This window comes from Accipiter gentilis, chromosome 10, assembly GCF_929443795.1.
Source record: "Accipiter gentilis chromosome 10, bAccGen1.1, whole genome shotgun sequence".
In the NCBI taxonomy this organism is placed as follows: Eukaryota; Metazoa; Chordata; class Aves; order Accipitriformes; family Accipitridae; genus Astur; species Astur gentilis.
The window spans coordinates 17560600-17629129 of NC_064889.1; the positions used below are offsets into that span (position 1 = coordinate 17560600).

Below are 68530 nucleotides of genomic sequence, written 5' to 3' on the forward strand. Positions count from 1 at the left end.
CATCTGCAGATGCAGACTGGCTTGCTGGGAGGGCCCTTTGCCGGGAATCCCTTCCTGGATGGCGGGCAGCCCCTGGGCATCACCACCGGGCACTGCCTGGGCTCCTGGCACAGCTGGCTCGGAGGAACAGCCTGTGTCCAGGGAGGAGCAAGCCAAGGTCTCCAGGCTTCCCACTGGACAGAGGGGCTGGAGCCCCCTCGAAATGCAAGTATGAGCTGCTGCAGGCTGCAGGGATGAGGCCTGGATCTAGCAGGGCTCAGTGTGACCGTACGTTGCTGTCAAGGGCGCTCTTGTATTTCACATCCCCAGCACGCTTGGAGCACCAGCATTGAGTGGGACATTGGCCTGCTTGCTGCTTCTTACAAACCCCACGGCAGCATGGCCCCAGCCCACTTGGCTTTGATGGACCCTGGGGGTGGATCATCTTCCTTCTCGATTCCCTTCTTGGCAAACCTCACCTCACCAGGCGACTGGGAGTCTTCTGGGACCTGGTTAAAAGCTTTTCCCTCCAGGGTATGAGTGTCTGCATCTCTTGTAGTGGTCGTGGTGGGACCACGGTGCTTTGGTGTGAGATGAAGGATGTGCTGAGGCTCAGAACCACCCTTCTGTGGCACTGGAGGCTCCAGAGCGCCTCTGGGCAGCACCGCGGGGGAGCTATTGGGTGGTCCAGGATCTTGGGGGGAAGGTTAATCTGGGAAGAGATGCTAACACATGACATCCATCCCTTTTCCTGTGCTTCTCCCCAAACCGACGCAAAGAGCTCAGCCACCATCAGCCCTGCTGATTCCTGCTGTTCAAAAAATGGTATAATGGACAACTGGGCTTCAGGAGCCAGTTTGTGAATTGGTTTAAATAACAGGCCTGGCTCTCTCCTGGGAAGCTGCATGGCGGTCAGCCTTGAAGAAAAGATCAGTACAGCGGCTCCAAGCATTAGCAAGAAGAAATAACTGAAGCAAAGAGCTTTGAACATAATTACAGCCTAAGAGCTGCGGTGGGAACTTGGTGACCTGAAGCCATCTCCTGGACTTTAGTGCAATCAACAGATTGACATTGCTGGGTCCTGAAGGCTGGTTTTTGGAGGCTGTGCACCAGGGTTGAATGCCAGAGCAGGCGGAGGAGCAGCACAGGTGCCTGTTCCAAAGGTTGGAGCTAGAAAAGCGTCTCAAATGCCATGGAAAAAACAGATGGAGGCAACCACTGGAACGCTCTGTATGTAATTGAGGGCACCTTCAAGGGTGAGCACGAGGTGGCTGCCCACCTCCAGGATGCTCTCCGCTGCTGCCATGAAAGTCACTGTCATTAGAGCTGGGGATGGAGTTTATAGCTGAGTAACCACAACAACTTTGCACAAATTAAACAACATACTGCAGGTTAATTAGATTTCTTACCGCTGCCTCCATTAACTTAGCCCTGTCATCTGCTGTCAGAAGTGGATGGAACCACTTTGAAATTCACAGGCATTATCACTGGGAGATGTGGATGGCTAAACCTCTCCCTGGGCAACCATACCAGTGTGGGCATGGGTGGGAGATGCCACCTTCTCTGCTTGGAAACCCCTTGGTGCAGCAGGTGAGACTAAGTGGAGATGTAGTCATCCTCCACCAGTGCAAGGGCCACGCTGGATTTCCCCAGATGGCATTTCAAACCCACCTTCTCCTAAAATGACCTTTAAGAAAAATAGGTATTTTCGCAGCGGAGTCTCTCTCTCATTATTCCACGGGGCGCCGTGTGAATGCAAATAAACAAAAGAGCCCCCTTCGACAGCATCTGAGAATGCGGCTTCATATTTTTAAGCCAATTTGCTTCGACTGTGTCAGGGCCTGTTTTGTGTTTGCTAGACAATTATGTGGCTAATGAGGACAGCCACGGTTACATCAGGCGGGATTAGGAAGAATAAGGCTACAAATGTTGCGGTGCTTAAGACAACTGCTAACTAATGTGGGCTTGGAGGGCATGCCCCGGGGGCAGGCGGCTCCTCGAAGGCCGCCCGGTGCTATGTTGAAGGAGCTGGAGCGGGCAGAAGGCAGCAGGCAGGCTGGCCAGAAGGCAAGGGAGATTTCTGGTCCCTGCATGGTGGCCGTGCCCATGGGAAATGAGAAAGTTTTTGGTAATTCGGAATATTTAGGGAAAGCGGTGCTGAGTGCGTGCCCCTGAGGATGTCCCAAGGAGGCAGAGACAAACATGAGTCCTCTGACGGAGCAGGAGGCACCAGCCCTGACTGACCTGCGGGACTCAGCAAAATGGGTTCAAAAGCAATGGGGGAACTGAGCCTCACAACAGAGACCACCGAGAAACTGGTACTTTAGCTGAAGCCTTCCCTTCCCAACTCTCTTATGGTCAGCAGAGAGCTTTGTGCAGCATTTCTACAGGGCCATGGCTGCCTCCCACTCCTCTGAAGAGGGCAAGGAAGGAAAGCAGGGAGGATGCCTAGTGCTGCAGTGAGACCCCGCTCCCCGGATCACCTGGGGAAATGCGAGCAGCAGCCATGGCTCCCGGATGACTCCTCCCAGCCGCTTCTCCATCAGTCTCCAGCTGCCCGCTCTGCCACGTGCCGTCTCTCCCATCGATCAGCCGTCCAGACTCCCTCGTGCGCTGGACAGCTGTGCCGGTGCTCCCTGCAGGTGCCCTAAGACATGTTCAATGAATTCCTACAACCGCAGCATCCCGTGCAGGTCTGCTGGGTGAGCAGCCTGCACAGCCGTGCTGCTGCCCAGAGAGGCTTTGCTTATTCCCCTTTGGATCCTCCCCCTTCTGAACTCTTATCCTGTGTTTCAGCTACATCTTCTACAAAAAACCTCTTGCTAAAGCAAACCAGGATGGACACACAGCCGTGACCGCAGCAGAGGTGCCATCACGTGTCCATCTTAAGACCCGAGCAGGAGACTGTCTGGACCCAACAACCTCAAGACTGAGATGTCAACCACCCTTAAACCATACTTCTGTGCCAGCCCTTCGATGCACCCTCGGGTCAGGTGCTGTCACAGCAGGGGACAGAGCTGAGCATCTCATCCTCAGATCCGTCTTCCTCCCCTGCCAGTGCCATCAGGGAGCTTCTGCCTTTCCTCCTCAGCATGTGGGCTTGGGATGGCCGGGCACAACCACCCTCCAAGGCTGGAGGAAGCCCTTGTCCTCTCTCAGCCTTCCTGCCAGTGAGCAAAGGTGGGTGGTGAGGACCCTGCAGAAGAGCTTGGGGAGCAGCTGGCTTCTTGCTCTTTCTCCCACCCTTTCTGTCGCCATTTTGCTGCCATTTGCAGATTCTCCAGCATTTAGTCCCAACGCTTAGTCTCAGAGTCCAGAGGTCCACCAAGTCATGCCACGGTCCAGCAGCCAGGGAGAAGCAAGCACAGCTCATGGAGACACCCTAAACCCTCTTGCTGACTCTGCTCCATGCCCAGTCCCAGGGTCCCAGCCCAGCCCCAGGCTGTTACCGCCAGCCGCAGACCTCGGCACCCGAAGGACCATGCTTGCCCCTTCCCTGTCCCTGCCGTGGCCACCCCGCCTGCGCCTGCCACCCGCTTTCCTGGAAGAAGATGGCACGTGTGCTGAAGAGCCTCCCTTGAGCACAGCCACTGAATTACACTCCGGATGACTAATTTGTGTCCTAATTGGTGTGGAAACGAATGCCAGAAAACACTGGAATACCGAGAAGTGAAGCTCTCCATCTTGGCTTCCTTCAGGGAAATGGTCTTAATTAAGAGTCTGTCTTGCAAAGAGAGATAATTTCCAGCTACGTGTTGAAACAGGAGCCAGGGTGGAGGTTGTGGCTAAGACTGGCATCTTCTCCTTGCTGGGTCCACTTGGCCATTGCAAAGCAGATCTGGGGTGCAGACCTCTGCATCTCCAGGGCTTAGCTGGCCTGCCCAGACCTGCAGCATATTCCCATGGCTCCTGGGCCTCCCTTAGTGTTCCTCAGCCCCAAGAGCACCTTTCCATTTTTGTCCACACATTGGGCCCCACCAGCAGCATCTCCCATCAGAAGTGGTCGCATTAGTTGCAGGAGGCCATTTTACCAGCCCAGGCCGTACCGGCTCCGGTGGTGTTGACTCCATGCACGTGATCTTCACCAGTATTTGCATTACGGTTGTTCAAACTCCATGTAACTCATTGGTTAACCTTGGGCTCTCTCCTGGGGCTTTTCCCTGGTGTATTTGCTCTGGACAAGCAGTCACGTCCCCACTCCCCGTGGTGAGTGGTCCCAGCCACCCACACATCTGGCACCCCTTCCTGCTCTGGTCGAGGAAGCATGCCAGGAGGGGTTGCACATGGCAAGCAAACTGGAGTGGCCTTGCGTTGCTTTGCTGGGCATGCTGGAGCCCACGGCACTGTGCCTACACCATGGGAGACACCCTGCAAGCCCTGGCACCGGTGGGAAGGGGACTCTGGGGATACAGGCTGCCATGGAGAGCTGCGGGACCTTACGCTGCTGCCTTCAGAGCATGGCTGGCATTGAGACGCCCCAGCCCCTTCCCCTTCCCCATGGCCTCACCGTGTACAGCTGTTCCCTTAGAAATAGCTGTTGCCATGGTTTTTCCAAAGAAAACACATCTCTCCCCTCCTTCCCCACCACCACCACACCCCACCGTCTTAACCTTGTGACAGCAGTGATGACGCGGCTCCCTGAGAAAGGCCACTTCGTGTAACTATGGTAACAATTAGCTTCCTCTTGATTTTACCTCGGGGGTGATGCTAGGGAGAGGGACCCAGAGCTGCTCTCCCAGAGCGGGTGCTTCCCCCGGCCTTGCGCCCAGAGCCGCCAGCTCGCCGCTGCAGCATCCTGGGCAGATGCCTCACTTGGACACAGGGATGCTGGCAATCCCCCTTTATCTCAGGCAGCAGGGACAAGCCCCTGTGTCCTGTATAGCAAGTTGTGCCCCACGACCCTATGCAAGCCCTAAGCATCTCAGCAAGGCTCTGCTGGCCTCCTGCAGTGGCTGGTGTGGGGAGCTGGGGGAAGCATCCCCCAAGGTATGGGGAAGGGTGGGAGCATCTGCATCCCCCAAGCTCACCCCAGAAACATGGGAAAAGGAAGGGGGGAAGCAGCCAGGTGTGCCGGAGAAGGGTTGGAAGCCAGCCAGTATTTCGGTGCTGGGGCTGGGAGCGCAGCGGGGGCATCTGTAGCCTGGACGAACAGTCTGCAATGGTGCCTCTGCTCCCAGCAGCGGGTGGGTAAACACGGTGTGAAGCCACTCGTTGGGTACATCAGAGTCACAGCTGCTGACTGCAGCGACTAAAATAAGCGTTTGCCTGCTTTTTATTCCTCCAAGCCCAGCAGAGCCCACTCAGTGCCAGGAGTGGAGCTGGAGTCTATTCTTAGCCCTGCAGGGAAGGGAGCGGGAGTCCCTGTGCTGCTGCCACGCAGGGCTGGGGGCTGCTGGTTCCCATCCCCTCATGGTCCCCAGGAGCCTGGCCCAACCCCGGAGCCGTCAAGGAGGGAGGGTCTGCGACCGGATGAGGACAAAGACCTACTTTTTGGCCAAGGAGGAGTTGGGGAGGCAGTGGGAGGGAGGGATGCCCCAGCACCTCTCTCAGCATTGCTGCAGGATTCAGCATCCCTGGGGAGTGGCTGCAATGCAGGCGGCTTTGGAAGGGGTCCCCGTCTTGCAAAGCTGCTTTTCTGCCTGGCTGCGGAGGGGAGTGGAGGACCTCGAGTCACAGCTCCCTCTGCCTCTGGGGACAGGAGGTTTAAGGGGAGTTAAGGGGTCCGAGCGGAGAGTCACCCCTCACCCCATGCTGTGCCGGGATTGGACCTGCTTTGCTCGGCCCCAGCCATGAGATGCTGCTGCTGCCACCCCCAACACTTGCCAGCGGTTTCGATGCGTGCTGCAGATCATGGCGGCTGGGGAGCCACCGGCCACCAGCATCACACCATCCTCACATTGCACTGGAGGTCCTGCTCTGAAATGCGGGGAGATTTGGGATGACCTCCAAACCGGTTCGGGGGAACAGCAGGCACAGTGCCGGGAGCAAAACTCCCATGTTTGGGCACACCGTGTCCAGCCCAGTGCTTGCTCTGCTCTCCATCCTGGCCCCATGAGGACGAGGGCAGGACGGGGGGCAGGCAGGGATGCAGCCGTGCACGGGGGGCTGTGGGGAAGAAGCCCTGGCTCCATAGCAACAGGTACTTGCCACGTAATGGAGTCCTTTCCGCTCGGCCTCCGCAGCCGCCAGCCTTATTCGCATGGCCATAAATAATTCAATTTTCTCATTCACACACATGAATGCTGCGGGCCGGGGCTCCGGGTGCGCTCAGCCTCCATCTGTCCAGGGGGGAAGGGGGAGGCAGGGCCTGATAATAGGCTCCGGCGTTTGTTTAACGTGGATGAGTGTGGCCAGATGGCCTGGGGATGGGAGGTGGGGATGGGAAGGTGGGAGGTGAGGAATGGTCTGGGGTGCTCCTGGCACCCTGAGCCTCCCATGGATGAGGAGAGTAGGAGAGCAGGGGACCGATGTGGGGATGAGCTCTGGCACCTCCAAATCAGCTTTGGACATGTGGACTTTTGTGCTGGGAGTGGGTTAGGTAAGCTCAGGCAGCCCTTCCTTGCACCGTGTCTTTGGTGCCTTCCCGACAGGGAAGACGGCATGGGAGAAGCGCTGCGCTGTGCTGAGGATTGCCCTGATCCCTGGTGACACCCTGTCTCAGCGTGAGCTGGGAGCAGGGGAGTCAATCCAGAATCGAGACAATTTGGCTGGAAATGGCAGAGGGGAAGGAAAAAGGGATGCTGCCGCTCACTGCCCCATCCTGGGCTGCCAGGCAAGGGCCAGCAGCCCCCCAAATGACCCCAGAGAACAACACCCCCGGGTGATGGAGAGACACATTGCAGCTTGCTGGCACAATTAGCAGGCTCTGGGCCACCCCCTGGCAGGGGCACAGCGGGCCTGGCAGGAGAAAACAAGGGAATTAGCAGGGTTAAGAGGCTGTGCTTGAAAAGCCTGCATGTTGCTGCTGAGGAGCCAGCGCCTGCTGCACGCACACACTAAGCTGGGCTGGGAGGTGAGGGATGCTGCTGGCTACTGCCCGGTGGCATCAGTTTCTCGCTGTCGCCCCTGTGACTTGAGGACAGTCCAGCCCAAAGTGTGCCAAGGGTGGTGTGAAAGCTGGCACCTTCATTCCCTCTCGGTGCTCGACCAGGTGACAGCCTGAGCCTTGGGTGGGCTCGCACCCCAATGAGAAAACACAGACCGGGGAGGAGCCTTGAAGGTGGAGTTGGTCACTTCACCCTAACTCTGCCTTTCGCAGGCAAAGGGTTGGGCTCCTTGTCACCGGAGCAAGGTCCTGACCTCATTCACCACCCGGAGAAATCCCCATTGGAGACTCCATCCCTGCTTAAGACAGTGGCAAGCAGGTGCTTAGCCTTAAGCTCAGGCACCGTCCAAATTGAAGCCTACAAAGCTGGCAAAGGGAATTCAGATGCTGCCACAAGAAGGGTCCAGAGAGGAGCCCGCGCTCCAGTGGCATTATCCGTCACCGGCATTGGAAGAGTTTCCCGCGTGGGAATGGGGGGAGGTGGAAGTGCCTGCTGGGGGGGAGCTGGGAGCGTAACCAGCGTGCGCGCTGGCGTTCCCCAGCGCTGCGACGTATTTGGGCACGACACGTGTGTATGTATGTATATTTGGGTGCCTTCACACACAAGCATGAATTCTCTTCTGGTTACATGCTCTCGCAGGATTCTGAAGCAGTAAAACAATATCAGCTAGATAGCACATCCCTGGACCATCAAGCACGGCCAGCCACTACTCCACAAATCTTCCCGCATGTTGTACATCCCCTGCCTGCTCCATGTGTCCATCCACAGGGACCAGAGCCAGACCCCACACCCCTGGTCTGTTCAACTTGACTTGCACCTTCTAGCACCACTGGAACAACAGGCAGTCCTTGCTTGTGCTCATCTAGTATTAAATTAACTCCTGCTTTCCATGGCTGCCGCTCAAGCAGCCCCTGCCTCACACACAGTGCAGGGAGGGGACGAGCCTGACAGCACGCCTGGGAGCCGACCGCCCTGGCAGCTCTCTGCCACAGACCCCACAGCCCCCTCCAAGCATCCCCCTGGGAGCTGCCCACGGAGCAGCAGCCTTAGCCTCCCCAAAGCCCCCCAAAACAAGGGGGGTCCAGCCAGGGCTGTCCCGTGCTACACTGGGGTGCTGAGCGCATCCAGAGCTCCTCAGTTTACTGGCCGCACCCACGGGGTGCACCCGCAGCAGTGAGGGGGGAAAAGGTGGCAGAGCATCAACGGAGGGCTGCGAGCGTTCCCCCCAAATCTCCCAGGCCACGTGTGGGGGGGGGTGCATCCTGTGTCCCTGTGCTTCAACTGCTGCCAGGTGGGCAAACGCCAAGGCCACCCAGACAGAGGCTTCCACCTATCAGACAATTTGCATTTTGCCTTTTCCACCCAAAACCCAGGCCCAGCCCAAGCCCTCTCCATCTTTTGAGGGATGGGTGGCAGAAATGGGCCGCTGCTTATTCATTCAGCTCCCAGCGCTGCAGGAGCGGGACGCTGAGAGCCCGGCTCCGGCAGGCTCCTCTCTCTCAAGGTTCCAGGGGCAGCTGCATCCTTGGGTTTGCCCAAGTTCTCAAGGATGGACCACAGAGTCACTGGAGCATGGTCCCCTTACCCGTCTGCCCCATATCCCCATGTCCTCTGCCCCTAGGAAGGCTGCAGAGGCAGCCCAGGCTATTAGCCATGAGGTTTGTCCCGGTTGCCTTGCTCCCATCATGGCCATCCCTGCGGGACCAGCGACTCTGTAGCTGCTGCGAGTCCATGCAGGTGCCAGTGGATCTGGATCCGCAGGAAGCTGCAGGCTCGGGAAGACCCTCAAGGGCTGCCTGGTGGGAGCTGCCGCGGAGTTTGGTGACTTGCACGGTCACTGTTGGGGTATGTCCTGTGGGAAGGGACACAGCCTTCCTCTCACTGGGAACGCACGCGCCAATCCCTAAACACACATCTCCACACTCCTCTTCTCCAAGCCTCTCCCAGGTCCTAGACCCTTTTTCTACCCCACTCCCTGCCTGCACGTCCGAGTGACACCAAACAGAAGCACTTACCTGCCGCTTGCCCCATTGGATCTGGAAGGAGAGTGGGACAAAGCCCTGGGGACCGGGCAGAGATGGTCCCTCCCCTGCCCCAAAATGAGGAGGGCAGCTCTTCTCCCCCTGCCCCTGCCTGCTCCTACAGCATGCACCGCGGCTCCTGGCATCACCCACGGCTCCCGGCATTACCCGTGGCCCCCGTGGGGCTTGGCCATGGTGGGTTTCAGGTGCCCGGCATGGTACCAGCTCTGAGGGTTCCCTTGATGAGGACCACAGAGGGGACAAGGAGATGCCCAAGGCTCTTGCCTGGGGGGTGGCATAGAAGGAGGGCAGATGCCCAGTGGTGGGCATCTTCTGAGGCGATCTGGGAATGCCGGCTGGCAAGGGATGAAGACCCTGTAGACCCCAACACTTCCGTGCTACCCTGGGCAGGAGCATCCCAGCCCCTTTATGTGAGCAGGGACCTGCCACCTCAGGGGTTTTGTTGTCCCAGAGGTTGTCCTGTCTTCTGAAATAATTCCCGTGTCCTGTCTGGAGGTGTGGGGAAGGGTGGCAGTGTCCCAGTGGAGGGCAGAAGTGACCGGTCCCAGCTGGGGGCGCCCCATCCGAGGTTTGGATTCCCGGGGGACCCCGGCGAGCTGCAGCCCCGAACGCCGCCCGGCGGCGTTCGGGGCTGCAGCTCGCCGGGGTCCCCGGTGGGACAGGGGATCACGGAGCGCAGCCTTACCTTGGAGGAGCCTCTACGGGAAAGGGATACGGGACCCAGCTTGGGATGCCCCGGTCCCGGGAGAGCTGCAGTAGTGGAGGCAGGGGATGCGGGGATGGGGTGGGATGGGATGGATGGGATGGGGTCGGGTGGGTGGGATGGATGTGGTGGGTGGGATGGATGGGTGGGTGGGTGGTCTGGGGGCTGCAGGTCCCCCCGCTCTCAGGTGCGGAGACAATAGCCAGGGCTCCTGTTGCAGCTGCAGACTGTCTCTTTAAACCCCTCACCAGCCCACAGGTGGCCCTGTCACCACCGTGGTCATCCATGACGTCATCGGGAGGGAGGGAAGGGGAGGAGGAGGAGGAGGGGGGAGAAACGCGATCCCCCTCCACAGCAAAAGTCCCCGAGCGCCCATGGCAACAGATTGCAAATGTCACTGCGCATCAGCCGGGAGGAGGGTGCCGGGCTGCGCCCCCCCCCCCCCCCCCGGGTGACACGGTGGGGACAGGGCTGTCACGCCACGGGTGGCACTGGGGAGGCAGGGCTGTCACCCCCACGAATGGCATGGCGGGGACAGGGCTGTCACCCCGTGATGGGTGTACGGTAAGTTATAGGGCTGCCGCGCCACGGGTGGCACGGAGGGGACAGGGCTGTCACCCCAGCAGGGAGCTGGCTGTGGGCTCTAAGCAGGTGGGCAGGTCCAGCTCTCACCACGGGACGTGGAGCAGCTGGGTGCCCCCCCCCCAGCCCGGACACCCCGCTGCGGGGGTGGGTGCTGCTGTCCCCCCCGGCCCCTACCCGGCCCCTGTGCTTAGGGGAGCCTCGTTACCCAGTGGCGGCACCCAGCCCAAGCCGTCCCCATGGGCACCCCGGAGGACCAGCTCCTGCCCCTGGGGTCCTGCCTGCGCTCTGCCCCCGCAGCAGGGCATTTTGCAAAGGCCAGGAGGGTTTTGGAAGGTGCTTAAAGCAGATCTTGCCTTCAAGCAGAGGCAAGACAACCCCGGGAGCAAGAAAAGGGGGGCCCGGTCCCGCATCCCCAGACCCGCAGACCACATCCCGATTGTGGTGATCCCATTAACCCTCCAAAACTCGCCCGGTTCCACTTCAAAAAGAGCCTCTGGCACCGGTTAAAACCAGAGCAAGGGATGCTTTGAGGGCAAAGAAAGGTTTCCTTAGTGCTGCTAACGTCCGTGGGGGTTGCAACCTGCAAACTTGGCTTTGACGGAGCCCGATCCCGGTGAGACCTGCCCAGCGTGAGGAGAGGGGCTGCAGCTCCCACCGGGGAGCTGTGAGTCGCGGACACGGTGGACAGGACCTTTTCATCCCCTTTATAAAACCGTGTATGTGGATCCCTATGCAAGGGGAGCCCAAAACTCGGCATACATGAACGAAATCACCCCCCAGGCTTGGGGAAGAACTAAATATTGAACTACATCCTTGTTTTCTTGGAAAAATGAGAGACATCCAAGGTCTCCCTCTGCTTCCTTTGCTCTTTTCTCACACCAACAAGAGTTTCTCCGGCTGAAGTTTGTCGCTACCATCACTAGGATGCTTCACTTAAAAAAACACCCACGGAGGCAGCCGGTTCCTGCAGAGTGGCCACACTCAGCCCCACACACAGCAGGGCTCGGGGAGCACAGAAGCACCACTTAGGGCTGAAGCATTCCTCCCCATGCCAGGCTCTTGTGCAAACTTTACTCTAGTTTTTTTTTTTTTTATAATAAAAAAAAAATCGTTTATTCTTTTTTCCCCACCCTCGGCACAACAGGGAAGTTGACAGTGACCTAGCTCAGTGGCCATGGGAGGGGGATGGTGATGCTCTGATGCTCAGGACCCGGAGGGCTTCCTCTGCAACCATCCCTGCGAGGAGATGGTCCAGCTTTTCCCCACACCTAATTTGTGCTGGGGCTAGTATTTGGCTGGTGGGGCAGCCAGTAAGGGAGCAGCCCACCCCTGCGATCTCCCCAGCACTGTTCTCCTTACACACCCTCTCTAATCCCGGGAAAGCAGCTGCAGGACCCAGAGCTGGGAGGCTCTTGGTAAACAGCCAAAGCGAGAACAGCAGAAGGGTCCTTGCTTCAGAAAGAGGAGAAATCATCAAAACCAGTCTGAATAGGCTGTGATTTATTATTTTCTTTTTTAACCCACCTGCTGGCTCTGGAGAAACAGGCTGGAGGTGGATGTGGCACTAGCGGGGTGGTGGTGGTGGTGATACCGCTCTGGCGCTGAGGCTTATGGTGAAGGCAGGGAGCACCCCGCTCCTCGGCACACTGCTAAAGCCTAGGTAAGGAACTGTCCCCCCTGGGGAAGAATGACTCGTTTTTGTAGGAAGGGACACACTCGAGGCCATTTGTCATAGGACAGGGGGATTTGCACAGGGGAGCAGCTGGAGTGGGGAGCTGAGAGCTGGACAAGGGATTAATTGGGTGAGGGAACCCCTGACCACCCCAGCTGCGTGGCTGCGGACTGTGACCTGGGGAGAGCAGGGATTGTCTTCCAAACACCACTTCTTCCACCAAAACCAGCCCAATGAGACCCAAAGCCATGGACCTGCAGCTGCTCTGAGAGGCTGGAGGAGCTCAGCAACCCACTGGACCAGCCCCCAGGAACCTCTGTACCCATTCCCAGTAACCTCTGTACCAGCCCCCAGCAAACCCCATGACAGTCCCCAATAACCTCCATACCAGCCTGCAGCAACACCAATACCAGCCCCCAGTAACCCCCATAGCAGGCCCCAGCAACCCCCATACCAGACCCTATACCAGTCCCCAGTAACCCCTGTACCAGCACTCTGGGCTCTAGGCTGGAGCTTGCCATCTCCCCCTGGCCTGGGGATGTGTGGAGGGGCACCCCATCTCCCTGCTGTCCCCCGGCAGACGAGGATGGGGCAGCCACATGTCCCCCAGTGCTGGACACCCGAGGGGCAGCATGAAACGCTGCGGCAGGTGGGAAATTGCAGCTGGTGAAACCTCCCAAGAGCCCTGAGCCTTCAGCATCCACCTGGGGGGGGGGGGGGTCTGCTCCTGTGACACCCCCACCTCCTGCCTCCTCCCAGGCCAAAATAAGCGGGGACTAACTTTGCCCCCAGCCTTGTGCCTGTGATGAGATTTATTGCACACGATGCAAATCCCTGCCGATGGGTGAAACCGCTCCAGCGAGAGTTCCCCGACCCCCTCCCCAGCACTGAGGGGGCCGCAGCCACGGGAAGATTGCGGTGATGAAGTTATTAGCTCCGGAAGCACTAATTGCTGCTGTATTAATGGCTCTTTTGTCCGGCGAGCTGTTTTTCAGTGTATGTGTGCCGGGCGGTTGTTTTTCTGCCAGCTGCTGTGTGGTTGGATGCTCTATGGTATTTAGTTTGATCCTATTAAGGTGGATCTCAATTAATTAGGCAGGAGGCAGAGAGACAAAGAGAGACGCTGGGGCCATTCATTTTAGTCTTGTCATCGTGCCTTCTGCAGCTGGGAGGCAGTGGGAGAGCAGGAAGGGACATGGGATACGGCTGCTGGGCATGAAACTGCTGGGAGAGGGGAATGGGGCAGGCAGGTAGGGTGGCAGCGGGGTTCCCCTGAGGGTCCCCCGGCCCCCCAGGGTCCCCTGCCAGGCAGGTTGCCTTCCCCCAGCCCCACGGGAAAGCAGCTGGAGCCACCCAGGTCCCACCCCCTGGGGTGGTGGGGTCCCGCTCCACCCCACTGTCGATGGGACCCTAAAGCATCCCCCAAATCACATGGAGGATCCCTGGCAATTTCAACAGCGAGAGCTTTGGCGCAGCAGGAGCATCCTCCCTCCATGCCGGCGTGACGCCGTCTTGGGTACCGCTGCCGTCAGGGTACCGCTGCCGCATCCCTTCGGGTGCCGCATCCCTTTGGGGCCACCCACCCCCTGGGAAGGGGGTGCGCCCCGGCGGGCTCTCCAGCACCCCGCTTGGAGCATCCTGCCGCCTGCCCCCTAGTCCTGGCTCCCATGCCCACCGGTGACGTGGCTCCAAGCGCCAGCGCGGTGGCTTGACCTCATCGAGAGGCCAGCAAATGGATCTCAAGGGCCCCCTGACATTTCTCCTTCCTTCCCTTTGAAGGACAAGTACCCCTCGGAGCTGCCCTCGCTGCCTCGGCCGCTAATGCACGAGGCGGGATGTGGGATGCTGCTAAAAGCCACGGCGAGAAAAAAGCTTTCAAGCCCCCTGGAAAGCCCTAAGGGGTGCCCGGGGGTGACCCCAATCTCTGCCGCTGGGGCCGGGGCTGCGGTGTCGGTGTGCACCCCGGTACGCTGGCTGGCAGCAAGGGGTGATGTCCGCTGCGGTGTCCCCGTGTGGGGGCTCGGGGTGCAGGGGGGGCCTGGGGATGGGGGGGGGTCCGGGATGCTCAAGGCATGGGGAGGGGTGGGGGGTCGGGGTGCGGGGACGGGGGTGCCGGATGGTGCGGGGGGCTTGGGGGTGGCGGGGGTGGGGGTGCAGGGGGTGCTGGGCCGGGGTGGCCGGGGTGCAGGGTGGGTGCAGGGAGTGCTGGGATGGGGTGCAGGATGGGTGAAGGGGGCGAAAGGGTTCGGGGGTGCCCGGGGTGCGGGGAGAGGGGGGAAGGGCGGGTGCAGGGCGTGCTGGGAGAGGGTGCAGGGGGTGTCCGGGACGGAGGATGGGTGGTGGGTGGACCCGGGATGGGTGTAGAGCGGGTGCGGGGTTTCAGGGGGTGCCGGGGGGGAGGAGGGAGTGCGGGGTTTGAGGGGGTGCACGATGGGAGCGGGGGTGCCGGCTGGGTGCCGGGTTTCAGGGGGGGCGGGGAGTGCCCGGGCGCGCCCCGCAGCGCTGCCTCCCTCCACCAGGGGGCGCGGGCTCCCCCGCTCTGCTGACAGTCTGGCCCAGCTCGGCCCGCCTCGCTGGCCCAGTGGCCGGAAGCGGATGTCGGGGGGTGGGGGTGGGGTGCGTGTGACACCCTCCCGCCGCCGCCGCCGCTGCCGCCGCCGTCGCGGCGCGTCGTCGTGCGGTGGCGGAAAGATGGCGGCGGCCATAGAGTGAGCGGCGGCAGCGGGACCCAGCGCCCGGCCCGAGCGGTGAGCGCAGCCGCGGCCTCTTCCCGCCCCGTGCCCGGCCCTGCCGTGTCCTTGCCCGGCTGGGAGGCTACCGGGGCCCCCGGTTTCCCCGTGTCCCCTCATCCTCCGGGCTGGCGGGAGAGCAGCTGGGGGCCCCGCTCCCCTGCGCAGGAGGGCCCGGCAGCTTCCCCTGGAGCTCAGTGTTCCCCTGCAACCCCCGGGTACCCCGGGGTCCCTGCGGCCCCCCTCGGCAGGCAGGCCTGTAGGCCTCCCGGTGACCCCTCGTGTGCCCTGCCCCCCCCCCCCCCCCCCCCCCCCCCCCCCCCCCGGCCACAGCTCCCTCCATTCTTTCCAAACTGGCGTCCTGCTCCTTTCTGTCAGCAGGCAGGTCTACGGATTACCCCTGGCTCCCCTCACTCCCTTTCTGGTGCCCGGGGGCTCCCTCCATTCCCTTGGTGCTCACCGCTGCCTGCCCCCCTCCCTGGCTCTCTCTGTCCCCTCCCGGTGTCCCTGTGTCTCCCTCAGCAGCAGACAGGCCTGCAGATCCCATCGCCTCCTGCTGCACTGGAGTTCCCTCTGGGTTCCCCTGTTTTCCCTGGTACCTCCCACTGAGGTCTCTCTCCTAGCCTTTTCACCTCTCTCCCCAGTGTCCTCCTGTGTCATCTCCCCCCTTTCCAAAGGCACGTCTGCACTTTTCAGCTGACCCCCCTGCTCCCTAGGTTCGTTGGGACTTTCCCCCACCCCACCCCTGCAAGCAGGTCCCTCAGTACCCTGAATTGTCCCCCTGTCTCTGTGGTCCCACGGCATCTATGTGCTCTCTCCCTGGCAGGGTGAAGATGAAGTAGAGCTCTTACCATGGACCATGATGCCCCCACAATCAGGCCCCGTCGCATCCAGAACCAGAATGTCATCCACCGCCTGGAGCGCCGCCGGATCAGCTCGGGCAAAGCTGGCACCCACTGGCACCAAGTCCGCGTCTTCCACCAGAATGTCTTCCCCAACTTCACTGTGGTCAATGTGGAGAAGCCGCCCTGCTTCTTGCGCAAGTTCTCCCCCGATGGCCGCTACTTCATCGCCTTCTCCTCTGACCAGACCTCTCTGGAGATCTACGAGTATCAAGGCTGCCAGGCGGCGGAAGACCTCCTGCAAGGCTACGAGGGAGAGATCCTGGCTAACGGTAACGACCAAAGATCTGTCAACATCCGGGGCCGGCTCTTTGAGCGCTTCTTTGTCCTGCTTCATATCACCAACGTGGCCTCCAACGGGGAGCACTTGAACCGTGAGTGCAGCTTGTTCACCGACGACTGTCGGTACGTGATCGTCGGCTCTGCTGCATACCTACCTGAGGAGCCTCACCCTCCCTTCTTTGAGGTTTACCGCAACAGCGAGTCGGTGACCCCTAATCCCCGGTCCCCCTTGGAGGATTATTCCTTGCATATCATAGACCTCCACACGGGGAGACTCTGTGACACACGGACTTTCAAATGCGACAAAGTCATCCTGTCTCACAACCAGGGGCTGTACCTCTATAAGAACATCTTGGCTATTCTCTCTGTGCAGCAACAGACTATTCATGTCTTTCAAGTAACACCCGAGGGTACCTTCATCGATGTACGGACTATCGGCCGCTTCTGCTACGAGGACGATCTCCTGACTCTGTCTGCGGTGTATCCCGAGGTGCAGCGGGACACTCAGACAGGGATGGCCAACCCGTACAAAGAGCCCTTCATAAACTCTTTGAAGCACAGGCTGCTGGTGTACCTGTGGAGAAGGGCCGAGCAGGACGGAAGCGCTATAGCAAAAAGAAGGTTCTTCCAGTACTTTGATCAGTTGAGGCAGCTCCGCATGTGGAAGATGCAACTTTTGGATGAAAACCATCTGTTTATCAAATACACTAGCGAAGACGTGGTCACGCTGCGGGTGACAGATCCTTCCCAGGTACTGCGTGCCTCCTCAGGCTGCTCGTTGCTTTGGGGCAAGTGCTCAAGCAGGTACAGTGCTGTGAGCTGCGTTTCTTAGCTGAGCCTGTGAATGTTGTTTAGAATCACCGGTACTTCATTCTTGTGTAAACGTTTGACACCTCTGATATTGAATACCTTTCGTATCTTTTGCTCTCATAATTTCATCGCTTCCTTCTCAACTAAAAATGAGAGAGAAAAGATCTTACGTGGTTATCGAATCCCCTTTCTTCAGGGATTGTTCCCCATGCTCATAGATGCTGTACAACCCTCTTTCCCTTCCAAATCCCCAGCTGATTATTTTTTTTTAGCCAATATTTCCTATAGTACACTGATAGAGGTAGTCTCTCCCTTTTCTCACGTATATTCAAGCATGTTTTTCACATAAAATAGTCTTCATTTTTCCTCAGTAGAATTACCTTTTCTGTTCTGCCTACTTACTCTTTCAAGCTTCAGTGAGAGATAGTATTTATGATGTCTCCAAATTGGAGTAGCAGCTCTTAGATCTGGCTAATGTGCCAACTGCTTCTCCTTTCAGTTTAGTACTGAAGAAGTCAAATTAGAGCAAATGTAGCTCAGTCAGTGCTGGATCCCTCCAGATGTTTCACCATCCTGCAGGTTGATCATCTCTTTTCGGTACTGTTAGAGTGGTGGTCAGGTTTTGAGCTCTGTGAAACTGAGAAGGATGGTTTTTTTAACCTGTTTTATTCCTTTAATCCAGTTGTTTTTTATTCTGTTGAAAGTATTTAGCAAGAATTTGTAGTAAATCTCCAGTGCTGCATGCAGGCAATCAGGCGATTGTTCCCTAGGTGTTTGGTTTTGTTTCATACCCTTCTCTTCCTCCCTATCTTTGCTAGATCTAGGACTTAGGTCCTAGAAGAAATAGATAGCAGTTCTTTGTGTGTTGCCTTAGTCTAATTCTTCCTGGAAGATGACCCTGGTTTGTTTGGGGAAGTTGCTTTGGGAGGGAATAGGTAGGGCTTAATCTAATCAATTTTACCCATTCATGTAAAACTGACCAGCTGTCTCAAAGATATTAAAGCTTTGTGAAGTGGCCTGCAGCGTTCTGCTCATTACTGGTATCTAGAATGGTGCTCCTGACCCTGATGTGAATGTTTGTGGTAGGCTTGGTTCTGCTCTCTGCTGTGGTTACCGAGGCTTTTGTGCCTGGTTTGCTGCATCACGCTCTTGACTCTCTTCACCTGAGGGTTACTTTGAGATTCAGGTTGTGGTTTGTTTGTAGCATTCCTCGGGCAGTGTGTTTTATGCTGGAGGAAAAGCATCTAATTTCTGAGTTCTTTCGGGAGATAATTCCAGATGTGGAGTAGTCTCCGCAGACCTGCCTGAATGTAGGCTTTGTGTTGGGGCTGCCTGAGGAAAACTTGGCTCACAAAATACCTAAAGCTCTGATTTTTCTTTCATCTATCAGAGAGGAATGTGAGGTTTCATCCAGTTTCAGGCTCCTCTCTTTCCTCTGGCTTCTCTGCCAAGAAGATTGAGGAAGTCGCTGTTCATGCTTGTCAGTTGCTTGTACATTGTGAGGGTCTGCACTGAATCCTTCAAGATTTTTAATTGCGTGCTGTGTATACGTAGCTTGTGGTTTGTTGTTGTTGTTCTAGGCTTGTGTTGATAGACTTGACAGCTTTGCTGAACGATTTCTGTGATGCTTGACTTCTGCTACCCATGCTGTGATGATGTTTCCCTGTTTTACTCATGCAGCTAAAAAGCAGCAAGGGTAATTTCTCTGATCAGGGTCATCCTGGAGATATGTCTGTGTGTTAACCTGGCAAAGGAACTTTTTTATTTAAGGTTGGAGGATACTCCCTGCAGTCTTTAATGATGTAAATAGTTTTTCCTTCTGCTGTCTCCTCTTATCTTCTCTCTGCTCCAACCTTGTGTTTCAGAAGGGCTTCCCTTTCCCTAGGCAGTAGTCTAGTGAGTAACCTCATCTAGCGTGCTCCATTTTGATGTGTGGGGGCTGGATTGTATTATCACAATTTATTTTGGGGCTGTAAAACAAACAAACCTTTTGATATTTGCAGGTGGGTGGGGTGGGCAGAGTGCCTACCGTCATCCCTGAGCATTGTTTGGGAGCGGAAGGTGAAGCATTTAGAAATTGCCTTTATTGACAGAAGACTTAACCAGATATGTGCATATACCATGGGAATTAGTTACCTTTGAAGCAGGGGCAAGTTCTTACTTTGGGGTGCCGGGGTGTTAGCGCTCGTGTCTCTAACGAAAGCTACCTTTGACGACCAAGGATTAAATCTGCCCTTTCCCAGTGGGATGGGAACATTATCTCCCTTTGATGTAGCTGTGCTGACACAATGTCACCTTTTTCCCAATTTCTTGCTTGTTCATGCCACAAAACACTGCCATTGCCAATCTACAGCGCGATATCTGGGCCTTCTTGCACGAGAATGTTGGCATTAAAAAGAAGTCAATGTCTTTCAGGTTTTCATTTCTGTACCAGCAGGGTACCTGGAGGGCACAACTCTTTGTGGGCACTGGTGTAGTGCACAGTACACTAAAAAGGCTCATCTCTGTGTGATGGAAATGTTAAGAAGGGGAAGAAAATAATGTCACTTTGCAAAGGAAAAAATAATTTGTGGCCAGCTAGCACTGGATTTAAAATCATTTTGTCAGCAGGAATGAAAATTAAATTTGACACTTTAGAACGCACTTTGGGTTTGGTGGAAGGCAGAGATGAAGAGAAAACAGAAATATTGACATCCAGCTTACGTTGAAAAATTGGAAGCCTGTTAAGTTTTCTTTGTAAATAATCACAGTTAAGAGGAGGATAATTTGGTACCTGTTGAGGCATTTGAATAGCAGAATGGATTAGTGTGAGGATGTGGGATTCTCCTGTGCCGCAGAGAAATTTGGGTAGGGTCTGCGGTGTCATGTGGGGAGAAGGAAGGGACAGCTTCCCCACCTGTGCTCTCCTGGGTAACTGCTGCCTCTGCCTCTCTCTGCAGCCTTCGTTCTTCGTCGTGTACAACATGGTGACCACAGAGGTCATTGCTGTATTTGAGAATACATCCGATGAGCTGCTGGAGCTGTTTGAGAACTTCTGTGACCTCTTCAGGAATGCCACCCTGCACAGTGAGGCGGTCCAGTTCCCCTGCTCAGCTTCCAGCAACAACTTTGCCAGGCAGATCCAGCGCCGGTGAGCCATTCGGAGCATGCTTTATACCATATAGACACATGCTCGCCCCCATCAGCTGAAGGCTAGTATCAAATGACGATGGCAACCCTGAGAAAACCAGTTCCTTTAGTCGCTGGGTGATGCAAGGGTCTGGCTTGTATATGGTTCATCTTGCAGCCTCATGCATCTGATTTTATATTCCACAGCATCTGTCTTGTTACAGGAAAGAACAAAGCAGTGGCAATCCAGTGCTTAGAAGAAGGAAGAGGAATTTTGAGGGAAAGATGTTTCGGCTCTCTTCTAGCTGTAACTCTTCTGGAGGTTATTAAAGGGTTACTGCCCAATAGTTTAGGTCCCTGAAGATAAGATTTGTCAAGATGCTAGCATCATCTAATTGGACGTATTTTGCCAAGTTTTGTTCTCTATGCACACTCTGATTTAATGTGTTCCAAACTGTGTTCTGTAGCTTTTTCTCCAACTTCAGTCACAAGCTTGTGGTTCTCGTCTTAGGAGAAGGGAAACTTACCTGCCTAGAACTACTGTGAAAGCTGAGCAAAGTATCAAAATAACCTGGGTTTCTAGAATGTGCTTTAACAGTCAAATGTGGTTTTAATGAGGCAGAGTGTGTTGTTTCTCTTGGAATATATTTTTATGTGACTCAGGGTGTTTTCGTCTTCCAGTGACTTGTTTCACATCACCCAAAGTACTTGGCAGTCACTTATGGGCATGAAGCTTCTGTTGATTTTTAGACTGACGTCACATAAGAAGGAGGAAGTTGACTGTGTCTGTAACTTTCTAGAGCTGCCTGTCAGGAAATCCATAATGCTTAGTGGGAGAGAGAATGAGGGGGCTCACTGCAGACACCCGAAGAACACCTCCTGCCTTGTGTTAAAGTAGAGAGGAAAATCTTTTCATCCCCTTGGCTACAAGGGCCAGTAACAGGAGTGTTTAATTTCCATAGCAAAGTATAATAGAGCATAATCCACAGCATGTTGGCTTTTGGCTGAGTGTTTCTGGTCAAGTGGCAATGTTTTACCCTCCTTGATCTATGACATCCATGCAACTAATCTGACTGTTCTTGCACATGGAAAGCTCAAATTTTACTTGGAAAGAGAAATCCAGCCTGTGTTAATCTCTCCACCAGGAAGAACTTTCAGCTCACTGTAGTTTCTCAAGAGCTTTAGGCTTCTTATTAAGGTTCTTCCTCATCTAAGGTTTCTCCCTTTACGTATTTAAAACGTAGCAGCTAGGGAGAGGGGGATTCTCAAGTCAACATTAAGGGCTCAACTGTTACTGTGAAACCCTCTGGCTTTTGCTTATGCTGTTTCCAGGCTTCATGGTAAAACTTGGATTGACTGATAAGCTGCTAATCCATTTCTCCCTGTTTCTGATCCTGTTCATTTCCTGTACTGCAGAGCAGCTGGGGCCAGACCTTGTAGGTAGGCACAGTCTTGTCCTTCTGTCAGTTTGGACTTTCAGAGCAGAAACAGTAATGATGAGAGAGGATAAAAAGGTCACCAGAACTGGTTGATGCTTGAATCACTGTGATACATCTTTGGAAATGAGCTGTTTTAATTCTTGCACTGCTGCTGTTTTTCTTTCTCTATCAGTTTTCCTCCTTAGTTTATTTAAGCTGTGCTGTTCACCTGTGGCCTTTGTGAGTAAAACCTGTTTCTTGTTTTGCTACAGGTTCAAAGACACTATCGTGAATGCCAAGTATGGAGGTCATACGGAGGCTGTGCGGAGGCTGCTGGGCCAGCTCCCGATCAGTGCCCAGTCATACAGTGGCAGCCCATACCTCGACCTCTCCCTTTTCAGCTATGATGACAAGTGGGTGTCAGTCATGGAGCGGCCCAAGACCTGCGGTGATCACCCTATAAGGTATGGAACGGGCCAAGAAGCTGTATGTGAGGAGAGCGGTGTGAGAGTAATTCTAAATCACCTCTGCCATGTAGCATCAAATGTGCAGAAAGGGAGTAGCCTTTTCACCAGAGGGGTTTTTTTCAGCAGTCCCACAAAGCTTGGCCTCTCCCCTTGTGATAACTGTTTTATCTTGTGTGTGTGTGAGGGCTCTTCAGGTCTTTTTGCTGAGGTGCCCTGGGGAACGTTTGGGTAATGAAGCCTGAGCCTTTTCTATATGAATGCTCTTGTTCCTCCTCCTCTTCTTGCAGTCCTGCCATTGTGTTTGGGCTGTAGAGTGATATGGTTCTGGATGCCTGGTTTATTGTGCTGGAAGGATCCCTTTTGAGCACGTGGGTTTAGCTGGCAAGCATGATTTGGTTTGTCCTGTGAATAAAATAGCAGCTGAGTTAGGTGTTATTCAGAATGCTTGTGGTATTGATTTATCTATTTTCAGACTTTCCTTGTTTACAGTTCTCACCCTGAGAGCTGTACTCCTCTTCATACCCCCTCTTCTTTCTGTGATCTGTAGGAAATTTGTTTCTGTAAGTAGGAGTTTCAGCCAAGTGTAAGGGCCATTCTGTGCCTCTTCTGTCTGAGTCTTCGAAGCTGGCAGAAGGAAGAAGTCTGAGCTTGGGAATAAGGAGGTTTGCAGTGCTTCTTGTAGAAACACCAAGACTATTCATTTCTTTTTGTTGGCTGCAGCCATGGCTGCAAGTAGCAGTGGTTAAAAATCCAACATCTCCGGCCTGAAAGGCTCAAAGAGGCTGAGTTCTCCAGGCAGAGTAGTCTTTCCACTTACAGTACTGCAAAAGCAAACCTATGCTCTGAAAACAAAGAGCCTTCAATGCCTAAGTGCTTTGTTTAGTGACTGCACACATGTTGGGGGCTCAGGCAGCCTAGGGAGACCATTCTGGCCAGTTTCCCAATTTTATTTTCATCAATGCATTCTCAAAAAGTGGTTTCATGTCTCCCCTGGCCCTGACTCAGGTGGCAGGGAACCTCTGATTTTTCCCATGCTCTCAATTCCCAAATTATGTATATTTAATTGATTTTTCTGCCTGTACGATTTGGTTTGATCTCCACTTCCCGTGTTATCTGCAGAGAAAAGCCTGCCCTTTCTCCCTTGTCATGCTTGACGTTGGGAAAGCTTGCAGGGCAGCAGTTGTCTGCCAGCACCAACCTGCGTATGGCTCTTGCAGACAAAAGGGAGCAAAACCGCAGTCATTTGCTGCGGTTACGTCTTTGTAGTAAACAAAGCGAAGTGCCACCTTCCCTCCCTCCCTTGAGCAAACCGGCATTTCAGAGCCAGAGCTTTTAAAGCTCAAAGCTGTGCAGAGTCAATTAGGACTTGAATAGGGCCTTGGAGCAGTGGGGCTCCTGTTTTTTGGAAAGTAAGCAGAAGATGAGGTGCTAACCTTAACCATTCAGTAGCTGAAATAGTGCTGCTGTGTTTCTCACATGCAAAACAAAGGGATTAATAAAATAATGCTGCTGCCTGCTGTGGTTAGAGGGCTTGGAAATGAGGGGCCACAGGGTTTGTAATGTAAGTCCTATAATTGGCAAAACCCTTCAGCAGCTAAGGGTGTTATAATCTGTGTGCAGTTTCCTGGCACAGTGTGCGAGATAGGAAGGCCTCCATGCCTTTTGCACGTCGGTTTCAGTGCCTCTGTGCACTTTGTCCTTTTAACCCTTAGTACCTTTCTCTGTCTCGGAAGGTTCAACTCTCGACTAGCTGCTTGAGAGACCAGTGGTTATTTGCTCTCAGGCAGGAAGGACTTCAGGTTCCCCATCACTGCTGTCTTTCAGTATCTTTTCAGGAGGCTAGAAGAGATACTCACTGGCTGAAATGATGGCACTTGTGAGGAAGAGGCTCTAACACAGCCTTACCTATAGTAGGGGGTCTCTAAAATCCATCTAGATGGCTAATAAGGAGCCATTTAACCAAAAAATTGGTCTGCAGATAAATCTTCCATTTTCATACAGTTTGAAAAGGCTGGTCTTGCTGTTTCTGTTGACATACAATTTTATATTGCAGTGCCTAATTTATCCCCAGAGTGAGAGCCCATGGAAATGGCCTCTGATTGCAGAGCACTTTTAAAAATACATTTAAAAATACCAAACTGAGCACATCTTTGAGATTACAGGGAGCTTCATCTTGAGTAGTAAATTATTGTGAATTGGGGAGAGAGAGGAGCAGACGGGGGATTGTGCTTTATTTAAAGAATGACCCTCTGCATACCCAGCCTTGTGTAGGAGGGAAAGGGCTTTTTGAAAAGCCAAATACCAAGATTGTGACTCTCTTGCTAGTTCTTGTGTGCAATTTTCAGGCAGGGCCGGCTGGCACTTTGATTCAGAGGAAGGGAGAGGAGAGTGGCCCTCCAGGAAGAACATGAGGTTCTCAATCGGCTGTGTTGTTAAAACGTGGAGTATGTCTGCTCCTGAAACAGCATTGCCTGTATCTGTCATCACCTGTTCTTCCAGGCTGAGAGCTGAGTGCATTGTATTGCTGGCAGGGGGGAAATGTGCTCTGAGATTAAAAGCATTCTCTGAGTCAAAACCAGAGGAAAATGCAAAATACCCACATGTACTAAGTGATGGTGGAAAAGGAAACAGCTGGGAGGCAAAATGGCAATTCTGTGACTGAAACTGAAAGAGCAGAGAAAATGGTCTAACGAACTGAGATAACTTCAGTGTGAGGACTTGAGTTAGAGCCTAGCTGCTTTGCGAAGGTACCTCATCCAGAAACCTCCACCACCACATCCCAGAAACCTCCACCAAAGTCTTGGGGAGGATGGGGTCATTGCAGAGAGTCCCCTGTTCCCACAGCAGCACAGAACAGTGGTGTTAGCTGGGCTTATGTCAGTTTCACAGAGCATGCAGAGAAGGTACAAGAAGCAAAGAGCTTCCTGGACTAGCCTGTCTCTTCAGCGCTGTTTGCCTCATCCCCTTGGCAATGTTTGCTTTGTGCTGAAGCTGTGTTCCAGAGCTCACCTGTTTGGAGACACAAATGAGCTTCACCCACAGGCAGGTTTGTGGGTGACAGCAGAAGGACAGAAAGTTTTCCTTAACTTTTGCCCTTGCTTTGATTGTTGAATGCAATCCACCAGGTACTTCCTGCCCAGCTTATCTTGTTAATGCTTTTTTGATGGAAGTCTGAAAGGAACTGCAAAGCCTTGCTTGAACTGTAAAGGACAACCTGGCACCTTTGAGCAGTATTAGATCAAGCTGTTCACCTTCCTCGACTGAATGGGGATGTAGCGAGGCACAAGAGCAGCAGCATAATGCATAACTGGCAGCACCAGGAGAGGGAAGGGGTGGCCTTACACTTGAAGTGAAGACCATTGCTAAGGGAAGAGAGCTCAGTTCTGTACAGTATTATCTGCCTGTCGTGGTTTAAGCCCAGCTGGTAACAAAGCACCATGCAGCTGTTCGCTCACTCCCCCTGCCCTGGCCATGGTGGGATGAGGAGAAAAATATAGAGGCAGGCTTGTGGGTCGAGATAAGGACAGGGAGGGATCACTCACCGCTTATGGTCACGGGCAAAAGACAGGCTCAACTTGGGGAAGAAACAAAATCAATTTAATTTACTACAAATCAAAACAAACCAGGGATATTAGGAAGTAAAACCAAGCCTTGGAACACCTTCCCCCCACCCCTCCCTCCTTCCTGGCTCAACTCTACTCCCGGTTCTCTCCACCTCCTCCCCCCGGTGAACAGGGGATGGGGGTTGTGGTCAGTTCATCACACGTTGTCTCTGCCGCTCCTTCCTCCTCAGGGGGAGGACCCCTCACTCGTCCCCTGCTCCAGTGTGGGGTCCCTCCCACGGGAGACAGTCCTTCACGAGCTTCTCCAATGTGAGTCCTTTCCGCGGGCTGCAGTTCCTCACAAACTTCCCTGGTGTGGATCTTTTCCGCGGGCTGATCTTCAGCCACACACTGCTCCAGCGCGGGCTTTGCCATGGTGTTGTGGCCATCTTCGGGGGGCCTCTGCTGCCCCGCTCACCTCCATGGGCTGGGGGGGACAGCCTGCCGTCTCACCACAGGCTGCAGGGGTACCAACCTCCTCAGGCACCCCTCCTCCCCCTCCTTCCTCACTGACCACGGTATCTGCACAGGGGCTCCTCTCACATTCCAATCCCACTACTCACTGCAGGTTCCCCTTCTTAAATCTGTTCTCCCACAGGCACTACCACTGTCACTGATGGGGTTGGCCTGGGCCAGAGGGGGGTCCGGCTTGGAGACGGGGGAGCTTCGAGCAGCTTCTCACAGGAGCCACCCCTGCAGACCCTCCCCTGCTATCAAAAAACCCCACACCACACAAACCCGTAACACTGCCTTAGGGATCAAGGGGAGCAGCTTGCATTAAGAGAGGATGGAGAGCCAGCACATGTGGGGTCTGGACCAAACTTATTCCCTCTTGTGAAGTCAGCTACATCTGCCAAGATGACAGACAGAGTTCTCTCATTGATGATACTAAAATGAAGTCAAGCTTTTCTAGACAGCGGAAAACTAGCTGTTCCGGGAGGGACTTTCCTGTATAGCCAAGAGCCAGACACCCAGCTGAGAACGTCCTGCCCCTGAGGGGGCACCAGAGATTGAACAAGGCACTTGTTGCTGTGTGTGAAGAGCCCAGATGGCAAAGTCAATAGTTGGGAACAGCCATAATTGACTTTCTCTTCCTTTCAGATTTTACGCTCGTGATTCTGGCCTCCTGAAGTTTGAGATCCAGGCGGGACTCCTGGGGCGACCCATCAATCACACAGTGCGGCGCCTGGTTGCATTCACCTTCCACCCCTTCGAGCCCTTTGCCATCTCAGTGCAGCGCACTAACGCAGAGTACGTGGTTAACTTCCACATGAGGCACAGCTGCACGTAGTACGACATGTAGCTGGGGCAGCTGTTCTCCTTGGGTCTGGGCCTCTGCCACAGATGCACCAAAGCCAGACACTCGCGCCTTCTAGGAAACCAAACCGTCACTCATGTCAAGAAACCTGACCTGGGAGCTCCTATCGGCCGGCATCTTGCAGGGCCCTCAGCTGTGAAAAGCCGATCCACTCAAGTTAAGGCATGTGAATGTTTCTTCTGACCCTGTTTGTACTGCAGAGGTCCTGCTGCATTAAGCACTGCTGTTCCCTACTCCTGTTGAACAAAATGTAGCTGAGGTTCCTTTCCTGGTTTCCCAGAGGCATGTCTGTTTTCTCTCCTGTTGTAGGTCTTAGGATGGCAAAGATGGAGGTTTGCAACACATTTGTGGAGTGCTTCCTTCTGCAGTGGTGCTCTCCTACCTTGTTGAGACAAGCAGCCTGTCGTAGTGTGAATGGATAGGAGCCATGGGGAGGGCTTAGAAATACAGCTACCTGTGTTTGTATCTTCAGTATTACTAGGGAAATGAAATCCTGTTCTCATCCACACAACCTACTCACGTGATTTTAATATGCAAGAGGCCAGGAAAAAAAGGTGTGAGAAATCACTGCAATTGAGAGACATGAGGCGTGTTCCTGACTTTTATGCAAGTCACTTAATCTTTGTGCCTTAGTATCTGTAAAAGCTCCTAAGTGAAAGGTGGTGTGTTAATACCAGAAAGCCAAGGCAGCTGATTGTGTCTCTACTGCATGAGGAGGTGGGCACAGAAGGAAGACGGGTGGCTAGGAAGGGTGTGGGGAGCAACAGCAGCTCATTGCTCATGTCAGAAGGACTTTTCTGCAGCATGGGGGTGAATCCTCATGGCCATCTGCAGGTTCTGCTGCTGAGGGGAAGGGAGACCCAGCTGCTGGCACCCTCCTGTGTGTTGGGAATATGAGTGTGGGGAGTTAGTAGCATTCGGGTTTGCCTAGAAAGGAGGGAGGAGACCTGGATTAATGTGCATTGCTGCAGGTTTGCAGTTAGGAGACGAGCTTGTTGACTTAGGTTGCTTACCTATCCATGTTTGATACACTGTTCTCTGTGAGAACCTGATTTGCTGTTCCCAGGCTTCAAAGCACAGCTGGCTGGTGTGTCGATGCTGACTGGACCACTGTGGTGTTTATGCTGCTGATAAAATAAGCTCCTGTGTGTAATATTACCTGCCACCGTGGGCTGGTGAGGATGCTGGCCTGCCCTTCTCTCTTAAAAATGGAGGTTTTGGTTGTAGGCCAACATTTGGGTTTTTCTACACACAGGTTGGTTTATGACTGTGTGCTGCCAGGCAGTGCAACCGTCCCAGCATTGTGAGGTGCTCTGTCGGGAGCTGGAGCCTGCTGTTGTCCCATTCCTATAGGAGGTACAGAGGGGGCATTAGGAAAATTGGTGCTCATATATGGGAGACCCTCTGCTTTAAAGGACCCTGTGGGTGTCTTGTTTGGACCAAAATGAGCTGTGGGTGATGTGTTGTGGCCACATGCCTGTGAAGAACAGTGTTGAAGTCATGCATTCATTTTGCATGGTAATGCATAGGAAAATAACTGTGTGGGTTGTTGGTGCCTGCTTATAGCATGAATAGTGGACCTCATAATGAAGTGTGCCCTGGGGTCCTTGAATCAGCCTTTACTCTCTGTCTCATGGTACTTCTGGCCTTGCTAAACATATTTCTAGGGTAAGACATTGTATTTCACCGCTCTTTTCCTGGTGTTTGCACTGTTGGTTTCTCAGGTCTGTCAGGAGTGACTTCAGGTCAGAAGACTGCTAACAGAGGAGGTGTCAGGCCATGCGTGCTTTAGCTCCAGGTTCCTCTCCATCTAATAACACTATTTGTCAAGGTTTTAGGTTTTTATCCTGTGATCTGTTCCTCAAACATTCAATTAAAGCTCCAAGTGGAGAATCATTTGCACATGGTAGATCATGGATTTACCTCCTTCTGCACCACTCTCACATTTGTTCACACTTCCAGTATGAGACGTTTTTTTTCTTTTCCAAAGCTCTCAGCAGCTCCATCCAAGACTGGGTTTACTCCTTGGCATCACAGCCTTGGGAGGTCAGTGCGTAGTAAAATAGCTGTCAGATCTCCATTTAGACTTTTTTGGTAGCAAAAATATAAACCACTTCAGCATTTCTGCAGTCAGGGCTTTTGCCAAATTCAGGCTGTCCTGTGTGAAGCAGAGCGCATGGCACGTATTGTTGGACTTGGGGCTAAGAGACCAGAGATCTGTTCTTAGCTCTGCTATTAAATTGTTCTGTGTCTGGGGGCAAATCTCTTCCTGTTCCAGCTGGTGTTTCCTTCTCTGTAAATGAGGCCAAAACCATATTTTCAGCTTTTGTAAACCACTTTGAGATTCATGGATAAAAAATGCTGGATAAGTGCTAAGTATTTTCCTATTATGTTTGCAGACAAACTGATTGATCATTCTGGGTACTAATTGCCTTGGAGTAGCATAGCAGATTCTCTGGTCTTAGCTGCTGCATTTTATATCTACAACAGAGTTAATTTTATTACAGAAATGTATTGAAAGAAAAGTCTCTCATGCTTGAAATTTTGATTCTTTCATTTAAGAAACAAAAAATGTGTGTATGGTGGGGAGGGTGGGAGGAAAGGGGAGATATTTTGTACCTGATATTTTTCCTAGGCTAGGATGAAGATTTGTTAGTAACACAAGACAAAAATGGAATAAACAGAATTTGCTTTAAGAGCCTGATTTATTGTCTTTTTCTTCCAAAAACCTTAATGGTGCAGATGGGAATACCTTTGCTAAGAAGAGATGGCAGAGGTGTGCCTTGGACTATGCAGCCATATTGCATGTGAGTTTGCTGCCTCTTCCTCTTGCATTACCAGTGTGCTCAAGGATGTTCCTACCTGAGGCATTTCTGTAGTTACTGCAGATTTCTTAAATTCTTGTCTACATGACCTAATGCTGTGGGAGGAATTCTTGCCCTTCAGTTACGTTTTCCCCTTTGTATATTATTACTAGCCCAACTTGCATTGAGACTCTGCCTTTATTCCATTTATAGCATATGTCTAACCTTGTAGCCATTTTCTGCTGATGGTCTGTGATCAAGAGATGAAAGCTGAACACACCTTGCTTGGGAGAAGAGCTGTCCACTGCTTTTAGGTTGGTCTAAGACACTTGGGTTTTCCATTACGGGCTGCTCCCAGCCGTGATGCAGCTTTGCAGAACACTGTGGCTGAGAACATGCGGACGGGACTTTCCCAAAATCTAGGATCCTCTTGTAATTTGCTGTTGCTCTGTAACAACCTAGCAGCATCCCTGTTTGTGTTAGTTCCTCTAAGCATCAGCATCTTGGGCATGAAAGCCACTTTCCCCTGAACTCTTCCTCCATTTTCATGTGTGCAGTTCTCTGATGCTATCCTTTGGAGACCTTGAGCATATCAGAAAGCTCCTGAGCCCATGGCCTTTCAGATGGGCACTAACTGACAAGGAGATGCTTGACTTGGAAACCATGTTTGACTGGCAGCAGAATCCCATCTTTTGTTACTTCTTGTGCTGCTTTTGCTTTTTTTTTTAAAAAAAAAAGTGGTAAAAGCAGGGCACTTGCAATATTTCTTATATAAACTGCATTAGACAGCGAGCCACAGAAATCTCATTAGAATCAAACCTATGTATCCATTAATGGTGTGTCCCTACTAAAAACTCCTTTCAATTAACCTTCCAGCACTGAGCAGCTGGCCCTGATTTAGCTCCCTGATGTTCTCGGTGTACTTATAGGACCTTCCTTTTGCTCAGGTGCTGGTGTCTATTATGGTTCCCGTGGTCCTTTAGACCCAGCTAGAAGAATCAGATTTCTGATGCTTTTAAGAAGTCTCTTTGTCTTTCTTGTTTGTGTCCTCTGTCTTGCTGCTTTTCTGCCAGCTTTTCCTGCAGGATCTCTCAGGGCTGTGGGCAGATAGATGGTAAAGGCTGGATGGCAATGGGGTGTGTGGCCCTTTGACAGCTTTTGTCCTTGTGTGAACCTTTATCAGATAGGTGCGTGCTGCAGAGCAAGTAGGTGGTCCTGTGGGCAAGCAATGGGACAGGATTTTGTGGGTTTGCTTTTGCCTTGCTTTCTGAGTTTCAGAGTCCAGGTCGTTGATGTGCCTGAATCCTTGTGCTTCCCTGTCTTGTTATATGGTGGTAATAGCTTTTCTGGCCAAATACTCCTCAGGAGGAGGGAATGAAAGGGCTTTTTTTTTTTTTCTTTTTTCCTTGCTCCAGGGCTGCGGGGGATGTGGGCTGAGTTGTGCAAAGTCAGTCATTGTAGCAGTAACAGCCTGGCACTACCTGCCCACCAGGCTGACTGCTCATCAGGCAACAGCATCCCCTGCTAGAGCCTTTTGCTGGCTAAGGTCTGATTTGCCTTTGTTTCTTTTGGGGAAGAGCTGTACTTACTATGTTAGGAAATGAGTTCTCAGAAACATACTGATGTGGGAAAAACCCTGAATTGCACATTCTTTTCCTGATGTTTTGACATAAAAATACCATGCTGGTTTTAGACTAGCAATCTGGAAACCAGTAATTCATGTGTGACTAGCATGTGAGGAGAACTGAAAAGGGGCACAGTGCCCCTAGTCCCAGCCACTTAGGGCTGTGCTGCAGCATCTGAGTAACATGTTGGCCCTTGTTTGGTTAACAAGAAGTGAAGGACATAGTATGAGCCCACAGGCTTTGCTGCATTTGTGGAGAAGTAATTTTTTACCGTGTCTCTTGTTTCTTTCCTCCCAGAAGTCAAATCCTTTCCTAGGGCACCTTCTAGCTGTTGTAGTTTGCTAGTGGGGTGATTGCTGTCTGTTGCCGTTTTTGTGAGGATGCCAAGTGCACCTGAAAATTTGAGGACAGTTTTGGAGGAGCGTGGCAGGGAGATGTTCGGTGGGTGCCCAGGGCCCTTGGCAAGCTAGAGGGAGGACCATGGGGAGAGGTGCCTCCCAGGGGAGCTTTGCTAGAGGAGGAGCAGCACAACATTTGGCCACTGTGGAAAAAAAATCCTCCAGAAACTGCAACAAGGCAGTGGAAAGTTGTGGGTAACACTACAAAGCACCCAGCTTTTTCTGCATTCTGCTTTGTCCAGGCATGAACTGGAGCCCTTGGAGGAGTTTATTTGCTGTGGGTGACAACTAGTTTGAATTCAGCTTTTTTAAAACCAGGAACACGTTACTTCTACTCGCCATGGTTGTGCTCCTCTTTCTTTCTCCCCTGGTAGCTTTGCAACATGCCAAGCGTGGGCCAAAGCACCCCTGGCTTTGCCCCAAGAGCTCCCTGAGCCCCTGCTCTTGGCGGTGCACCATCCCCCTCTGAAAGCTGCTCTTGCACAGGTTCGTCCTCTCATCTGCCAGCATCCTTTCTCCATCCAAGTGTATTGTGACAGCCTCAGGTAGGGAGGCAGAGCGGTACAAGAGAGTTGAGTGGCCCAGCACACTGTCTCCATCCCAGTACCTGATGAACTGGGAAGCAGCTTCTGGTTACCTTGGATGGAGCTGGTGAGGATGCGCTGGCAGCGCTGACATCCAACCCCAGGCCTGAGCCCTGCTGGAGGACAGCCCAGCCCTGGGGGTGCTGGAGCCAGGGGATGCATGGGACCAGTGGCAGGGAAGCCCTGCCAGAGTCCTCTGTCCCCTGTTCGACATGATTTTAGGATGTTAATCAGAGCAGTGGGCAGCGCCGCATGCCTCTGAGTGCCAGCTCGCTGCTGGTCATTTGATAGCTCCTTGGTGCTCCTCAAAGGCATAAAATGGAGCGATGCCGGATTAGATGTACCGCTGCCCTTGGTGAGCGCTGGGGAGATATGGTCCTCGCCCTCCCGCCTCCAGCCTGCTGGCTCCCAGCGCTGTCACCACAGCAACGAGGAGAAACAGCCATCTGCACGCATGGAAACGGCCTTGCTGCGCCCAGCTAATGATTCTGGCGGGGAGGGGGGAAACAGTTCAAATGGTGAGTTTGGAGAGGTAAGGGGCACCGGCACCCCTGCAGCAACCGGTGGGGAGCCCTGACCCGTGCCGCTAGGCTGAACCGCATCCTGCAGGACACTGCAGCATCGCCTCTGTTCCTGCAGGTGGGACACCCCTCCTGAAACACCAGCATCACCCCCGTCGCAGCGCCAGCGCACGCTCTCCTGTCTCCAGCTGTGAAGGCTGGTTTTCATTGCTGCTGTCCTATTTTTGGGGGGCTGGTTCTGAGGTCAGGGTAAGGTCCAGATTAGGTGTGCCAATACCTGCAGCAGTGTAGGTAGGTCACTGGTTCAGACCTGACTAGTGAGTCCTTAATGCTAGTAAAATCCCTCTTTGTAAGGGAGAAGGGGCAGCTCGCAGCCAAACAAGGTCTCCTGTAACATAGGGCAGACAAATGTGTCGACAGCACGATTGTGCAGTGCAGCCTGTCTGCCTTCAGGCAGCAAAGTCCGAGTTAATCTCTCCTCCTCCTGCCTCCTACCCCTTAAACCCCCAGACAATGGCTCAGCCCACACCAGCTTCTTCCCCAGAGGGAGCTCAGATTTGAAGGAGATGTCAGTGCTGACCCGCTGGCTCTGATAAGGGCTGAGGAGAGCAGCTCTGCTGTGTGGCTGCTTGAGACACAGCGGGGTTTGTCCCAGTTTTACACTGGCCCTTTGGTGACAGCGCTACCGCTCTTGGCTGCAGGATCACTAGGAAGGGGATCTCCCCAGCCGGCTGCACTGCTTCTCTTGCAGGGATTTCAGTAAACAAGGCTGGTTTTACAACCATGTCCAAGGGCAGATAATTTTGGAGCATCTCCCAGCACTGGAGCAGGCTGCTTCCCAGCTGTTGGCATTACAGAGAAGCCCAGAGGGCTGGCCCATCTCAAGTCATTTGCATTCCTTGGTCGGTTTGACCCTGGCAGCTGGGGAAATTGATAATTTACTTCTGTGGATTCGGCAGGAGCAAAATGAAAGGCAGCATCCAGGTCTTGGCAAGGGGCTGTGTGAAAGCCATGGCTGGCAATTAGGAGAGCAAGTTGTTTGCCTGCAGGCTGGTGCACGAAGAGATAAAGAGTCCTATTTCACCACCTCATCTTGGGACTTGCTGAAGGGGCTGGGGGATGAAATTAGCATCTTTCTCCTGCCGGAGGCCCCAGGTTTTAGGTGTTACCTGGAGTCCTGTGTGTGGTGGGAAGCCTGGTCTGCTCCTGCACAAAGGAGCAAGCAGAGGGAGAAAGGGCCAAAAACTGGAGTCTTTAGCGATGTGTCCAGGGGGTATAGCGGACATCAATCCCAGCCGCTCTGGCTTAGAGTTTGGCTTTGCAAAATGAATTGTTAAATGGCAAGGCACAGAGGAGGAATTTCAAAGCCAGCTCAGAAGGGGAAGGAAGGTTTTGATGACTGTCATTGCCGCTTGGAGAGGCCCTGAAGCAGTTTCTAAATGCAGCTTTGGGATGGTCTTCATGCCTTCCTTAAAATGGTGAAGTGAAAGCCCCAAAGAGCTGGTCATGCTGGCAGGGAGGGCTCCTGAACAAGGCCACCCTGTACTTCTGACGGGGAGGTCTGGCTGGGAGAACAGCAAAGGGGAGCGCATCTAGCCTGATTCTGAAGAGCCCTTCCCTGCATCCATTTCCTAATTAGTGCTGACTCTTGACCACCAGCTAGGAGATTTTAGCTTTAGGAAAGAGGTGTGTGTGGGTTTTGTTGTTGGGTTTTTTTTTGTTTGTTTGTTTGGATTTTTTTTTTAATGTTGTATTTTCTCTTTCTGTGTTTTTCCCTCCGTGTTCTCTCTCTTTCCCAACCCACCTTTTCATTGCCTGCATCCTCGCTTAGCATTCAGTCCCTCACACCCAACCTTTCTCCCTTCTGCCTGCTTTCTTTAGAAAAACAAGCTGTGAAGCTGCTGCCAGGAGCAGCTATCCCAGGCAATGGCTGTTAGGGCTCCGTAGCTGCTGAGAGGTTTGGGTCCAAGTGCACAGCCTCTGACTCTCAGCAGATGTGGGCATAGGAAGAGAGTTATGAACTCCAGAGAAAAAAAAGGACTCTGCCAAGTGGCATGAGCACAGGAGGAGCTTGGAGAGCACAGCAGAGGAGGCATGAGTGGTTTCAAAAAAAGGGAATAGCATTGAGGCTTGGCTCCCCTCTGTACCTCCCCAAGAGGACCTCGCAGCCCAGCTTCACCATCAGCAAGGGAACTTGGATGCTATTAGGCAGTTCATTAGTAAAACCTCTGAGCAGTTCCCACTGCTGTTGAGTACCCATTAATGCCTCTTGAGGGGAGAGGAGAGCATTGGAAAAGCATAAAAACAATCTGAGGGTCCTTGATCTCCTTTTGGTCTGAGAGGTCATGGGCTGAGGTTGGAGGGGCAGCTGTGAGGGGAAGAGGGGCCAGGCAGGGACACCAGGCACGAAAGCAGCACCGTGATTATCTGCCGAAGTCTGAGTGCAAAAACATAACCTAACTTGAACTGTTACTTCTCAAAGGCTCCCGAGGGGTGCTTTAGGCTTATAAACACCTACTCACCGACCCACTTTGTGCATATCTTGAGCCAGGTATTCCCGCAGCAGAGGGAAAGCCAGCAAAAGCTGTGCAGATGTCCCTAACAGCTGCAGCTGGGCTGTGGTAAACCACCCCTGCTGCTACAGTTTATTAGCACTGCAGGGTCTGTCCCCTTCTTCTTGGTTGCTTGTGTATACAGTCAGCTGTTAAAGGACACTGACATCACTTAATTAATGGTTTAATTGAATCCCACAAAGGGATCGAAATTGGCTGCCTGACTCTTGTCACTGAGATGCTCACATAAGAAACAGTAAATCACCAATTCAGCAGATAAAGCTGCAGCTCTAGGTAGAAAGTCCTTGTTGCTGGGGATAGGGAAATAATTCCTCTTTGCAGAATAATATACTATTAGGGAGAAGGCTGGGGTCTATTTTTCCAAGCTACCAGGTGCCATCCCTGTCCAAGGGAATGGTAACTGAGTTAGACTAACTCCCCAAGGTGGTATGGCACTCATTAAGGGGTAAACAGACCTGAGGCAGTGTGTTATCTGTAAGTCAGAAGACTGTTTTGCGTTTCACCCCCTATACAATGGAGAAAGGTCCATGTGGTATTTTTAAATGGAGGGCAAAACCCCAGAAAGGGCAGAGTTGAACCAGGATGAAGCTTTGCAGTCAGTAGCAGCTTCTGTGCTTGTATCATGGAAGAAGGTTTCTTTGAGAGTAGGGAATCAAAAGCTAGGAGGGAGTGGAGAGAAAAACGTCCCAAAGCAATGGGGAAGCCCAAAGGGAGAGGATGTGACCCTAATAAGGGTGCTAAAGCTGTGGCCATGCTACTGACAAGTAAAGTAATTGCTGCTCAGGGGGAATGTGAGCCAGCAGAAAACAGCATTCCACCCAGGCACCAAGAAAAGCAATTAGAATGGGTAAACACCAGTGGCTGACTAAAACCAGGCCCTCAATTAATAGTTTCATCTGAAGGGTAAGGAAATCATTAAGTGCTATTGGTGTCTATTAATTCCCTGCAAGACAAACAACAACAGAGAGTTTTAAGACTTCTTTCACTGTACAGCATGTCCAGGAAGGCGCGACCGAGCCCTTGCACAAGTTGGGAGAGCTTGCTTTGTGCAGTTGTGCTCTTCCACTTCACTGACAACTGCCCCAGAGGCCTGGGATGTGCTGCAGAATAAACAGTTCAGACTGAGCATTAAGTTAGTACATGGCTTTGGAGGTGCTCCATCAGGGCAGGAGAGAAGGTGGGTGGAAAACGTGACTTCAGCGAAAAGCTGCCGGAGAGCTCAGGGAGCGTATGCAGAGCTGGGGTTTTGGAAGACAAATATTGCATGATACTGTACATATCCAGCCACTGAACCACAGAGAATAGTGTCAGCCTCTTCTGTCCAGCTCAGAGAGTGCTATGTAAATGTCAGTTGGAGGAAGAAGTAGGGGTAGCTACCAGAACTACCTGCAGGGCAGACAGGGAGATAAAACTTCCCACTGTATAAGCAGTGGTGGTGCATTGGTAGACTTCATAAAATGTTCACAAATGCTGAGAAACCAAGGGTCTTAAGAAGTGGCTTTTACAGAGGGCACAGCCTTGACTCTAAGTCTGGATAAGACAAAGATGTATTCTCATTGCTTTCTGACTCTCCAGTCACCCACTTCTTCCCTGAATTTCAGAAGGACCTGCAGATCTCTTCTCAATCTTATTTTTCAGTTTGTTCTATCATCTTTGTCCGATGTGGGCACTTCTGCATTGATGCAACAAGCAGCTTGTGGTAGAGAACGGTACTGTTTGGTTTTCTCAGTGTGTGAGACGACAGTACATTGCTGACAACCCTGCCAGCGTGGACTGGTACTCCTCCTTTCTGAGGCCTGGTCACGCTGCCCAGCATGGAAACCAGTCCAGCTTTGCTGTAAGGGACATCAGTGTTCACACATGCCTTCCCCAGCTAGCTGCCTGGATACTTGGAGAGTTAATCTTTGCAGTTTCTAGCTGGCCTAGTATCTTCTCCTTGAAAAGAGGAATATGAAGTCACTAGAAGCTCAGCCATATTTCTGGAGCGAGGGGCAAGCTCTTCTAGTGTGTCAAACATCTATGGAAGAACCTCTCTTCCTCACTGTCAAATCTGTGACAGCTCAGGGAACTTCCCTTTAAGATAACCTACCCTCTATTCAAATTCAGACAGTTGGAGTAAGGTAGGGGATTCATCTGAATCTTGTTTTCTTCTCTTCTGTCAAATGCAACTCAACAGGCTCTTCTAAGCAGACTGATTTCTTTCAAAACCTGCTGTATGCCATTCAGCCCCATGAAGGAGGTTCACTGCCTTGTTGCCATGGTATCCTTTCTCTAAGGAGGAAGAGAATAGTTAATTATGCAATTTAAGAAACTAAGGAGGAATGACAGAAAGAAATAATAGAAAGGAAGATTCTGGGTTTGTGATAGAACTGCTGGCTGCACCAAAATACACTGTTTACAGGTGAAATATTTGCCCAGTGTATGCTGTATATGGCCAGGGCTTCTCTGGCAGTGTGCATTTCAGGGAGGTGCCCTTTGCCAGACAGTGGGCCTCTGCCATCCAGGAAATCAATCCTGTAGTCAGTTACTGCTGTTACCTTCCCTGGCTAATGCTCCAGAGAGCCTCAGACATATTTCCTTGGCAGAAATTGTCTCTGGATGGAGCTGGGACAGCAATAATACATCACAGAACCATGACAAGCTCGTGCTGCCCATGGATATACAGAGGTACAGTTCAAGCCTTAAGTGTTTTAAATCTTCTTGGCAGCCTTTCATTGTTCCTCAGGCCTACTACAACCCTGCTTGCTTTCCTCAGGACCCCAGAAAATCCAGTTCATGGTGCATAAGGCAGGACCAAAGAGACCACAAGCATTGAAACTGGCAAGAGCCCAGACCCTTTAGAAGGACTGGCATTTTCCATTTGCCAATAGCACTGGCAGGCCAGCTACAGTTTGGGCAAAACAAAGCACCACAACAGATCTTTGCCAATAACAGATCCAGACTACAGTGCTCCATGCTGCGCAAACAGGGAGAGCTGCCTCTCGCACGGCACACTGAGCTCTGCAAGCTGGGGGAAAGGGAAGAGTTACACCATGCCTAGTTTCCAAATGTATGCAGTGAGAGAAAGAGGAAAGGAAGATGACATGACCCCATGCAGTTGTTTACTACAGCTGACTGGAAGGAGATCTAGACCTCAAGCTCCCCTTCCACCTAACAAGGGCGAGAATAGCACGGAGGGCTAGACAAAGAACCACATACAGTGGTAAGAGGAAGAAAGCAGTCAAGAGGCAATAATAATCCAAAATACTTCTGGGATCACAGCAGGAACAGCTGTCAAAAGACCAACATTTTAATTAATTAACTTTGTACACAAGAGGCTTCCCACTAAGGGAGTACACATATTCCTGCTTTTCCCACCAGCTTTTACCACCTGGGCTTTTAAGGCCCAGGATGGTCTCTCTTCTTCAAGCTTCCCCCAACAACTATTTCCACAGAGGGTGGCTTTACAGAATCTGTCACAGGAGCAACATTCAACCCAGTCCCTGTTGCACGAACTGATGTTGAAAGCTGTGTGTCTCTTCCACTCCCCTCTCACATTCTCCTGGCTTTCCGTGGGCGGCAGCCGTTGTGTGGAACCGGGGTGTTGTCGGTGATGGAGATGACCTCCAAACCTCCCATAGTCAAACCCTTGATGGCAGCCTGGAAGAACAAGACAGCAGATGACATGCTGTTATCAATACATGGAACAGCAGAGAAGGGAAGAAGCTCAGGGGAAAATACTTTGATCCCCCATTCAAGTATCAATGTGTGCTAGTGGTTCTACTTTGTAATTATCTTAAAAATAAGTAATTCGTATCAGAAAACCCAGTTTAAACCTATCTGCTCCAGTCCTTTCATCAGCATTCCCATCAACTTTCCTACTTTTGTTGGAAAAAGTCCCAAATACAGCTTTTATTCTGCCTCCAAAGTGATATTACTCTAAAATTCTAATGATTCTAAAATTTCATTACTAGGCACTTGAGTGATGAATTCTTTACATCACCTTCAGAAAAAACAAGTTAATAGCTATAGTCAGACCAGCCTGAATTTAAAAAAAACAGGATGATGCCCAAGAAAGAAAAATATGAAAGAAACTCTGACACGTACTTTGCGTCCTGGTCCCAGTCCTTTCACCATGACTCGTACATGCAATACACCCTTCCCACGTGCTTTCTGCAAAAAGAACAACTGGTTAGTGTTCTCTTTGATATGACTACTGCTGCTCTGGCTCCCCTGAAGTCTTTCATTCCCTTTTGACCCACTATCATAGTATTCTTTTTGTAAAAATAAAGAGTAGGTAGTAATGGATACAGAAGACAAATATGGGGATTATTGCACAAAGACACTAGAAGAAAAGGAGGCCTGGATATAGCCATGGCAGTTTCAAGAGAACTTCTGTGCTGGGCTGTCAGCTCTGCATACAGAGAAAGCTTTAAGATCAAACTATCTGTGATCTAAAGCCAGGGCAGAAAATGACATATCCATGGATACATGACTGAACTGGCAAGGGACTAACAAGGACTAACTCAAAGCTGTTTTCCCTTCTCTAATGCAGCGACTTCTCTCTTGTGATCCGTGGATTCCTTCTAGAGGGTAAATGAGAAAAGCAGGCAAGCTTTATATTTGCTGTGCAGGAGTCCACACCTTCAGTGCAAAAATTCTAGGGGCTTGCAAATTGAAAATGAAAAACACCTGCTGTAAAGCATAGCCATGCTGCCACCACGTGGATGGAGTCTCTGGGTCTCTTGCTTTCTGTGTTCTGGTGCAATTAATGTACTAACAACTTTAACAGTGACAGAATAAATCTGGCCAAGCACAGCTATGCAGCTATTATGAGGCTCCAATGAGCACAGATTAATAGTGAAGATGTTCTCATATTCCTCTGAGTCAACAACAGTAAGCTGTTGGCCAACAGCAGCACCAAACACCTCTGACATGAAAGTCTGGAGCGAGTTCCACCTCATTTAGGATGAGGATCTTCAGTTTAACCATGCCTCATTCTGCTGTAATGAGGACCGTGACACAGCCAGCCTCATCTTCTCCTGCCACCTGGACACCCATACGGTTTTTTAGAAACAATTACAGTAAACTGTATGCATCTGAAAACTACATACGCAAGGACACCACCTTCTCTGACTGGAACTGCTGGCAGCAGCTCAGTTCTCCTGTGGCAGAGAGCAAATATAAAACATTCAGCCAGTAATTACAGCTGCTTCTCAGTCCCCTACAGTGCAAAAATTGAACTGCTGCTGATTCAGGGGCTGTATTTCCAAAATGGCCGAGATGTTCACTTAGAAAAAAGGAGCTATGCAAACTGGAGCTAGAAAAGGATAGGCTCCAAGTTATAATTCCCAATCACAACCTGCACAGCTAAGCTACCCTCTGTGCATTTCTAACTGCTGTTTCAAACATGCTTTGTCTGTGTGAAGATGTGCAGTATGTCAGTTGAAGCTAGGAAAACTGTCAGCAAACAGCAGTGTGCTGCTCAAGCACTAAGGAACAGAGCTCTGGACTGCTGCCTGGGAGTGAGGCACGTACCCAGGTAGTGGGGGGAGACAGTCAGTGCTCCCCTCTGGGAGGGTAAGAATCACCAGCGCAGACTCACCACTGCTGCTGCCATGGCTGCGGTCTGTGCCGCAATGGCAGTTCCCTTCTTGGCATTCTGGAAGCCTTCTGTACCACAGGACGTACGGGCAAATGGCCTGTTGTCAAAACTGACCACTTGGATGTGGGTGCTACAGAAAGAGAGGGACAAAAGAAAGAAGCAAGCTAGAACAAAGCTTTATTCTCCAGTTTCTTCTCACTCACCTTACTGGCACAGCTCACCACAGGAGTCCTGTCACCCTGCTCCACCCTAACTCAGCCCTCCTTTTCAAGGTATCCCACTCACACGAACCCACTGCAGAGACCTCCCAGGAGTCACCTTCTGGTCACCCTAGAGAATCTCAGCGAGGTGGCAAAACCTTTCTGGATAAGATATACGTTATCCAGGGACACCTCAGATAGATACCGCTTAGCCCTTTCAGACCCATCTCTCACTGTGAGCATTTTACTTCTTCTGTTTATTAAAAAAATGCACAGAACATTTCTAGAACTTGAAAGAGCTTTAAGAAAGAGTAAAATATCACACTAGGGATGACTAAATGAAACACAACCATCTCTCATGGAGAATACGACAATTTTTTCAACAGCTGTATAGCAATAGTGCTAGAGTGGAAGGCTGGAAGTAACCTGCCATTAAAGCTGTCAGCATCTAATTATTCAAATCAGAATGTAGTCAAAACACATAATAACAATCCTATTGCTGTTAAAGACGCTATAAGGACAGTTATGCTTCCTGAACAGCACTAGGGTTTGAATTCAGTATTATTATCTTCCCAGTCATGACCACCACTCCCCTGGCTTTTTGCTTTTGCGCCTTTTGGTTAAAACGATGACTGGCCAAAGCCTGAGTATGTTACAAGCCTTTATTTTGCATGAGAGCAGGAATGGAGCAGCTCATTTGCTTACTTGTTGTACGTAGCTTTGATGTGAGCTATTGGGATCTCTTCATAGATCTTTCCATCCCATCTCATGGAGTTCCTCTGCAGGATTAAAGGGCTGAGGAGCAAAACAAGAGTTATCAGGCACTCGCTCTTGAAATTTTGCAAAGTTTTATTTCAAATTGGGAAAGAAAGAAGGGATCAAGTCTCCAAAAGACACAAGCTGCGTTTGTGATTGAGTCAAGCCACTTCCTCGCCTTCCTCGGCTGCAAAACCACCGAAGGCGATAAAACCTCCCAGCAAGAGGCAAATGGCAGAGCCCTCCCGACGCGGCCTGGCCCTCTCACCTCAGGTCGGTCGCGCTCTGGTTCTCCGCATCCTTCGCGGCCGCCGCCTCCGCAAGGTCCTGCAGCCTCCGGGGGCCGGTGCGTAGGCCACGGCACAGGCTGGCAGTACGGCCCCTACGGGAAAAAAACCGCCAGCCGGCGGTGAGGACACCGGGGCCTCCCCCAGGCGCTGGCTGGAGGAAGGCGGGCCGGGCCCAGCGAGGCCTCCCGTCCCGGCATCCATCGTGGTGTGGGAGCGTCTCAGCAGTCAGCCCAGAGCGAAGGGGGGGCCCGGCCCCGGCCCGGTCTCTCCCCGCCCCGGCCCGGTCTCCCCCCGCCCCTCGCCGCCGCCGCCGCTTACCCCCAGGCCGCCCCGAGCAGCCGTTGCCAGGCGACCGCCAGCGCCGCGCTCATGGCGGCTCCCGTAAGGCGCCCGGAGAGGTCGCCGCAAGGCACGACGGGAGCGAGGAGGAAAGATGGCGGCGCGCAGCGCGGTGCATTGTGGGCCGCGCGACAGCGTTAATGGCGGCGCCCGGGTGCCGAACGGCGGGTTGGGGTCGGTGGCTTTCTACCGCTGCCGCGCCTCGACCGTGGCGGCTCTTCGGGGCGATGTGTCTGCTGCGGTTGCCCTGTATCACGCAGCCCCTCGAGAAGGAGGAGGAAGAGATGGCGGCCCTCATGGGGCAGGTGGGGGGGCTCTGGGGACCTACTCGTAGGAAAATGGCCGCTTCAGGCCTAGAGGGGCTGGCAGCCGCGGCCGGTCCCCGGTAGTGCCTGAGGCGCTACCGGGGACCGGCCGCGGCTGCCAGCCCCCGGGGGTGGGGGGTGACAGGCCACGGAGGAGCTGATGGCACCGCACAGCCAGTCCGGGAGCACCTTGGGTGATGTTGCTCCCCGCCATGAAGCGATACCGAGTGCTCTGTGTGCGATTTGCTGCCTGCGCCAGGTGTTGTGGGTCTTGGTAGGGCTTCTGTGATCTTCCTCAACGCTGTTGGTGTCCCTGTTAGAGGCTCCTGCCGCGAGCAGGAAAGTCCTGTTTGATCTCAGAGACATTCTCATCGTCTTGCATTCGCTGGGGTACAGTTGTGCTTGCCCATTCCAGCCCATAGTGCTGGCAGCTTAAGAATTCTTTGCATTGCCCTTCTAGATAGAGCTGGAGAAAAGCCACTATTCCGATCATGAAATTCGCAGGCTGGAGGAGGAGGAGAAGCTCAGGAGGAGGAAGGAAAGCATGTATGATGATGATGATGATGAAGCACCTGGCAAAACAGTCGTCATGGCTCAAGACCTGGAGGACAAGTGGGAACAGAAGTTACTGCAGTTCAAAGCTGCTCCACGGATAACAGGTACAGGCTGAGGTTTGTGGTGGGTGAGAACACCCTGATTGTTTGCCAAACGCAGCTGAGTGCAATTCAGTAGAGAGAGGGTATTTGCTGGGTCTTTCTTGTACAGCTAAGTGCAGTTTAGTGGAGGGAAGGCATTTGCTGAGTCTTTTTTTGTTTGAAAGGGAGTCTTGGCTCTGTGGCAGTGCTGTTAGCACACAATGAATTAACTGGCTGACAACGGAATTGGTGTTCCCATGCTGCAAAGATGTGTGTGTTCAACACAACCTTAGCAGAGCAAAATGGTGAAAAGGGATGTTGTTCCCAGACAAGAAAAATGTTTGGTCTCTTGGTTCCCAAGCTCTGCTTAGTGCTCTTTTTGATCTTTGGCAAGGTAGAGATCTAGGCTGCTTGCTATAAATTCCTTCTGGAAATGAAACAGACTACTGTCTAACAGTGGGTTCTAGCTGAATCGTGCATTGGCTTCCAGAGTGACTGAGAGCATTTCTGTCTAGATTTTTGTTTTGTTCTGTGTATCCATGTTTGTGTGTTATTGCTGGAAGGGTGTGAGATGCAGAGGGTTGATGAATCAAGGGGATCAGAGCAGTGCTGCCAGGAGACTTTGTTTCCAACATGTGTTGGTTTTTGGCAGATGCTGATAAAAACAACAATCGAACGTCATTGAACAGGAAGTTGGACAGTAACCTGATGCTTTTGGTGAAACAAAAACTTGGTAACCAGGAGCTGTGGCTCCTGCCTCAAGTGGAATGGCAGCCTGGAGAGACACTGCGAAGCACAGCTGAGCGAGCTATGGCTACGTTTTTGGGTGTGTAGTTTGCTGTATGCCTGGCCCTCCCTCCTGTTTGTCCTAGTGGTTTTCTTCCTGTGCCCTATCTGAGGGATATTTGCCATCTGCTGTAGTGAAATCATTTCCCATCTGCTGGGAAAAGGCATTTCATGGCAGAGGGATGGAGCTCAATGGGGTGTGCTTTCTGGCAAGAGCTGTGATCCTGGGTAGTCAGCTCTGTAACTGCATACTGTCACAGAGCAAGTGCAGTGTGCGGAGGGCTGATGGGGCTGGCAGACTGTGATCTGGGATCTCTTGCTGCCAGCAGCTGCAGTGCTGGGTCTGGCCCTCATGGTCTGATGCTGGAGCATCACCAGATGCCTCCTGAATGAATGGTCTAGGCTTGCTCCAGGTGTACGGCTTCTCTTTCCCTTTTGTCGCCTTGTAGCAGCTTTTGTGGCAGATGGGTGATGGCAAACCCACGTGTCTTTGCTTTTCACTGTGGTTTGGCAAAGCTTGATACCCTCTCCCTCCCTCTCTCACTCTGAGAGGACTTGCTGGACTCCAGACAAGTTGTTTTTTTCATGAGAAAAGGCTTACAATTGGCAATATTTCTGCTACAAAGAGGGAATAGTCAGTTTGAACCAGATACAAGGAGTGGGTTATGCTGCCTTTTTGTTACTACAGGAGAGCAGTTACTGTTGCTCTGTGTTCTTATGCCTTGTTTTCTTTATCTTGCATTGCTGGCATCTTGCAGGAGATCACATTCAAGCCAAAATCCTGGGGAATGCGCCATATGGGATTTACAAGTATAAATTCCCCAGGGCCATCAGGACTGAGGATAACGTGGGAGCCAAAGTATTCTTCTTCAAAGCCTTCCTCCAAAGCAGTGATTTCTCCCAGGCCGAGCTGAAGGAAGATTATCTGTGGGTCACAAAGGACGAGCTGGGAGATTACTTGAAGTCAGAATACCTGAAAAAAGTCAATCGATTCCTTCTGGACTTGTAAGCGATAGGTTGTGCTCCAGCAGATGGGGAAGATGTGGGACGTGACTCCAGGGAGGAGCACAGCTGCTACTTTGCGTGGTCTGTATGTATGAGATGTTAGCTTGGGCTCTGGAGAATAATTTGCTTTTGCCTTATTTCCCAATTCTCTTCACCAGGCCTGTACTGAATAAATATTAAAACTTATACTCGGAAGTGAATGAGGGAGTTCTTTGCTCTTGTTGAATCCTTCTCCTCCACCTCTTCTGGAAATGGATGTCGTGATCTTTTTGTCTCCCCAGCATGTGATTCCCTGGGGCTGTGGAACCTGTGAGGTTCGCTTTCCTCACCAGACTCCTGTTGTATTCTCAAGCTCAATTGGTTTCTTCTATGCAATGGCTAATGCTTGTCTCTGGTACCTGCTCTTTAATAAGAGCAGCACTGGAGGGTTATCTGTGTGTTCAGGTGGGAACAGACCCTCCTGGACACAAGGCTGGGCAAGGTGGGTTTCTGGGGAAATGGAACCTGGGATATTCACAGCATATTAACATCTAATCTGTGTTGGAGCTGCCTCTGGCCTAGAGTCCATGATAGGCGGTAGCTGTGGAGGACACAGATGCATGAGAAATAGGCAGCAGCTCTTTCATTAGATGAGTGCTGCTTTCCCACCCACACTGCCATCCTCTTGAGCCTCAAGCTATAGCAGACAGACACTGAGGGAGGGTAACACTTGAGCAGCAGCTCTCTGCCTGGGCAGCAAGACTAATTTTTCCTGAGGGGGGGAAGGCTGCTCTAGTGTTGCTGCCTCCTGAGAGCAGCCTCAAAGGTGGCTCTGGGGAGTTCTCAGCTCCCATTCCCTGTGCATTAGGCCAGCACTGCTAAGCCAGCCTAGCTGTATCTGCCTCGGGTAGCCTGACCCTGTTACTCCAATTTTGTAGCTGTATCCTGGGTTTATATGGTGCTGTCTCACCTCTCTGGCGCCAGTTCTATTTCTTGGAGGTTTTTTTCTGGTTGTAAATGTTGCTGTTTGGTAGTCAGAGTGTGGGCCCAGTGCTGGCTGGACCTTGCAGAGAATCAGCCTTCTTCAGCGGCAGGGAGAGAGGGAGGAAATAGCTGTCGTTAATCATCGGGAGAGAGTTCAGCCTCCAGAGGTGGAACTGGAGATTGCTATATGTATTTTATCAATCCTTTGGGAGCTGTTGAGCTGCAGGCCTCAAATTAAAGCTATCCTTAATCACTCCACAAGCCATTGGTGTGTGTGGGGGTAGCACAGCAGCCTTCTATTTTCTAACACTGGGCAGTTTGGGAGCTGCAGGCTTGCCATAAATTACCAACAAAACAAAACTTGATTTCTTGAAGCAGGCCTGGCCTGGCAAGGAGGCTGTGTCTGCAACAGAGAGAGCACTTGCCAAGAGGAAGTAAATGCAGAGCAGAATACGTGCCTGAAAAACTGCAGATTTTTTGGCTGCTGTCTGGGGTCAGTGTTGCTGAAGAGGAGACTGTTGCCTTCTCCAGGACTGAAAGCTCCTGCAGACGGGAGAGGTGAGTCCTTCCCTTTAGGCTGTAGTCCACCAGCCTGGGGGCCCATGGGGGCAGCCAGCTCAGGATTAGGCTTTTCTCTGCCACTCCATTTCAGGCTGTTGCTGGCTCCACAGCACCCAGCCCCTGAGCAGAGCTTTGTGGGCACAGGCTTAGGGCATGCCCTTTGCCAAGGCCTCTGCCCCATTTCCCATGCCAAAGGCAGGCTGTGTGTTGCTGTAACAAAACTTTCAAAGCATGTAAAATGCTCTTTAATCAATGCTTATTTGTTCTCAAAACCAAGAGCACAAAAGAGAGAAAAGGCTGTACTAAAAGCTTGCTGATCTTCAAACCCAGGCAGTTCTTATTCTCTGGCTTACTCAAGCTACAAGTCTTTGGGCATTGTCTGTGCTGAAGGAGGTGTAGCTCCCTCCAGCACTGTAAAGGTCGGAATCAACAGCTGCCTCCTTTTTTTCTTTTTTTTTTTTAATTATTTTTTTTCTTCCTTGGGCTCAGGCCTTTGTTCTTAGAGGTAGCAGGTGTTTGAGAAGCTTGGTCTTTTCTGGAAGCTGAAATCATTGCTTTCTCATCACCTAAAACGCAAATTCCTGCTTGCAGCCTGCATAGGAACAGCACCTTCCCCCCCCCGCAGTTGATTTTGTTGAAAAGCCCTCAGCCAGTTGCTACAAACAATCCCAGATCCTGCAACTCGAGTGCTTTTGCTCAGTTCTGTGTAGCCTGTTGCTCCCCACTCTGGCCTTGGTGAGAGGGAAGGCAGAAGGATATCATGCAGGTTTCCTAGCAGAAAGAATGGTTTGTATCTTATTTCCTCTACTCCCAGAGGTCCTGTGGTAGATCACTGAGGCTGTTATTTTCCTTTGAGAACTCAGTGGATGCGGGCTGTCTTTCCATGCAGTGCAAACTTATACCTATACTCCTTGCAGAGTTGCAGAAGTCTGATCAGGCAGGCTGGTGGGGTATATTTTGCTGGTAACTACTGAAAGGATAGCACAAAGCCTTAAAACCCTTTGTGAGAGTGCTTTTCTCTCTCCTGGAACAGAAGAAACCCGTTGAGTTGTGGCTGGGAGAGAGTTGGCGCAGCCGCAGTGTGCCACCTGTGGTCCAGCACAAAGAGCAGAGGGAGCGTTTCACTTGTGTTGAGCATGAAACACAAAACTTCCTTTGCAAACGTGATGGAGAACTGCATGTGTGTTTGCCTGGGTGCTGAGGGAGTCTGGAGCTTGTTTGCACCCAAAGCCTGGAGGGTTTTTCTCACCTTAGCAAAGGCCTCCTCACATGAGATTTCTCTATCAGAACCTGAAGCTGCAGCAAGTCCCTGGGAAGGCACTGATTTTGCTGTGGCTCTTTAGTGCAAGTCACAGTCAGATCAATTGAAGAGATCTCCTATGAAGTGTGCACCAGAGAGGTGTTTTGGAAAGGACCTGTGACTCTGTGCTTTGAGAGCAGCAATGTGGGGCTCATCTAAGAAGTCCAGTGTAAGATCAGTGCTGTGACTGCTGGGGCCAGTGTCTGAGCATTATCTTCCCCAACTGTGTGCATTGGGGAAGAAGCTGGAGAGCAGTTAGACTGCAGAGACTTTCTGCTCCTCAAAGCCATTTTCAGCACACGATGCTTCCATTCATGAGGGTGATACACAAAAGCCAGATCCTCCCCCCCCCTCCAAGGGGGAAGGAGACATCAAGATGACCTTTCTCTGGTGTGATGCAGTCCAGCAGCTGTTGTTAAAAGCCTCCGGGAGCAGAAACAAATGGAAGGATCAGTTGCAGTCTAAAACACTGGCATTTAAGCCATTGCTTAAGCCACCATGTTAGAAGAGAGAGATGAAGGTTTTCTTTGTGACAAATTGATGCTAGCACTCCCCTCCAGCAAAGGAGAGATAACAAGTCCTAATAAAACCACTTCTCAGCTTCACAGATACGGGTTGCTTCTACTGCCCCTACAAAGTAATCTTGCCTAGCTGATACCACTCCCTGTCTGCAGGAGTTCTGGGGATTGGTGCTCTAAGCAGAGCCCTGCTTGCATGTTTTGTGATACACTGTGAACTGTTCAGAACTGCACACTTTCTCACATAATAGGAAGCTGCTGTTTGTTGTTCCTCCTGGCTGGCTCCAAGCAACCAAAGGCTTCAATGTTTGCAAGATAAATACATGCAGAGCCAGGAGATGCCGTTGGAGCCACAGGCTATACCGGTTCCTACTCTCTGAAAACCTGTAGGAGGAGAGATGCTATTGCTCCCAAATACAGCCGTGAGCTTGTCAGAGCAGGGAGAGCTGCTCGGGTGCAGGGAGCACCCTGCTCTGTCCCTCCATGCACGGGCAAGGGGTGGGCTGGCTCAGGGAGGGTAGGAGTTAGGGTTTCCCAGCTGGGACAGCCAGTGGGCTCAATCCCTGTTGCTGGAGGATAAGGCATCTCTAGAAGCACCAGTCACTTTGCTTTTCTTCTGTTCAAGCTTCATGCTTGTGTTGGAAGGGATCCACCTCTTTGGAGGGAGTTTTTCTGGTAGCGCCTGGGGTTTCTGCAATTGCTGCCCATTCCTGCTGTGCTCAGCTGTCTGCAGGGGATGCAGTGTGGAGTAGTCTGCTCACAGCAGCCTAGAGACCCAGCAGAAAATGATGTGGAAAATCTGGTTGAGGTCACCAGTGATATAAGTGGATTAGGTCTCATCCTTTTGTTTTGAGGACACCTTTTTCCTCCCTTTTCTTGTGAAATCACCCCTGTGTTTTGACGTAACCAGTGCATTGGAAGGACACAGAATGGGGCAGACAGAGGCAACGCTTGAGTGAATCTCTGCAAAGGTAAGAATGGATATAAAAGAAGGGGGGCTACTGGGACTCAGGGTAAAATTGCTCCAGAAGCTTTGCTGATAATACCCAATCCTTAACACCAACCCCTCAAAAACCAAAGCCAGGAATTTGTGAGGCGAGTATAAAATCCTGACAGCAGGAAACCCCTTCAGGTAGTTCTAGCTACAGCTTTGCTGTCAAGGCTACTTTTCCCTAACAGATCTTGGGTGGCGGGGGTAGAAAATCCTTTGGCAGGACTTCATAGGCAATGCTCGGAGACCCAGGGGCATTTCTCAATTGAATTATGAAGGGTTATTCAGCAACATTAAAATGAAGCTTCTTCAAAACCTAGGCAAGGCAATAAAGCCTTTGTGCTGTGTATACAAGGCTTTAGGGCTCACCATCACAGCCTATTCCAGAAGCAAGACAGTGTGCTGGCGGTAGCTGGCCCTTTACCTGGCTACCATGAGCATCCAATCTCGTAATTAACCAAGGCAAAAGTTTAGGAAAAGATGTTACATCTAACAAGTGCAGTTTAAGATGATCTCTGCTGGAGATTAAGGTGAGAGCTGATGTCAGAAGTAGATTATCTTGTGTCTAAGGGTTGCTCTCCCTCTCAAGTATCTGGGCAGAGGGAAGCTGGGGATGTCAGGACATGAGGTACAGGCCAGTGCTGCTGCTGGGAGGATGGTGAGCAATGTCAGGGGTGAGTGTTTGTGCTGCTGGCCTGCTCCCACCACGTGCTGCCTGCCTGCTTTCTGCTTGCTCTCATCTATCAAAGTAATTATGCCCATTACATTTCTCCTTTCAGGTTTTACCCTCCCAAATGTTATTCCACAGCATTAAACCCATGGGGGAAGTGAATTATTGGGGAAAGTAACTAGATATAATCCAGGTTTAATGGGCACATAGAAAAAGCACAGTGGGTTGGGAGGGTGGCTCAGCCAGCGTCCTGCTTCTGCCGGCAAATAGAAATTTATCTTGATGTGTGTATATATCTAGCTTCATGATCTGTGAGCTCTTAATAATTGGTTTGGTGACCTGCCGGCAGTGTTCTCTCTCTGTGGAGCTTTCCCCAGTCCCCAGTTAATATAATGGGTCACAAATCCCATTTGCTTTTGAATTCTGAGTAATCCTTTTGTTAATGTCGCCTATTGCTTTTCTGGAAGCATTGGAGGAAATCAGAGCCATGTGCTAATCAGTAAATCTGTTTCTGCGTGTTTGTAAGCTGCTGCCCTGCCCTGCCTGCCTTTTCCAGATGACCAGCACAGCCCATTTGTGTCAGACCCAACGTGCCCCTCTGCAAAATAGAAATTGTTTCCTGAGCCATGGTACTAGCAAATGGCACAGGCTACGAATGTCGGATGAGCTTGAGGAAAACAGTGGGGTGTGATGTGGATCAGGCAGCCAAGTGATAAGGGGCTTGGTGAGGAGGGAGGGTGGGCATTCAGGGTGTCTGATTCCACCAGTGCCCTGTGTGGACGGGCAGGTAGTTCCCTGTTTCAGGGTGTAGGATGGGTGACTGCTGGAGGTGGCACCCATGGGGACCCACTTTTCCACTCCTGCTCCACCAGCGCTCATAGCTCAGCATCCAGTCTTGTCCCCTGTGCAGAAGTAAGGCATGTGGCACAGCAGAAGGTGCCCTACCAGCAGCATGCTAGAGGCTCCTGATCTAGCAGGGACTGAAGGCAGTGAGCAGGATGGATGTTGTCTATCCCAGACCCCTCTGGATTTCATATCCCTTAATTTTCTCTGCCTGGCAACAGGACTGTGGTGACCTGTAGCTGTCTTGCCTGCTATGTCCTGCCTTTGTGGGCAGGAAGGTGTCAGAGCCTTTTCAGGGGAACAAGAAGCTACCAGACGACCAGCTCCTAAGTGAGCACAGGTATACCCCTACTGAAGGGATGGAGAGCATGAGCCCCCCAGATTGCCTGAAGGCCCTTAAACCACTCCAAATCACCTGCTGTTGGTGCTAACCCAAAGGCTATGAATGGCTTGTAGGGACCATGTTCCTGCTGCAGTGGCTGCCCATGAATGGAACTGGGTGGGAAACTCCAGTAGTGTCTCTAAGTGCCAAGATACCCGAGTCACAAAGTCAGTGTTTCTTGATTATTTTTGTTTGTTTCCTGATTTTCTGTACATTTTCAGTCTCCAACACAGATGACAAGCCTCACCCTTTGCCTTTTTCCCTCACACTTCCATTTGTCTCCCTATTTTTAGCCCGTCTGTAGCATTCTTCACGTGATGCCTGTGCACCGCTTTGATCAGAGCTGCCGATGACAACGACACGACCTTGAAGGTAGCAGCGTGCAGCAAAGCCAGATGTGTTGTGTTTAGGTAGCTTGCTGTAGCTGGGCATCGCGTTTGTAACCCAGGCAGGCACAGAACATCACCTCCCCTCATTCCCAGGCTGTCTTCCCTGACAGTTCCCACCAGGATTTGGGCTATTTGACTCAAAACCTTCTCCCTGCCCTGGTCCAGAGCGAGGAGCACGGTGGGGATCTCCCCAGTGCTGGGAACCTGATGCACAAATGTCGCTGGCTCTAATTTAAGAGCTAAATTCCCCTGAGGGTGAAGGTGGATGTCACTTGCTGCCTGTGAAACAGCTCGGTGCTAGGCACTAGATGGCAGGCAGCGACTGGGAAATCCCATCCGTGGAGCTTTCCTTCCCTTTCCCCTTAAAATCACCTCCTGCTCTAGCTCTTGCAGGCCCCAGCGTGGGAGCCTGGAGTAAGGGTCACCAATTTTTAACCACTGTACCCAAGCTTGGTGCCTTGGACCTTGAAGGATCCCAGCGATTGGCAGAGGGTCATCTTTGCTCCAGGGAGGCTTGACAAGTAACCGGAGGCTCAAAGGAGTCTCCAGGGCAGAGAAAAGAGGCAAGGAGCAGGCAGGCAGCATCTGAGGATGGAGGGTGGGTGCTGAGGACTGCCCAGGGCACTGTGCAGGAGTTAGGGAGGGATGGGGTTGCAGAGGGGGAGGCATCCATATGGGGTAGGGATAGGGGCAAAAAATGATTGTAGGTGTTTGACGCAGGCAAGGAAAAGTCAAGAAATCCCTGAGGATGAATTTCCTATGGCTTGGTTGTGCAGAAGTTGTTTTGGAGAGGGCAGTGAGTGTTTTTCTAGCAGTGTCCAGGTTTCAGCTGCATGCTGTCCCTCACCTTGCGAGATGGAGTGTGGTTGCCAGACGCTGGCTGTGGGGCTCAGTGACCAGGGAGGGCCTGATCTTCTCCCCAGGGTGGCTTGGCATACCTTTGATTTATTTGGATTGGGCTTTGGGGGTTTATCCTCAAAAGTGGGCATAAAAGTGGGTTTACCTAGAAGAGGGGATGTATCTCCTTCTGCCACCCCAGTGATGCAGCATGGGCGCCCATGCACTGTTAGGGGCCAGGAGTGGCAAAATCCCTCCTTTATCTCCCCTTACCTGCCAGGGTTCTGAGTTTGAGGTATCCCTGGGCCCTGCTATGTGCTGCTGCCACCCCTATGAAGCTCAAGGCAAGACAGCCCCTGTGGAGCTGGGTGCCTGGTTGTCCTCTTCCCAGGCACTAGTGCAGAGCTGCAGCCCCTGTGCTATGCTCTGGGTGTTGTAGGTCCCCTGTAAGCACCTTCCAACAAAAAGGGGATTATCTATAGCTTGTTAGAGTCCTTGCAGGGAGGGAGAATAAGGCTCTTTGCTCTGAAATGTTCTCTTCCCTGGGATTACAAGATAATGCATATGAAACGACATTAGCTCAGCCAGGTTTATGGATTATTTGAAAATCAAATTCTTTTAATCTCATCCACCATCTGGCACCAGCGTAACAGCCAGCAGCCAGCTCGCTGCCGCTTCCACCCTGACTGCGTCGGAGTGACTGGAGTATCAAAGCCGACGAGGGGACACCAGCATCCCTGGCCACCACTGTGCATCCTGGCACCACCACCCAGGCCAGTCTTGTCCTGATTTCTTCCCAAGACAGTGTGAAGGTAACACATCTCTGATGAGTTGGGTGCTGTCCTTGGTGTGCACTGGGAATGAACAGATGGGCTGGGAACATCTCAGTATTTGTGCCTGCGTGACCATGAGACTCAAAACCAGCAGCCAGAGAGGTCCCCAGGCCTCGGATAAAGGTTAAGATCTGAGCAGGGGACCTGCTAATCTCACGGATGTGATTTGGAGTGATCTCCTGGCTGGGCAGAGAGGGCGCAGGAGCTCCTTGCAGGATGCTGATGCAGAGATTTTTCCAAGGAGTTTGTGCTTCCCCTTGAATATTAACTGGGAGCTGCCAGGGTGCATCTGGGTTCTGTGATGGGGCTGGAGGTTCCTCTAGTACCAGGGAGCCAGTGACAAATCGCACTGTTTGCGGGGGGCAACGCGAGCGGGCACACTGTCCCCAAGGAGCAGGGCAGGGTGGAAGAGCACGTCGGAGATGCAGCATGGAGCACTTGTGAAGCATCGCTGTCAGCAGCACCACAGAGGCCAACCTGGCTTGCTCTCCCTGGCTTACAGGTCAGGGAACAGATGGGACTGGTGAGCAGTCAGGGTCCACCATGGGAAGGTGGAGCCACCAGAACTGGGGACATGAGTGTGCAAGGGGTGCATGCTGGGTGCTGTTGTCCCCAGTCCATGGGTGCAGTTAGCACCTCCCTGGGGAGGGGACAAGGTCGAGTGATATTCCATCCTTCTCCCAAGAGTGAGCCAACCTCCCAGCTGATTTTTCAGATGCAAAGCCAGCTGTGCTGCAGAGCTGCTTGGGTCTCGTGTTTTTGGTTTCTTTGCTGAGCCTCAATAGGACCATCCATCTTCTGTCTCCTCCGGAATGCTTCTGCACCTACTACCAAGGAGCGCTGTAATCTCAGTACCCATTTAACATGAATAAAAAGCCTTCTGGGACAGTAGGTCACGCTTATACAATTTAGCTCAAGTAGAGAAAAGGCCTTTATAGCTATGAATACATGAATACTTAAAATATATATATAACATTGGTTAACATCAGGACTTATGAGCATAATATATATATAGCACTGGGCTAACAGTCTGTTCCTTGACTCCCTCTACAGAAGGCTGTAGCTGTTCTGCCTGTCAGCTCCATCCCAGCGGCTTTTTGTGGCTAGAGTCACAATTTGCACTGCTGCCCACTTTTGCTGGGCTCTCGGTATGGAGAGCAACTGTTACAGGCAGAGGGAGGCTGGGGAGGGAGGCCTGCGACTGCTCGTCGGTGGGGATCGGGATGCGAGAAGTGAGGATGCAGCACCTCTGCCCGCAGGTAAGGAATCGCACACAGAGCCAGGGTGGTAGCTGATGCGCCACATAGCAATTCGCTGCCATGATTTGTGTGCCCTGAAGACAGTCGCATGCAAGAAGAAAAAGAAAAACAAACAGGAAAAATGCATAGCTTTAAAGAAAAGAAAGTGTCATTTCTGTAGGTAATTAATCACTAATTATACAGTTGCAGCATTGTCTGTATCATTAAAATACTTGGGTTTTCAGCACATTATAGTTTTAATTAAACAAATCCTTGGATTTTTTTCTCCTCCTTTGTAACACAAATTCATTTTTTTTATTAGTGCCAAAGAATAAATTAATTGTATAATTAGTGACTGTTACTTTGTCATTCCTGGAAGGGTTATTTCCAGGTTGTATGTATGCAGTGGCTGGGGAATGGTTATGAAATGCTGTCTGATACCAAGACTCCCTGGAAGCAGCTGTCTGTGGCTGGGGACGCTGGTGGAGGTGGGGATTTGGCAGCAACTAGGACACAGCCAGCAAGAAGGGGGTGAAAAACTCTGCCGGGGCTGGCTGGAGGAAGCTGTCAAACACTGGCGGGTATCTTTCTTACATGCCTGTGAGTAAATGTGTTTCATTTTGATGCAAAAATGCCCTCTGGAAGGCATCCTCAGGTCCTCCAGAAAGGAAGCCGTAGCAAAGCTGTGCCTGCTTCCATGTGCTCCCCCGGTACAGGTTAGGGAGAAACCCCAGGTTTTTAAGCATGCACCATCACAGTCATCATTACAGGGGCTGAGGGCTGGCAGGGATGGCCTGTCTCCCCCTGCCCCACAATGTGTAGGGTACACAGCAGATTCAAGGCAGGAAGAGGGGAATTTAGTATGCAGCTAGTGATAGGGTCTTAATAGATCTGCACTTATTATTTGGAAAAGAAAGAATCAGGATTACAGGCTTATGAGGGATTAGCAAGCATGAATGCGTATTTCTGCATATACTGCTCCTTTTATAAACCCATTGTACCATTAGGCTGATACAGAGTTATACCATTACTAGCATGACATCAGTGTATCAGATAGTCTTGATTGTAAGATCCAGCAGCTGTACTAAGAAAAACAGTGCTTTCCCGCTGGCCTGCTGATCCTCTCCTGTTTGTAGCTTGTGGTTTGGCTGTGAAACCACTTTGATTTTCAGGCAGCATCAACATCACCAGTAGAACAGACAACCTGTGAGCATTGGCCCACTTCCTGGAGGATTGTGATCACTTGTTGAAGTGACCAAATTGAGGCTTTAAATGTTTCAGCTGCCCTCTCCTGGGGGTTTTAAAGCAGAAGGAGATAGATGCATGAGGATCCTCAGGTATCTGTGCACTCAGTTGTAGTGGTGCAGAGAGATCCTGGACTGCTCAGAAGAGCTCAGGTCACTTGTGGATGTTATGTGCAGGGGTCTTTCAGTGTGGCTGAAATTCTGCATTTCTGGTCTTAGCTAAAGTACAACAAGATTCTCATAAAGGTGGTATGTCTGTTGGCTTCAAGTACTGCATGGCCTCAAGGGCAGTAGCTGTGAGGTCTCAGCTCTTGGAGCCCTGGAGGTGTGCGAGCTACCTGGATGTGTTAAGAAATCCGTGCAAACATAGGCGGCTTCAAGAGGTCTGTAAGTCTTGACCCCATGTGGCTGGTGACATGGCCAACATGGGTAACCTAAGCAAATCGAAGCCCTTGGCTGTAGGCTTCACTAGAGACAGTCTTTTTAAGTAGAGATGTGCTGAGCAGGAAACTGGGATGGAGAAGAAGGGAATTGAGTGGTTATGAAACGTCAGAGCCTCTATGTGTGTGACTGCAAATTTTGATTTTTCACTAAATATTTTCCCCTTTAATTTAAACCATTGGTTTTTTTTCCAGGGAATTGTAATAAAAAGAGCCCATGTGTTTCTAACTAAATGGCAGCCTGTGCTTAGTAAAAATCCAGGGTCAAGTTTGGATGGAATCCCTGCGTTGATGTTTCTGGAAATCAAATAACAATCAAGCTAAGGCAACTTGTTCCTGGAGCTGCTCAGAGCTGTTTGCTGCCAGAGCCAAAGGGATTGAGAGCCCCTGGAGCATCCAGGTCTGCAGGCAGCTCTGCAATGACACCAGGAGATCTCTGTGCTGCTCAGACCTGCCTCATTTCCTTGCTCTCTGTCAGTCAACCATCACTGTACAGGACAGCATCCCAGGAATGATCCCAGCCCTGGGGACAGCCAGCTCCATCCGTGGGCTCCCCTTAGGACTGTTGTTCTCACACCTCCTGCCTCTCCATTTTCCTCTGGGGGTGATTTCAGCAAGGAAATTTGGCTTTTCCTGCCTCTGTAGTCCACAAAGTCTAGATGCATCCACCTAGGCACATCCCACCTCCGCATTGGGATGGAGAGCATCCCTCTATGGCAGTCAAAGTGGGCAACATGCTGCTGCCAGGTGTACTGGTCCCTTGGGCAGCCACTTCCATTTTGCCTCTTCTTGCTGCAGGTTCCCTCCCCTCCTATTCACTGATCTCCTGCAACACCACTTGCATTGCTGACACTGGGCACTTTGGAATTAAACTGGGACCAGTTCCCTATTTATCCTGTCAAGGTCCTGGTGCTTTTAGTGCTTAGATCACTTTTGAGTGTGAGATTCCAAAATCGCTTGGAATATTTGAAAAATGGTGTCTATTTTTTTTCTCTCCATTGGAGTGTGTATCTGTGGGGGTTTTATTTTTTTTTCTGGTCCATGTTTAAAATTTCTTTTGGCCATAATTTCCTTGTGTGTGATTTAAGTGTTCTGACAAACTTGACCCTATGCTGCAAAGCAGTTCTGTATGGATGAACCAGGTAGGTCAAGCAATCTTCCTCTCTGATTCCTTCCCCTGAAGTTAAAAATGACCCTGCAACCACAAACCTAGTGCGTAGAACCCGGTGCACTCAAGAGACCCTACAAAAACAAACCAGTGTGTGCACAGCCCGCTACTGATGAGTGCCGACATGGTTTCAAATGTATTGATGCTCCTGCTGATGTGTCCTTTCTGAGGGCATCAGCAGTCCTTTTAGCTGTGAAACGAGGAGGATGACTCATGAACCATACAGACGCAAGCGGTGTCAGTACCTTGATGGTCCATCAGGTTTCTAACCTGCGTCAGCAAAATCAGGGGTGAAGAAGGAAATGAGAATGACAACCCAACCTGGATTTGAGGGTGAGAGGGTAAGTGATATGAAAAATAAAACTCCCTCTGAGACTGTCCCCCTGCTCCTTACCAGACACATGCTGCAGGGAGACCCAGCTCTGCTGACCTTCAGGCATGGACTGTTTCCTGTCATTTATAGATAGTAGAAACATGAACTTTTGACATGCTTTCTGAAGGACTCTAACTTTTTCGTCTGCTGATAGCCTGAGAGCTTCTTCCTTACGTCCCTCTGCAGAGGCTTTTGGAGGACTGATTCTTGTGAGCAGGCACCTCTCTCCTCCTGAGTTTGCTATGAATATTGTGTCTGCTGGTGCAAGAAACCCTCCTTAGGTCAAAGCTACAAGCAGACTAGAAGTGCTTAACAGTCCTGAAGCCAAGAAAGCAGGTGAGAAGTTGGTAAAAGCAAACTTAAGATGCTGTGAACCCAGTTGCAATAATTAATGGCTCTTTTTATGTGAAGATGCTTAGAAACTGACATTTTCTGAAGAAATGAGAGTGAGGTCTTTGTAATAAACTAGGAAGAAGTTTTGTTGTTTTTTTTTTTTTTTTTAAAAAAAAAGATGTTTCAGCCAATACAAGCAATTACACATTCCTAGGTGTCTCTCCCTGCTTGCCATCTGTAACAGAAGAAAAACCCCTGAGAGACAAGTAGCTTAACTTGGGTCAAGGGACAACCAGGCTGGACGATCACCTGCAGCTCAGGTGTAGCCTTCATGGAGTGCTGAATGGGGGTGATGAACCAGCCTTGTTCCCACTGCAGGGTGCTGCCCCATGTGTACCTTCGCAGCTCTCTGAGCCTCTCACCTCTGCAGAGACAGGAGACATTGAGACGCCAAGAAACAATCTCAGCTGCCACCTATGCCAGCAGCCCGGTGTGCACCTCTGCTCAGCCTGGCAGTAGCTCCCTCGCTGGCAAGCGGAGCAGTCAGCATCGACAGCCTCAGCACCCACCTACGTACCTGCATCCTTCCAGACTCCCCCCTCCCTCCATCACCACCCAAAGTGGTGGAAGCAGCCTGGAAACCTGGTGGGACATATCTCCCCCAGATGCTTCAAGTTCAACAGCGCTAGCCCAAGAGCAAAACTGATATCACAGGCGAGACCTCTCCCAGCGGGCAAGCGAGTAATGAACTGGAGCTGGGCTGTAATGATTTAAAAAAAAAAAAAAAAAATTTAAGGCTGGCTGTCAATGCCCCAGCTAGATCTTAAAAAAGGGTTTCATTGTTCCTAGAGCAGAAATACAAGAGAGCACTCTGCATCTATTTACGATGCAGAAGGGTCAAAAATGGCTCTTCTCCCTCCTGGGTCCTTGCAGCTTCTCTAGCAGAATGAAAAGACACACGCAGAGCTTCAGCACCAGGGTGAAGAAGAGAGGGAACAGAAGAGAAGAGGCCTCTGTTTCAACCCACCTGCTCTGTGATGGTGACTTGCCCCGAAGAGTCTCAGGAAAATCCTGTGTAAATGGAACATAAATGTTTTATGAATTCAGCCCTGGTGGAGTAAATTAAAGGGTCATTAATGGCCTCATTAAAGAGCTTTGCACTTTGTTCTGAATTATGAAAGCTATCATGCAATGTTAAACTAAATGGAGTTTTCGGTGAGATTTTAAAACTCTTTAACTAGTTAGCTCTCCCCCTCTGTCTCTATTCTTTTCTTCCCCCCTCCTTTATTTTTTGTCTCTGAGAAATGTCCTTCGAGGGAGCCGCCTGTAGTGCTACAAACTAGATTTCAATTATAAATCTTCTTATGCTCCACTAATTGCCCAGAATTTTTCTTGAGAGCTGCCTGAGGTTAACGCTGATGAAGAAAGAGCCCTTTTGTCTTTTCCTGAAATGGTGCCTCCCTCCCCCATCTCTGATGAGATGTCAAGCAGGGAATTACCTATAATGACACCCAAACGGGATGCGGAGAGCTGCCATGTGGGAAGAAAGACAAGTTTGCTGTGGCTTTGCCTTGGCTTGTTGCGGAGAAGACTTTGGCTCCTCTGACATCTCCTGGTGTGGCTCTTGGTGGACCCCAGCAGCCTTCGCTGGCTCTGGCTCCATCAGCAGCCCAGCACTGGCCCTTCCCCTTGCCGGGAAATCAGCTGGTGCTCAGTGGGGTCCAGGAGGCGTATCAGGGAAGCCCAGCCTGGACACTGTGGGCTCGATGGATCCACGCGTTAAATTGAGTGGAGCTGTATGATATGGTCCAGAGCCATCAACAGGGCTGCATGACGGTACCTGATGGGGAAGAGGAGTGGAGAAAGGGGTGATGAACTGCTGGTGCAGTCTGTGTGCCTGTCTGTGTGTGTGCAGCTTCTTCCATCAGCCCTTCGCACTTTAACAGGCTGAAACAGCCTGTGCCAAAGGCTAGATCAGGTCTCTGTCTTTCTCCTCTGCCTTGTTCATCTCCTCCTAAGAACTCAACAAGGTCCTGCAGAAACCAGGGTTGTAAGGACATTTCTGAGAGCTATGATTGCCGCTGAGCATCTTGGCTGTCATCACAGGGTCCTCATCCCCTGCCCTGGTCTTGGGGATGAGGAGTGCCGAAGCCTCTTCTGCAGCATGGCAGTGACCCCACGTAAAGAGCCATTTTATGCCATTTTAAATGTTGCTATGGATCAACACTAATTGCTAGGTTGTTTTGGATCAGGCAGGAGCTTGCTGACACAGCGCATGCCCTGGCCCGTTGCTCACTGGCCAGGCTGTCCAAAGGGTGTTGAGGGACCAGGTCCTGCTGCTACAGCTGGGACAGGGGTGCAGGAGATGTGGACAGTGGGCGATATGGGCAGTTTCCCCAGATGTACAAGCCCAGTGCACTTGGAGATAAAGACTTTGAAATCCATATCCAGGAGTCAACATCTTCATTGCCACTGGGTTTGAGTGTATGGGAATAAAGAGCTGTACCCTGGTCACCTCCCTGCCTTTCCCAAGTGCTGGGGGGATACTGGGAGCCCCACGCCTCAGTACAGAGAAGGGAAGACCCCTGTGTCTGGGGCCAGCAGCATCTTGCTTGAGATCCAGCTGCCTTGCTAAATAATTTGCCAAAATTGTTCGGCAACACAGAAAATGTTGGTTGGCCCCACATTTTCCGCTGGGACACAATCATTTCACCGCCAAGAGAAGCTTCTCAGGCCTGGCCTGGAAATCCTTGCTGAGGCTGGAGGCAGAGCTGGGTCCCCCCGTGTGGGACATGGCCAGTCACGGTGGGGACACCCTCCCCTCCCCAGCCTATCTCTAAGGCTCATTGCTTTGACTTATTTACTTAGCTTGCCCTCTGCAAGTTCTTCACACAGCTACACAACAAATCAAACCCTTTATTAACTAATTAAGCTATTTCTCCAACCAGGCAGGAAAGAGAGGAGAGGTTGTTATTATTTCTATTTTTAAATACCTGTGAGAGGCACACGTGCTTGAATGGAGGCTCAGCCCAGCTGAGACACGAGTGGTGGACAGGGCCAGCCCAGAGGCCCCGCTGCAGCCCAGCAGCTGTAGCAACAAAATCCCTGAGGGGCTGAAATGTGCTGCTTTAGCCAGTTAATTTTCCGCATCTGGGATGGATTTTGGGCACGGTGCCTGGAAGATGCCAGCCTCTGGGCGATACGGGCTGTGATGGGGGACAGCGTGGGGGTATCCCCGGGGAGAGATGCTGAGCTCCCCTCCCGGCACAGTGTGCAACTCCAGCAGGGAGGACACAGGAGCCCAGGGGACCCCACCGCCTCCTACAGCGAGTGCAAACTGAGCAGCGGGTTTTAACCCCTACGCATGCATCTCTGAAGGCTCAGGCCCTGAAGGCAGTGAGCTGGAGTCCCACGCGTACCCCTTGGACTCGGTGGAGCCGGATTTCCCCAATGCCCAGCTCCCCAGGGCCCCCATCATCCTCATTGTCTCCAGGGACCACCCCACGCTTTTTTGGGTGGGCCTCCTCAGACATCAAGAGTCACCCCACAGCAGCCATCAGTGGGACTGGTCCAGCCCTGGGACACCCCACAGTGGTTGTCCTGTCCATCAGCCTCCCCGATAGGAACCGCAGCCAAGGGCTTTACCGCCGCACGGAGCTTTGGCAGCGGATTCACGTTATTGAGGCTTGCCGGATGCTCTTTAGGAGCATCCCGGCCAGCTCCTGGCAGCCTGTGCCACAGTGCTTCATTGCCGAGAGGCTCCGTCTGCCTCACGGCTCCTTTCCTCCGAGGTGGGAACGCTGTGGCTGCTTCTGCTGCGCATCGTGCGGGAAAGGATGGGGATTTTGCAAGAGCTCTGCTCAGAAATGCTGCCACTTTCTGGCAAACTCTGGCCTCCTTCCCTGCACCGGGGTGTGTAGTAGTGGGACAGGGAGATACCCAGGAGCTGGAGTCAGATGGTTTCTCCAGGTGAAGCCGCTGATGCGAGGGCTTTTTGGGTCTGGTGATGGGGTCAGGAGCCACAGCTGCTCCATATCCAGCTTGATGTGGGCTTTTTCACTGGGATGTTTGCCCTAAGGGGCTGGGAGTAGGCACTGGGCATGTCCTGGGAGAGCTGGGCAGGTTATAAATAAGTGATGGGGGGAGGCAGCTGGGTTGGAAGGGGGTTTGAGTTTGTGCCTGTTCTGCTTTTCTCCTCTTTATAGAGCTGTGTAGCTCTTGCTTTCTTTTCTCCTGGGGCTTTTGCTTTTTTATTTCCTAAATGACCCCTTACAGGAGGTGCTCCAGGGATGTGGAGGGGCTGACCTGCTCTGTGGTTGGTGTGGAGGTTTCCTTGCTGGAGGCTGCTCTCCAGCCTACCCCATCCATACCAGGCAGCCCTTTGCAAACTTTTCTTTAATGCTGTTTGCTGCTGAGGAGGCTCTCCCAACACCTCTAACCTCAGGAGAGGGGCTGGTGCTCTGGTAACTAATGGAGGCCACTGCACAGGGTGATTTAGAAAAGCTGACATGCAGCAACAGGAGTGCTATAAACCATGTTTATGCTGATACACTTAGCAGAGCCATCGCTGTGCAGTGCCGGAGCCCTGGAGCTGGGGTGAGCATTGGAAGGGGCAAAGCCCTGCAGCTGCCAAACCCTGCTGCGAGGGAACTGCGGGCAGCGAGTGCCTGGCAGTTTGCAAACCGGGGCTGCAGCGGGGAGGTAGAGCTGCCGGGGCAGTGGGACGATGATGCCATGGGCTCTATTTGATGACTTTTCTTGCCCACTGGTGTCTGCGGACGTGGCCCCTGCTTGGCCCCGACTCCCAGCGCCTGCTGGGCAGGGCTGTGGGCACAGACCCATCTGTGGCCCAGAGCCACCATCCCCAGGGACACGTGGGGTGGCCAGGGCTCGGGGCTGTGTCATTTGGGATGGACCCGGTGGAGGGTTTGGGGTCGGTGCTGCGGTGCGAGCGCCTGCAGAGTGTGCTGTGGCTTCAGGGATGCCGCAAGAACCCGCAGCCCCTGTCGAGTGCTGGGGACAGGAGAATTTTATGGGTTTTCCATGAAAAGTCTCCACAGGTGCCATGGAGGAGGGATGCTGGGGAGCCAGAGCTGGGCTATCCTGCCTGCGGCATGCCTGGGGATTTGCGGGGCTCGGTTTGCCCCCAGGTGGGCTGGGGGCACTGGAGGAAGCCTAGGGGTGCCGGAGCCTGGATGAAGCAGCAATGCTGGGATGGGGAGCGTAGAAATGCCAGAGCTGGTGGGCAGATCCAGGGGTTAATGCTGCACGTGCTGCTCTTCTCCCCAGCCACGGTCCCTGCGGGGCCAGTGGTGGTGCAGCATGGCCCCCCTGCGAGCAGGAAGGTGGGAAGGATGCGGCTGGGATGCAGAGCCCATCATGTACTGCTCCTGGTCCGCACAAATGGAAGATGGAAGGGCGAAGGGAGCTTCACAGCTCCTTGGGCGGGGAGATCGCTGCAGGCTCAGCTGAAGAGCCCCATAAATGCTTTGCACTGTTTCCAGCAAAATGACTGATGGGGACTGAGGGAGGGGGAAGGATATGGGTGGGGAGCTGATTTAGAAAATGATTTCACCGGTGGTTAAATTTCCTTCGCACTAAAGCATTGTAGAATTTGGAGAAAGAAGCACAAGTCTGCCACAAAAAAAAATAAAATCCCACGTCCAGCTGTGGCCGGACAGCAAGGGGAAGGATCTTGCAAAGTCATCAGTGATGCAAAGCCACACCAGGAAAACACAGGACAGGGCACGGCAAATCCCACCTTGTGCACACGCCTGAAAGAGAAATCGCTTTCCCCTGTCTAATCCATTACGACATGCTTATTCCTATAACAAATAACTGAGTCAGCGGGAGAAAACCAAATTCAATTTATATCTCAATCCAAGCAAATATGAAAAGGCTGCCAAATCTGACAATAAAACTGCAGTGATCTCAGATGTTTCCCTCCTATATATTAAGAGAAAAGGGAGTGGAGGAGCTTTTGGCCATGTGATTGTAGGTGGGGATGCAGGGGGATTAGTGGGATGCCTCAGAGCTGTGTCCTCGGGTGGTGAGCAAAGCTTTTGCTGTTACCCTGGGGACAGCAAGGGGACAGGGAGGAGGCTGACATTCCTGTCACCTTTCTGAAATTATCTGAATAATCTCTGGTGGAAAAAAGTGGAGGCTTCCTGTATTGGGCTGTTCTTTCTGTGTCACTGTGGGATTCTCAGAGGTGCCCCCCTCTCTGCTTTGCAAACGTTACCGCTGGCTCTGGCAGCCTGTGGGCACAAGGATTTTTCTTCAAAGTTTGTCACGTTTGCCAGACTTTTAATGAAAGCGCAGCCATGCAGCAGAGCACCCTGTGCCAGGAGATGTTCTTTCCCGGCCAGGGTGGCAGGCAGCATGTTGCTCTACGTGCCCTGGGGGTCCGTTTCTGCACTGCCTGGTGTGTGATAAATGGGTGCAGACAGCTAAAAAGTTGCTCTCCCCCCTACCCCGCAGAGATAGTGCATCATCTGTCCTCCAGCCAGAAATGCCCCAAGTGACTGGGATTTCTCTCACAGCGAGGCAAACCTCTCTGCAAGTCCCTTTATTCCCATCTGAGCTGCCCCATCGGTGGGGTGTTGAGCTCAGCTAGCCCCAGCGTGGCTGGGGGCTGGTTTAGCTCCCTGCTGTGCCCAGCCTGGCTGCAGGCGTGCAACGGCACCGAGGGCATTTTGCTGTGCGTTGGCAGCGAAGGTGTTTTGCTGTGCAATGGCATCGAAGGCGTCTCGATGTGCAGTGGCAGCAAAAGTGTTTTGCTGTGGAATGGCACTGAGGGTGTTTTGCTGTGCGGTGGCACTGAAGGGATGTCCACAAAGCCAGTGGCAGGGCTGGGGTTCGCACTTGCTGCTCCTTACTAAACCCAGGTGACATCCCCACACTGAGCCGTGCACCCGTGCCCGTTCGCACTTAGGTGGTGTCAGGCTTCCAGCAACGGCAGTGGGAACAGATGGGCAAGAGAGATTAAACAAAGAGTCAAAATAGACAGTTTGATGAACTATTTTCCTAGAAGAAGGCATTTAGCAAGCTCAGCTGAGCTATAAATATCCCGTAATGTTCCTCTAATGTGAGGAGAGTTAGGGAATGGGAAGGGGGGGGATTTTCTTCATGTAAACAAATGCAGAGAAAATAGTGATGGGAGGAACAAAAGGCACTGATGAATTCAGGTCAAACACCCTGGTTTGGCTCAAAGGTGCAGCTTTTCTTGGGGACTGTGTGACCATGTCCAGGCAGTTCATCTGAAACCCAAGCTTGGGACTTTTTGTTCCCAAGTGTTGGGAGTTTGGGGTTTGTGGTTGGTCTTCCTTTATTTTAAAAGCTTAAAAAAACAAGTTAAGTAATGCGAGAATAAAAGGAAACATTTCATGTTGAACTGGAATATTGTTTTTTGGTTTTCAGCCTGAAAAGTTCCCACTTTACAGAGCATCGCACATGAATAAAGGCTGGATTCGGCTTGTGGAGGACAGGCAGAGGATGGATGATGGGGAGTCCATGCAGGGAGCAAGTGGGGACGCAGATGCCTGGGACAAGCTCTCTGTTAGAACTGTACTTTGCTCAGGAAAAGCTTAAGTGTTCCCCATGCTAATTTGCTTTTTACCCACTCAAACCGCAGAACAGCAAAAGGGAGGGGAACAAAACGCTGTTCCTGGGCTACATTAGGAACAGTTTGGTCTCATTAAAATCTGCTTTCACCTGCTACTAATTTTCCTCTGGTTACGAAGGCCTGGAATGGTTGGTTTGTTTGTTTGTTTGAATGAAGAGGGGAAAAAGAGCTGTTAGACATTGTTCATGGTGAAGAAATGACAGCACGCGCTGGCGGGGGCACACTGGGTAATGAGCCAGCCGTGGGGACAGGGAGAAAATTGCAGTGGTGAAATCCTTCCTGGGCTTTCACAGCAGCCTAAGAAGGGTGGGAGAGATGGCGAGGTGGGACCTGACTTGCCTGCCTTGCCGGTGCAGGCATTGGTGTGGGCAGCGGCTGCTCCTCGGAACATGTAGGAGATGGCGGGGGTTGACTCCAGCCCCATGGGTGGTTTGCACGGGGGATGCTGCGCTGCTGGAGAGTCTGGAATAGGACCTGCTTGCTTCCACTGCCCTGCCTCGGCCCCGGCTCTCCTTAGCAGGCATTAGTGGCTCAGGGCTGGGGACATCCCTCTGTCCCAGGAAGGGGACGTTTGCAGTCCCAGAACAGCAGCGCAGGGTCAAAACGCTGCTCCCATCTCTGCAGCTGGCAAAGGGTCCCGCTGGCAACACACCCCAGGCAAAAGGGGCCCCTCATGAGCTGTTTGGGCTGTTGTTTTGGGGAGCTGTGATGGGGAAATGGGAAACAGCAAGTGCGTGGGGAAATGACCTCAAATTCTGGGGCTGAGGGGTGGGAATGCGTGATGGCAAGTCTTCGTCCTCCCTGCGGGCTCATGCACCCCACTGTCTCTGCTGCCGGCCGTGCCAGCCCCTGACCAGGCCAGGGATCACAGCACGCGAGAGCTGTCTCTTATTATTGTGACAAGTAATTAGGGTGATGCGAGATTCTAAAAAATTACTTTATTAGGCAAAGGCAGCCTGGAACAAACAGGCTTTTTAAACAACTCCAGATTGTGCATCAAGACGGCTGCTCTCCCTTCTGCTCTCCCAGCGCACCTCGCCCTGCTCATCCAGACCAGAGGAAGAGCTGGAACCCGGAGAGACTTTTTCCTGCTTTGCCTTAACATCCTACCAGCTGGTGAGATCCCCCCAAAATAGGAACTTCAAACCGCAGCAACCACCGGGGTGGGTTCAGCTTCTGCACCCCCCCATACCTCTTTGTTTGACGCCATCCCTTCCCTAGAAGCAACCCAAAACCTCCCTTTGGGGCGAATGGAGCATTGCTGTGGCATGGGCATGGCTGGCAAAGCACCTGCTTGTACCTGCTGCTAGCATTGGCCAGCAACGGTCTGAGGATGGGACAAGCGTTACTAAATCTGCAGTGCCGGTGCTGCTTTAGTGTTCCTCTAATTGGAGCCATAAAGTTAAACTCAGCCACTTAGGGTTCTGCTGGGAGTCGGGGCTTCTATTTGCAGGTTCCCCTGCACCACTAAAGGGCACCGTGCTGGCTAATAGGTGTTAAATTGGAGCATCATTTTTTAATAAGCCTCTTAATGGCATTGTGTGGATCCTTGGCAGCTTTGGGATGATGCCTGCATTAGGATACCCGTGCACAGGGAAGGCGGTGCCGGGAACTGGAGGACTGGAGAAGCAGGGGTGATGTGGAAAGCATGGGGGGCACCTGGGTCCTGCTGTGCTGCACAGATTCAGGCCACTGCAGAAAATCAAGAAGGTGGCTTGGTCTGAAAGCCGGGTCACAGGCACAGGGGCAGGCCAGGAGACAGCACTGCTCACAGCCAGTGGCATCACACAGCGTGGTGTGTTTGGTCCCACAGCACCTGTTTTCAGGGTGACTGGGTCGTTACTGCCTGGGGAGCAGCATCGCCCGGAGCTGGACAAAGCAACGGTGCTCCCCTGTGCGCTTTGTCCCTTTGGGCAATAGCAAAGCCACCAGCTGTGTTTCCCTCATTGCTGTCACGGCACGCCCCCCGCCCCCCAGTGTTTCTCACTTACTGAGAAAGTTTCATAACTTTGAAATAAACCCAAGCTCCTCCTCCCCCCCCCCCCCCCCCCCCCAAGTCAAAGGGGTTTCTCTCCTCCCACTGCTCTGCGTGGTTGCCCACCTAGAAGTGACAGCGTGGATGCGGTCGTGAACTGTCCTGCAAAATATAGGCAGCGAAGCCATCCAGGCTGCTTTCACTTGGGTAATGCTTAGAGAAAGGACTAAACTCCCAAGAAACAAGCATGCTATTTTTATCTAATTCCTCTGCTTTAATAACTGAGAGTTGGAGGGCTTTCATTATTCGTAATTCAGATGAGGGTGTTTTGAAAAGTCCCTGGTGGGTTTTGTCTTCTGCCTCTGGCTCTGCTCGTGCCTGGGTCTCCTGCTGCCAGGTGGGACCACAAGGAAGCCGTTTGCTGAGCCCATGATCACATCTGAACAGCTCCACGCTGCCCAAGAGCTTGATATATAACCCCACACTTGATCTCTGGGCATGCTGAAGTTTAACTAAGAAACACCCACCAACAGAAAGCACTTTGTCAAACTTGGCTCCCCACAGCATCATCCACCTCAGGCAGGACAGGATGGACTCGCTGTGCTCCAGGAAGGGAGATCAGGTGGGATCTGTCACCTCCAGACCAGGCAAATTTGAGGCCAAAGCAGTGGAAGGGAATGAATGCAATTTTTGTCAGCTCCATCCGTGCCGGCAAATGCAGATCATGAATTACACACCCGCCAGATGACAGGCTGACATTTTAGCTCCAAACATTCTCCT

At 51.8% G+C, this 68530-nt stretch overlaps 3 protein-coding genes and 1 long non-coding RNA gene across 6 annotated transcripts; 3 read left to right on the top strand and 1 right to left on the bottom strand.

Moving 5' to 3' along the window:
* Positions 1-14636: 14636 nt before the first annotated feature.
* DET1 (DET1 partner of COP1 E3 ubiquitin ligase) lies at positions 14637-29262 on the top strand. 2 transcript variants are annotated; one of them, XM_049812354.1, is made up of 5 exons: positions 14637-14774; positions 15583-16691; positions 19690-19880; positions 21549-21740; positions 26447-29262. In XM_049812354.1, exons 2-5 carry the CDS (start codon positions 15609-15611, stop codon positions 26634-26636), a joined length of 1656 nt encoding a protein of 551 aa, XP_049668311.1. In that variant the 5' UTR covers positions 14637-14774; positions 15583-15608; the 3' UTR covers positions 26637-29262. The 2 variants fall into 2 exon arrangements, with proteins under 2 accessions (XP_049668311.1, XP_049668312.1); XM_049812355.1 differs by lacking the exon at positions 19690-19880 and having other exon boundaries at positions 15583-16744.
* Positions 29263-38415: 9153 nt separating this feature from the next.
* On the bottom strand, positions 38416-42417 carry MRPS11 (mitochondrial ribosomal protein S11). The gene is made up of 6 exons (XM_049812358.1): positions 42317-42417; positions 41977-42090; positions 41658-41747; positions 40753-40882; positions 39255-39320; positions 38416-38807 (listed from the first exon to the last, which is right to left on the bottom strand). The coding sequence occupies exons 1-6, from the start codon at positions 42367-42369 to the stop codon at positions 38700-38702; spliced, it is 561 nt and encodes a 186-aa protein (XP_049668315.1). The 5' UTR covers positions 42370-42417; the 3' UTR covers positions 38416-38699.
* Positions 42394-45256, top strand: MRPL46 (mitochondrial ribosomal protein L46). 2 transcript variants are annotated; one of them, XM_049812357.1, is made up of 4 exons: positions 42394-42642; positions 43103-43301; positions 43930-44103; positions 44822-45256. In XM_049812357.1, the coding sequence occupies exons 1-4, from the start codon at positions 42478-42480 to the stop codon at positions 45070-45072; spliced, it is 789 nt and encodes a 262-aa protein (XP_049668314.1). In that variant the 5' UTR covers positions 42394-42477; the 3' UTR covers positions 45073-45256. The 2 variants fall into 2 exon arrangements, with proteins under 2 accessions (XP_049668314.1, XP_049668313.1); XM_049812356.1 differs by lacking the exon at positions 42394-42642 and adding an exon at positions 42782-42916.
* Positions 45257-46541: 1285 nt separating this feature from the next.
* On the top strand, positions 46542-53459 carry LOC126043678 (uncharacterized). Its single transcript, XR_007507493.1, has 3 exons — positions 46542-46589; positions 51590-51668; positions 53168-53459. It is a non-coding gene; the product is annotated as an uncharacterized LOC126043678 (long non-coding RNA).
* The last annotated feature ends 15071 nt before the right edge of the window (positions 53460-68530 follow it).

Coding starts and splice junctions, on each gene's coding strand:
- MRPS11 (XM_049812358.1), bottom strand. CDS start 42,369: ATGAGCGCGGCGCTGGCGGTCGCCTGGCAACGGCTGCTCGGGGCGGCC. Junction 39,321..40,752: donor CAGCCATGGCAGCAGCAGTG/GTGAGTCTGCGC, acceptor TTCTTTTTGCAG/AAAGCACGTGGGAAGGGTGT. Junction 38,808..39,254: donor GACTGGGACCAGGACGCAAA/GTACGTGTCAGA, acceptor TTGTTCTTCCAG/GCTGCCATCAAGGGTTTGAC.
- MRPL46 (XM_049812357.1), top strand. CDS start 42,478: ATGGCGGCGCCCGGGTGCCGAACGGCGGGTTGGGGTCGGTGGCTTTCT. Junction 43,302..43,929: donor AGCTGCTCCACGGATAACAG/GTACAGGCTGAG, acceptor GGTTTTTGGCAG/ATGCTGATAAAAACAACAAT. Junction 44,104..44,821: donor AGCTATGGCTACGTTTTTGG/GTGTGTAGTTTG, acceptor GGCATCTTGCAG/GAGATCACATTCAAGCCAAA.
- DET1 (XM_049812354.1), top strand. CDS start 15,609: ATGGACCATGATGCCCCCACAATCAGGCCCCGTCGCATCCAGAACCAG. Junction 19,881..21,548: donor GCCAGGCAGATCCAGCGCCG/GTGAGCCATTCG, acceptor GTTTTGCTACAG/GTTCAAAGACACTATCGTGA. Junction 21,741..26,446: donor TGCGGTGATCACCCTATAAG/GTATGGAACGGG, acceptor TCTTCCTTTCAG/ATTTTACGCTCGTGATTCTG.